We start from the raw sequence: 68,752 nt of genomic DNA on the forward strand, positions 1-68,752 counted from the left end.
CCACATTCTTCCCCTCCCCAGGCTCCCATTGGTTCCCACCTCCTGCCCTGTGCTGCACGGGGCACTGGCCCCGCTGCACACGCCGGGGGTGATGGCCATGGTGGGGCCGTGCTCGGCCACGCAGCGATGCTGGGGTGGGCTCGGCCGGGCGCCTTCGTGGCCAAGGGCACCTGGGCGCCAGCCTGCGCAGGACACGGGTCACCCCGGAGCCACCGTCCCACCGGCGGGCTCAGCCTGGGACCCCGGCGCTGAGACGGGGAACCTGTCCTGAAAGAGTTAAGGGTGAAACATTTAAAATTAAAAAAAAAAAAAAAATTACAAAAGAAAAAAGTGCCCTGAACCACATGCGACCTAACCTCCCCAGCGGCTCATCTGAGTTTAATAACGGAGGAGGGAAATCTCCCAAAAAGCTCTCAGAGAAATTAAAGTAAACAGCGTGCTGACCTCCAGCCCCGCGCTGCCCTGCCGCTGACTCGCCCGGCTGCGGTGGCCACCGGCGGCTCGGCATTCGGTGTAATTGTAAACACATTCGGGTAAATACGACGGGGGGCGGCGGGGGGGTCCCGGGGGAGCCGGTGGCCGGGCGGGAGCCGCTCTCCCAGCACTTGGCAGAAACCTGGGCTGAGCGTTGGGTCAGCTGGGCAAAGACGTGGCCACGGGGGATGCCGCGCTCCGACGGCTCCGGGCTGCGTGGCCACGCCGCGTCCCTGGCTGCGAGGAGCTTTGCGTGGCCGAGGCTTCGGGACCGATGATGCCGGTGGGAGCAGGAGCCACCGGGACCCTCACGCTGCCCCGTGACTGCGGGGCTGGGGCTGCAAAACCTAATGTCGGGAGCACTGGCGGGTCCTGCGGATGGAGGGAGGAGGAGGAGGAGGATGCTACGAAGGGCTTGTCCTCTTGGCCCCACAAAATTTAAAAACAAGGCTCTTATTTTCATAGATTCTGGTCATTTTTAGAGGCTGAGGAAAAGAAAAGCAACCCCAGGCTGTGCGAGTGCTGGCGCTCCTCTCCGGGGAGGGGCTGGCAAAGCCACCGGCCTCCGAAGGGGGAAGCGGGAGCGGAGCATCGCTGCCAGCCTGGCCCCATCCCTGGGCCTGCTCCACCTTCACCCCCGTCCCCATCTCCATCCCCATCCCTGTCCTGTGGTGCCCTCACACGCAGCATCCCATCGGCCGCGTTTCCCGCGGGGGTTTCTGGGGAAAACGCCTCTCAAAGGCAGGGAAGGGGGCAGAGGGGGCTGGACCCGGGCGAGCCCCGCTCCCCTGCCCCGCAGCACCAGCACCAGCACCCGGGCTGGTCCCCCGCTGCCTGCCATCTACCTGTAAAACAAATTACAGCGCAATCAGAATCAAAGGCAGGGACAGATGCGCTGTATTTGGTGAAAAATGCCAGGAATCCGCACCCAGATTGGGTTTCAGAGGAGCCAGGAATCCCATGGAGGCAGTGCCTTCCCACGGGACTGGAGGTCAGAGCCTGCTCCCCGCCAGGAGCTCCCAGCTCCAAGGATCAGCCCCCGCAATGCATCAGGATACTGGGGAGAGGAGGAGGAGGAGGAGGCGGAGGAAGGGGCCATGGGGCCAGGGAGCCCAGCGGGGGTGTGAGGACGAGCCGTGGCGATGGGGGCCCAGCTCTGCCCCAGGGACACCCAGCCCCGGGACCCGGCGGTGGGAGAGACCCCCTCGCCAAACCGCCCGTGGTGGGGGAGAAGCCGCCTTCCCCTGTGCTATCCGAACTCCCAAAAAAGGGGTTTATCTTGGTGCGGGGAGATGTGTTCTGCCAAGAGAACGAAGCTGGCGTCTTGCAGACGTTTCCTCTGGGGTTTATCCGCTGCTGAGCTACAGAAGGGGAATATTGACGCCAGCTCCACCCCTTCCATCAGAGCAGGACCCAAAAATCACCATTTCCTCTTGGCCTGTGAATCACTAATAAACTCCAGACAGCAAGGTCTGATTAGGAAATTGTTTGGGAAATGGAGAGGAAGGGGGAGGGACCGGTGCTCGCCGGCTCGGCCGGTGGCGCTGGGTGGCTTTGCCCCTCGGCGTCCCCTCCTGCGCCGCGGGACGGGTCCCTGCCCCGGGGTCCCTGTGTCTGCTCTGGCCGCGGGCGGCATCCCGAGCCCAGCCCCGGGGCTCTCCGAGACAGCTGCAACCAAAGCCCACCAGCGGATGGACTTGTCTGTCTGCGAGGATTTGGGGATGAAAAATCACCGTCTACGCTTAAGCTTATCTTTTTTCCGGCTGTGCCAGGGCAGGGGTGCTAAATGAGATCTTTCCATCCGTCGGTGTCCGCCGCGGGGCACTCGCCAGCCTCTGCGCGTGAGATCCTGGGCCCGTGCCCAAGCACCGCGCGTCCCTGGGCTGTCTCCTGCCCACGCCGGACCTGGCCATCGCCTTCTTGCAGCCCGTGAAACGGGGGTACCCCGGGCAGGGGGCTGCCAGCTTGCAAATAATCTGATACAGGCAGCGATGACTGCGGATGATGGTCTGAACACGCGGGAGGTTTGGCAAAGCGCAGATCACCCGTGCGCCCTCCGCTCAGCTGCTCAGCGCGCGTTTGGGAACAGCAACGCTCTTGCCCTCACCAAAACCTGAACATGCTTGACCAACCTGATCTCCTTTGATGACCTGGTGACCTGCCTGGTGGATGATGGAAAAGCTGTGGATGTCATTTACCTGGGCTTTAGCAAAGCTTTTGACACCGTCTCCCACAATATTCTCCTTGGGAAGCTGGCAGCTCATGGCTTGGCCGGGCGTAGTCTTCGCTGGGTAAAAAGCTGGCTGGGTGGCCGAGCCCGGAGAGTAGTGGTGAATGGAGTTAAGTGCAGTTGGCGGCCGGTCACGAGCGGTGTTCCCCAGGGCTCTGTTTTGGGGCCAGCCTTGTTCAATATCTTTATCGATGATCTGGGTGAGCGGATCGAGTGCGCCCTCAGTAAGCTTGCAGATGACACCAAGCTGCGCAGCAGTGTCGATCTGCTGGAGGGTGGGATGGCCCTGCAGAGGGACCTGGCCAGGCTGGACCCATGGGCCGAGGGCAACTGTGTGAGGTTCAACAAGGCCAAGTGCCGGGTCCTGCACTTGGGTCACAACAACCCCATGCAGTGCTGCAGGCTGGGGGAAGAGTGGCTGGAAAGCTGCCTGGCCGAAAAGGAGCTGGGGGTGCTGGTCGACAGCGGCTCAACATGAGCCAGCAGTGTGCCCAGGTGGCCAAGGCGGCCAACAGCATCCTGGCTTGTGTCAGGAACGGTGTGGCCAGCAGGAGCAGGGAGGGGATTGTGCCCCTGTGCTCGGCGCTGGGGAGGCCGCACCTGGAATGCTGTGTCCAGTTTTGGGCCCCTCAGCACAAGGAGGACATTGGGGTGCTGGAGCGTGTCCAGAGAAGGGCAGCGGAGCTGGGGCAGGGTCTGGAGCACAGGGCTGGTGGGGAGCGGCTGAGGGAGCTGGGGGTGTTCAGCCTGGAGAAGAGGAGGCTGAGGGGAGACCTGATCGCTCTGCAGCTCCTGGCAGGAGGGGGCAGGGAGGGGGTGCTGGGCTCTGCTCCCAAGGAACAGCGATAGGACGAGAGGAAATGGGCTCAAGCTGCGCCAGGGGAGGTTTAGGTTGGAAATTAGGAAAAATTTCTTTACGGAAAGGGTGGTCAGGCATTGGAACAGGCTGCCCAGAGAGGTGGGGGAGTCCCCATCCCTGGAGGGGTTCAAAAAACGGGCAGAGGTGGCACTTTGGGACATAGTTCAGTCTGGTCTGCCCTTGACTGGTTTAGTGTGGGCTTGGTAGTGTAGGTTAATGGTTGGGCTGGATGATCTTAAAGGGCTTTTCCAACCTAAACGATTCGATGATTCCATGATTCTATGATTTCAAGGAAAACAAGGCCCTGCAGTAAGGCTCCCTTGGGAAGGACCGGTGTCATCAATTAGGGAGGGCTGGGGGATCGGGATTTCTGCAGACAGCACAAGCGGGTCCGTGCCCAGCGCTTGGGGCAGCACCGTCCTCGCCCTGTGCCGGTCCCCGACCACCGCGTCCTGCGGCGCAGACCCCTCGGCAGCCGTGGGACCATCCCCTCCCTCCCCGCCGACGAAACGGCCACGGCAGCGCGGCTCCCTGCACCCCGCAACTGCTGTGCACTTGTCCCGAAACAGAAAGGCTCAACATTTGGACCTCATAACGCGGAAAACTTCAGGATTTTGAAATTTCAGTCTTGGACACAAATCTGACACATTCCATAAATGCTTTAATTTATCCCTTTGTCACGATATGCGATAAAAGGTTTTGTTTCAGCTGCCCTGCTTTGATTAATAACTGTAACAGATTCTAACCTGAAGGAATCATCTTATATTGCATTCGTGGAAATTAAATGTTTGATTGCACATAGTCAGAATTTTCTGATGTGGAAACTGCTCCACTGGAGAACTTTGAACAAGATCAAATCAAAAAACACTTTGGTTTTTGGGTTTTTTTTCCCTCAGCTTTCCCTTCACCTATAACAAGTCCAAACATCTGTTAAAATTCAATCAGAGCAAAACTGGCTGAAAAAATTACAATTTGGGGTGTACAGTTAAACGCCTGTCCACGTTGCAGCCAGGTGGGACGGCGGCACGCGGGCTCTGCACGCAGGGTGTTGATCCGCGGGGGCTGTCCCACCACCCCGTCCCCCCGGCACCAGCCGGGTGCCGCCGCGCTCGTCCCCACGGCGCTGTGAGCTGCACGGTCCCACCAGCACCTGCCGCGCCGTCACCGGGGGCCGTGGTGCCAGGGCGCCAGCGCGGCGTGGCGCGGGGACTGGCTCGGTGTGCGCTGGCGCTGGCCGGGTTCCCCCCCGCAGAAGAGGCCTTGGCGGCAGAAGGTGGCTTTTGGACCGAAAAGGACGTTTGCCTTGTGCTTGACATCCTCTGCTTTTGAATAAAAATAGAAACGCTGGAATTCCAGGGTTGGGCTCATTTTCCTTCCTCTTTCTTCCTTTTCCATGGCAGGGTGAGGGGTTTAAATTTCCCTAAGCCGTGAGAAAAGGCAGAGGGATGGAAAGCAAGAAGGCGAACCAAAATCCCGCAGGCATTTGGGAACAGGAGCACTTCTCCGCAGGGATGGCGTGAGCGGGCGGGCAGCAGCCGCCGGCGCTAATCCTGGCCGCGGCCGGGCTCTGCCGTGCCGCAGGTGCCCCCGTGCCGCACGGGGAGCGGGGCGCATTTTCGAGGTTGGAAAGCGGAGTTTTCAGCAATTAGAGCGGCGTGCCAAGATAAACCCCCGCTTCCTGGCGGATCCATTCCCATCAGCCTGTTTGGGTCCCGGCGAGACGGACCCCGGCAAGGGGCTCTCCTGGCGGGAACAGCCCGGCAAATTCTCTCTGCATGGGTGAAATTCCCTCCGCTACCGAGGTTATTATCTCTGAACAGGAACCAACAATATCCTCTCATTTAGGCACTAATTTGAACAATGTGCGCCGGCCGGGGGAGGAAGGGCGCTCACTGCTCCGGAGCCTTTGAAAAATCCAGGCGGGAGCCAAACCAGAGGGAAAACAAAACCCACAACGATGCGAGCGGGCTGATGCTGGTGCCGATGCCGATGCTGATACTGGTGCCGGTGCCGATGCTGATGCCGGTGCTGGTGCCGGTGCCGGTGCCGCAGGCGCTGGGTGCAGGGGGCAAAGGCACGTGCACTGCCAGGGAAGAGCCACGGTGGTGCCAGGCACCGGCATGTCCCGGGGCACCAGGTGCCCGCGTCCCAGCTCGTAGCGGGGCAAAATTATCGTTCAGGCCGTCCTGGAGCCGAGCGCCCTGTCCATGGAGGGGGTGTTTTGCCCACTGGGGAAAATCGTCTCCTCCGCTTAACCAGCCTGTGCAGCCTCGTCATTACAATTTCCATAGAGCTGGAGGGTGCAGTAAAACACTTTTAAACTTGTTCTATTGTAAAGCTCACGCTAGGCACCAGAGAAAGTCAGAGTGTGTAATGGATAACTATAAAAACATTTTAATTTCCGTTTTCAGGAGCAGACAAGACAAACGCAGCGGGGGGAAGCGAGCGCCCGCCGCCAGCGCACGCATCCCCCGCAGCTCCCCGCAGCACCGCTCCGGCACCCAGGGGCCGGCGGCAGCATCCGATGGGCTGCGCCCGCCTCGCCCCGCGCGGTTTGCGACGGGACCGGCGTCGTTCGCAATCGCTCCTCGACCGGGGTCCCCGCTGGCACGTGGCCGGCGGCAGCAGCATCCCCGTCCCGTCCCTGTCCCTGTGCCCGGCGGGATGCAGCATCCCGTTCCCACGGGCCGCCCCAGTGCTGGTCCCTCCTGGGCAAACCCCACGGGGGCTTGCAGGGGGAGATGGGGGGATTTCTGCTGTATTTACTCGTGGAGTGCAGCCGCTATGAATATTCACACCCGCGTGGGGAGAGCAGGCGCGTTCCCCGACGGGGATATCAGTTGGAACATCATCTAATTGATTACGTGGAAATTGCTCCTGGTGGAAAGGGAAGCCCCCGCCTCGCTCTCGGTGAATTAATTTAGTTTTTGCCATTCTTCGCTGTGCTCAATTAATCTGGCTAAAGTGATTCACTTTTACTCGCACTCCCCACGCCGGGGTATCGGGAGGCCCTGGCTGGGAGGACGGGCGGTCAGTTAATGACGGGGGTAACGGGGCTCGGTCCCTTCGCACGGGGGGGACGGCGGTGGGAGAGGGGCTCCTGCCCCGCGCCCCTGGCCCCGGCCCTGACGTGCAGGATCAGCCGCGGGGCCGGTGGGACCCCGGGGTGCCGTCGCTGCCGGGGGCCGGGGTGCTGGGTGCTGGGTGCCGCGGCTGGGATGCCCGGCGGGTCGGGTGCCTGGGCTCTCCCCGGCTCCGCACCGAGACAAAGAGCGTCGGCTCCCGTGGCCCCCCGGCAGCTGGCGCGGGGGGACGTAATCCCACAAAAGTCCTGCTCCAGGGGGATCAGCGGGAGAGGTGAGGGGCACGCCGGCGAGCCCCCGCCATCGCTGCCCCTTTCTATCCCCACTATTGACTGCCTAAACAGTTCTTTGGTGATTACAATGTAAATATAGCTTTTCATGGAGTAAAGGCCTTTTATGGGATCCACACACACTTAACCACTTAACCCCGGCGACAAAAAGAGCAGTGAATTAGCTGTTTAGAGGCTGCTCGTGCAGAAAAGCGGGCGCTGAATAGGATTTGGGGATCTCTGTGTATCAATTGCTATGCTTCAGGGGCCCTCAATGGGGCTTTCGGCGTTCGAGCATGTGCCAAAGGGCTCGCGTGGATATGGATGGAGTGTCCAAAAAAAAAAAAAAAAAAAGAAGAAGAAGAAAAAAAGCAGCTGCTTCTCTTAATAAAACAATGATTTATTCATAGCGACTTGGGGAAGGGGCGGGGGGACTCGGGGAAGTGCCAAAGTGATGCTCGCCCTGCTCTGTGCCCGGGAGAGGCTCGGGGCTGAGCCCGCTGGGGGAGCAGGCAGCACGGGGACCCCCGGAGCAGCCCGTGGGGACCCCCGGAGCAGCCCAGGTGCCAGAGCCGGGTCCTGCTGCAGCCCCAGCCAGGTCGCAAAGGGGTCCCTGGGGCTCCACTCCCTCGGCCCCAGGCACCTTTTTGGGGGTGCATGAGCCAGGAGCCAGGGGACACCCCCTCTGCTCTTCCCCTGCCACGCGGGCACCTCTGCAAAGCCGGGGGGCAGCCGGTGCCACCCCCTGCCCCGGGCGCAGCAGCGGGCAGGGACGCAGGAGTCAACATGGGGCTCAGTATGCGGCCCCTCCATGCCCAGGATGAGGAATTTTGGGATGGGCGCAAGGAAGGAAGGCTGCATTTGGTGTCCGGGGTTGAACGAGACCGGGCTGCTGCGGCCGTCCCCGCCGAAGGATGCTGTGGGCGGCCGAGCATCCCCGGGCCGGGCCAGTGGTCACACGGCGGGGGCACAGGGCTCGGCCACCTCCCCAAATTCGCCCGCCGCTGAACAAGAGAAGCCTTCGCGGAGCGGGGACCGCAGGGAAGCAAACTCAAAGCAGATCTGAAATGAATGGGCTGTAACGAGGAGAGGCGGCCGGACAAAGGCGCGGGAACGGGAGGGCGGGAGGGATGAAAAGGCGGCAGCACGTGGCTGGGTGCGTGGAGGGAGAGCGGCCGGCACCGGCACCAGCCGGGCTCCTTCCTGGCGGGATGCGGGTGCCTCCGCCGCAGCGGCTGGGTGCGCAGGGCCAGGGCTCGGAGCAGGGAAAAGCGCCCGTCTGCTCGCTCACGTGGAGCAAAAATCAGGGGGCGCGGGGACCCCGGCACGGCCGCTGAGCATCGCTGCTCTGCGGCAGGGAAGCAACACTGGAGGGACACCAGCGGTCCCATCCCCTCCTCGCCGGGCCACAAATGGGATCCCACAAAGTCACGAAGGGCTGACGAGGAGCAGATCAAGTCAGGCTGCGGCCCTATTTTTAGGCTCGTGCAGATGGGAGGATGAAAGAAACGGGGGAGGCAGGGTAGGAATGGGAACGAAAGACAAACAAACGCCAAGCAGATGTTGGGAGCGGTGCTCTTCCCCTTGCAGGATGCGCGTGCAGCTCCCGGTGACACCGGCTCTGCCGGCCTCGACCCCCGGAGCCGAGCAGGGAGCGATGTCCCCTCCTGCTCACCCCCCGTCGCCGGGGGTCACACCGGCCCCCGGGGCGGCGGTGCCGCACCAGCCCCGCGCCCTCGTTAGCGGCCCCAGGCAGCCTCGCGGGGCAAAACTGCAACCAGCGCCGGGGGAGGCAGGTTGGTGCCGGGCTCACGGGGTGCCCCGGGGGGTGCGGGGATACGGCCCCTCTCCGCTCGCCATCCTCGCCGGCGTCCGGCAGCGGGGACACGCGGCCGCGGGCTCCGGGAGCTCCGCTGACTCCACAACCGCCCAGAGGAGCCGAGTCCCTGCTACGGGGTGATCGGGCAATGCCAGCACGGCCGGTGAAGTTTAGGTGTGGATGTTTGAATTAAAAATAGCCCGCGGTCAACGTGGTGCAGCTCTAGGGACGACGCTGTTGCTTTACGGAGCAGATCCGGTGCGCAGCTCCGCCAGCCCGCAGGCACCAGCCTGCGCTGTGCCAACCCCAGCTCATCCCTGCTGTGCCCTTCCTTGATACCTGATGGTTTTTCAAGGTCTTGCCAGACCCAGGTCATTGCCAGCGCCGCGATGGGATCCGTTTTGGCGTCTCCAGTTTCCATTCAAGCTGGACACCGGCAGCGTCGCTCACAGGCTTTTAGCGGGAGCCCCGGACAAGACCCAGCCAGTGCATGGACAAATCCCAACCCCTCCAGCCTTCAGCAGGGTTTGGGGCCTCGGTGCTGGCTGAGGAACATCAAATCCAGCTCCTCCAGCCCTGCTTTTGCCCCCTGCAGATGTTCGGGGGTCTTTGCCAACTGCGTTGACCCCATCTAATCTTTTCTTCCTTCCTTTTCTTTTCCCTTTCCAGCAGAAGGGGATGGGACGGGGTGACCGCGGTGGGGCGGGCTGGGGGCTGTTTGCAGCCCCGCAGCCGGGCAGCAGCACCTCGGGAGCTGTTATCATACTTTGGGGCTCATGTCATCCCGTCTGCGAAGATCACACACGCTCAGCAAATCCGTAGGTGGAGCGAAGGCTACCAAAATAAGGCCGCCTGTGAGATCATCCCCCCCGGATGCCTTGCTCAGAGCTTTGTACCGAGAGCATCGCCGTCACGTCATGCAAAATGGAGAACACATGGCAGGTATAATTGCCTGTTGCTTTAATTATCGTCTTTACAGCAGTAGGCTGGACGGTTTTCCATTACCTTTGGTTGGAGTGGCTGCAGCCGCGGCTGGCGGAGCTGGGGTGTGCATCCTGTGGGAGACGCCGGTTGTGGTCACCACTGCCCTGCCACCAGTGCCGGGATGGGATAGGAAACATCCTGGATGCCAAAACCTCTATGCGGGTCCTTGACTGGGCTGCTGCTGTGGGGTGCCTCGGCAAGCCGCCCCACAGATCCCTCGAGCAGCGGCACCGTCCCACGCCACCGCTGTGCCAGCCTGGAGCTGCAACCGGGAAAAAGCCAGCCGAAGCGGCAGCTCCCGTACCTCACATCCCAAAGCAGGGATGGGAGCTGCACGGGGCAGGATCGGGCCCCTGCGCCCCATCCAGGCTCGCTGGGCTGAGGAGCACGAGGGAGGAAGGAAAAGCCCTTTTTTTTTTTCTGATCTAGTGTTTAGTTCTGAAAGGTTAGCAATTTTCAAAGCCCCGCTTCAGGCTTCGTGTTAAATAGGAACGTGGAAATAACCACCTCTGCAGATCCTGAGCAGCCGGGGAGGTGGTGTTAGCACCTCAGCGGTTAATTATGCTTCCAGTCTCCGTGAGCTGTGGCGGCTGGAAATTAGGCAGCGCGGAAAGATGCTGCCGCGCTGGCCCATGCTGCCCTGCAGCCGGGACCTCGGGGCTGAGCATGGCACGGCATGGCACGGCGGCTGCAACCAGCCATGCCAGGATGCAGCGGGATGCCCGGGCTCTGTGCAGCATCCCCCCACGGCAGAGGTGAGGCCTTGGATGCTGCAGGCGGCTTTCGGGGTGCCAGCTGAGTGCCAGGACACCCGTGAACGCGTGCACGCTTTGCCCTCCAAAGGGAACACGCCTCTCGGATACCGATCCTCCATCACTGCATGCATGAACATCATCAAATATTGAAAATCAATGGGCCACTGTAAGGGAAGCAGCACAGAGCATGTTGCATGAAAACAGCCTTGAGGAGGAGAGGAAAAAAATATTAGCTAAAAATAAAATTAATCTCTTGCAAAGCTCCAAGATTTGCTTCTCACCCCTCCCCCCTGCGCTGCAATCTTTTATGTCGTTTTCTTTAATTACAGCTGGTTTAGGCCTCCGCTGCCTGGAGAAGCGTAGCTGGAGTTAGCCATAAATTGGGCTTCTGGATGATACAAGAGGAAATAATAACCCCCAAGGACTGAACATCTGTCCACACGGAGCACGTGCAATGTTATAATTAATATTAATGACTAATAGTTAATACAGAATGCAACTTTTGCTTTATAGGTCACCTAAGAGAGGCAGCCCCGCTGCAAGTCTCAGACCGCTATTTTTCACGTCGCGAGCTTGGCCGGGCGCCCACGGCTCTGCTCCCGGGGGGCAGGGGCGCAGGGAAGTGGGGTGCGGGGGGGCTGCTTCGGGCTCAGCGCTTGGTAAGGAAGCAGCAATCGGGGTGTCCCAGCCGTGCACGGCCCCTCGCAGCGGCTCGGCGGGTCCCAGGGAGGGAAGGTCTTCGCCAGGTTTCGATTTCGCATTTGATTTCAGATCATTAATTAAGCGTGGGCACCCGAGCTGCGCTAGGGCTGGAGGAACTTCATCAGGGCCCCGGTGCTGGCTGAGACGCGTGCGGCAGCCCCAGGCCCTGCGCTGTCAGGGTAATGCAGGGGGAGCGATGGCCACAGGGATGGGGCGAGGAGGAGACCCTGCAGCGAGCCCAGCCGCTGGCGCGCTCCTACCTGCACAGGGCAGCACCTTTGCAGCATCAGCACTGCAGGCTGGGGTGGCCCTCCCGCTCTTACCTCTTCCTTAGAGAGGAGAGCTCTCGTCTGTTCGTAATAGAGGGCTCTTGTTTTCTTTTACTGTAGTCTTACATTGTATTTCTGTATTTCTTGAATTATCTGCTCCGTTTCAGTTAGACTGTAGTCATTCCTGCCTACTGCTGCTGCTCTCCGTCTTCTCCATTCGCTTTTCTAATAACGCAGAACCCAAAGGAAAAGAAATAGATACTGAAAAAGTCACCTGCTCCATTCCAAAACCAAGCGCATGCTAAAGACCTTTTCATGGGCCCCAAAACACGCCCCATTCATCGCTCCTGGAGAAAGGGTGCACCAGCTAAGGAGCCAGAGAGGGTAAATAATTGTGACACGGCTGCTCTAGAAGGCAGCGTCCCCATCTCGGCGCTTGCGCGGATGCCTCGGGGTCTTTTTGTCCTTTAACCCTCGCATTGGGTCTGGGACGGCTGCCGAGAGGTCCAGGACAGGTGAGGCACAGCAGCTCAGGTGCTAAGCACACGCAAAACACACAGCACGCTGCTTTTCATGTGTCCACTCTGACATAATTTTTCACATGTTGGAAATGCAGATGATTTTAGCCTGGGTCCATCTAGTTTCCCAAATAACCTGTCTATTTGATAAATAACATAAATTAAATTAGACAAGACAAACAGGTTTTTTTTTCTTCTCCCCCTTTCAGTCTCTTGGCAAAAAGGAAAAAAAAAAAAAGAAAACATAATTCAGTGACTGCCTTGAGCCCCCGAGGAGCCGTGCAGTGGTGAAAGCTATGATTATAAACGTGTCTGCAATGTTAACCTTTAACACGGACCCAAGGCCCTTCCTTCCTCTGCTTGTAAGTTCTTTTTTAATTTCTTCACTATCATTTAGGTTCCTAAGAGCTCATTCTCCGTGCAAACTCAGCAGGTAATACTGCGTACTTAGCAGCACTCCTCTCATCAAGGCTCCCACGGTGCAGTCTAGCATGAGGAGGTCAGATCTGAGAGGCTTTATTTCTTCCCCCTGTCCCTCATGCAGGTAAGGGAAACTGAGGCACAGAGACATGTCATTATGACAGCTGCCTAACTCGGATGAAAACCCTGCTGTCCTACCAAGGTGCAGCCGCTTCTGTGTCTCGTGCAAAGCCAAAACCAAACCTCGCCAATCCCCGCTCGCAGCTGTAACTGCCAGGAGCGAGCCCAAGACGCGACTAGAGCGGAAAAGCAGCGAGCGAAGCGGAAGGAGCTCTTCCTTCAGCCCAGCACAGCCCCGCAGAGGCCAGTTCTGCGCAGGCTGAGACGCGCCTGCCCCAGGGCTGCGCGCAGGACCCTCGCTCCCACCCCGTCACCCCTCTCTGCCTCCACCCTGTCGGTCCCTCCGTCCCAGCCACGCTGGCCAGCCCCAGACCACTCCTGGTGCTTCCAGCAGCAACAGGGGGGGGATTTTTCTCCCCGTTAGCACAGCGGCATCATCTCAGTGGCAGGAGGGGCGAGCCGAATCGATACGTGAAAATGAGAAGCCGAAGCCGAGTTAATGTGCCAGACGGGAGGTGGGGCGGGGGGCAGCCCCGCAAGAGCCGGCTGGAGGGACGAGACGGATGAGAGGTCAGCGGCACGGGGGGGAGCACAGGCGAGGGTCAGGCCCAAACCCACAGCGCTCGTCCCCGGTGCGAAGGTGGAGTCTGGCGCAATGAACAGCAGCATCTCAGCCCGTGGTTCAAGCCCTCCTGCTACTGAGGTTTCAGCTCCTAAAGGACTCGCCCCCCGCCTCCTACCCCTGCCTCCCCCAAAGCACAGCATGGAACGTAGTCCCATGCAAGGAATTTCTGGGGTGCAGCGTAGTGCTTACCGGCAGCAAACCCTCAGCTCCTGAAAGGCTGTTGTGGGGGAAATGCTTACTCTGAACAGCGGTAGCCAGAAATCTTCCCATTCTATGTATTTCGATTTATAAGCTCTTCAGGCCCAACAAGATTTTTCTACTTGGCTCTGGAACAAGCAAAACATATTTTGAAGAGAAAATTCTAAAGACAAAACAAAACAAATGCCATCATTGTAGCTAGCATATGCTGAGGAGAGGCCAGTAAGACCACTAGGACAAAGCCAACCCTCTAAAGCAGCCCTCTTCAAGCTACTGCCTTCTAATGCAAAAATATAGCAATTATAGGTCTATATAAATTGCCATAGAGCATGGAAAACTGTAAGAATTTCCCCTTGAGTCACCGTATAGTTTAAGCCTTTAATCATTCTTCCTTCCCCTGTTGCTGGAGGAAGAGCATTCTCTTGCTGCTCTCTAGTGGCAGGCATTATTAGCAAAATTAAGAGAAGGTGCTGAATTTTGCAGCTTCAAATGTTTTTTTGTCCAGCAAATCTGTGCTGAATGAGTACAACTTACAAATCAGTGCAAACACTGTGGGTGGATATTTGGTTATCTTCTTTCAGTTATGTTGTTCTTCAAGAAACATCTGATAAATGACCTTTCCTCCTTCCCTAGACCTCCCATTCCAAATCCAGGTATACTAATTATTACATTTGCTAGAATGAACTGAAATAGGCACTCCTCAAGCCAACGATCGAGGAAGTTCTGTCTAGAAACTAACAAAACCAACGTTACTGAAGCAGTACAAAGAAACATATTCTTAGGGCCAAGAATTTTATGCAAACTTAAGTGGAAGACTTGAGGACTTGAGAATTTACACTCCAATAAACAGAGGGGTGGTTGTTTTTGTTGTATTCCAGTATTATTGCAGCTGTTCCTAGTGAAGGGCTTAGTTGTGGCTACAAAAGAAAAACAGGAATGAGGAAAGAAAAAAAAGAGATAGACAAACATTTGGGAAAAAACCCCCCCACATACCCACAACTGAGTGAAATCCTGTAAATGAATTCCAACTGCCTCCAAAATTAAAAACATGTTTTATTGTAAAATTGCACTCCAATTAGTACCATAATTCTTTATAAACATAATATACAGTGAAATATTTTACATGTAGCATACCAGGCATATGCTTACGATCTTACAAGATTTACAGCTCAGGATACTTGTCCGACAGAGTTGACAACCTAAATATGTGGCGTCAAGTCCTAGAAAGATGTTTGATCTTACAGAGCAGGCCACTGTCTTACCATTATCTGGTCTCTACTTTAACACATTCACCACGTACCCAGAAATGTCAGAAATGCTGTACATTCTGTCTCAAGTTTCTTTCATGCTCTTTAGTTGTGAATGATGGTTCCTTATTATCCAATTTCCTCATTCTAGAGAAGGCCTTTCATTACTAGCTGTTCAGAAATGGATGATTGCTCTTGGATGAGTGCAGCGTGCATGAAAACAACAGAACGGATGATTTAAGAGAGTCTTCAGTTTGGGTAAAACAAACCAAACAACTTCCCCGCCCCAAAGCAACCAAAAAAACCCAACACACCTCCGTCTCCTCTCCCACATCTGCTATTCGCATTCTTCCTTCTCCACACACACACACAATTACATGCGAGTGTAAGAACAGTAATAAAAACTTGGAGAGAAACCCTTATCACACTGCGTCATAAAAGACTGGGACCTTTTTTAAAAGTATACATTTCAAATATAAATTAGAGCTTCTTAAAATGTCAAGCTAATAAATGCTTAACATTAGAGAAAATAGGACATGGGAGGAGACCACAGCTACCTTTGTACTGCAAGTGTAAACAACGTATGTCCTGCCATGGTTAACACTGCTTTCTTCTTACCCAAAACTGCAGAAATACCTCCTTCATCTGTGCTTCAAGCTAACTGCAGCATTTCTGCATCATACCTATCACACGAATGGTATTTTCAGATGAAACTGGTGTTATTGAAACATGTGAGATTGTATCAGGACGGTATACAGTAGTGTAAGTTTCCTTAATGCTTGGGAAAGACCAAGTTACCATTTCATTCCAAACCAAGCATGGATTTTTGTGCTCTCATTTGCCACAGAGCACTGAGAAAAAACAAAGGGGAATAAGCAAGACCATTGCCTGGAAATTACTGGAACTTGTGAATTAAGTGGCAGCATGAGAATATACAGCAATGTGTTTACCTTCCTGCCAATAGCTAGCAGATTTGCAAAACAAACCACAACTGGCAAAAAGACAAGATACAACCTCTGGCCCTAAACAGAAACATTCAGCTCTCCAAGTATTGAAATATGCTTCGGCTTTGACTTGTTTCCTCTGTGCTCTCTACCCTAGGCCGTTTGGCCAGAGATGTTAGCACTGCAGCAGGACCTCTTTTCTTCACCTACAAGGGAGTGGCATACTATTAGAATATACAAAAATCTCCAAAAAGTTTAAGTTTTGAATTATGAGAGAATTGTTTGGTGTGAGAGTGCATACTAGGAAATCATAGAGAATATTTAAAACAGCAACGCTCTTAACTACTTGGCAGTGCTTAGTATCTGTACATTTAAATAATCTACATAATTGGCAGCACATTCCACACAAATCTTTACCTGAAGTTTTGATTTCTCCTTGGCCTCTGCACTCTTGTCTGGGGAAAGTGTATGAAAGACAAAATTCCTTGAATTTCGAGGTGCGTTTGGATTAAGATCTGACATTGCTGCTAGTTTCTGAAGGACAGCTTTAGGTCTGTTCAAGAGAGACCCATTTTTTATCTGAAGAACAAAGAAATGCCGTGTTAAACCACTCACACAAACAAGATGGCTCTTTTTAGGTTACTCTTAATAGAAAAGACTACTCCCTACTAAAATGTTACTCGCTATCATGCAAGACAGAAATGGCCAGAATCTAGGGTCAGCTGACTTTGCTCTGTTCCACATACACAGTTTGGAAATACCATTTTTCAGCACCGTTACCAACCTGAATGTCGCTGCCAGGTCTGAATGCTTCAAACGGGTTCCTGGGTAGTAGCGTTGTGTCTTGTGCCACTACTGCTGGGCTTGCTAGCAGAGACAGAGAGGAAAGTGTCAGTTTCTGAACTTCATTTGAAAGAATATAATTTTATATCAAACTGAAGAACTTAGAATTGACAACAGACAGTAAATACTGTAGGGAAAAAAAGGTCTGCATCCAATTACACATACAACTGGTAGATGACTCTAGCAATTAGTTCTATCAGTTAGAAGGGAAAATTTGGTTTTGAAACAGCTTTGCATACTTGGAGTCATGTTTTTGCCACAACCAAGGAAAACTTAAGTTTATTTTCACTACATTACATAGTTTTTCCTTAAGTCACAGATACTTGGAGAAACTTCTAGGCTGAATGTCACTTACAGTCTTCTACTCTGTGACTTAAAGGCAAACAAATGAAGAATAAAAGACTAAACAAAGACAAAGAGGAATTTATTTCCACTCTACAACATTTTTTTCGAGAAGCAACATACTATTTTATTAAGTAAATACACACAATTATCATCAGCCTTGCGGTTGCATATTTTGAATGCTTTTATACCTTTAGCTTTTCAAGTTCTGGAAGTCATGAGCCCAGACTGGTGTAAGAACACCAGACACTGGAGTTTTCTGATCTGTGGCGTGATTCACTGGAGACCACGAGTGACAACTGGAAGTTAAGCTTTCTTTCTCTTATTTGATTGTCACGTCAATAAAAAGTAAGCTTACCTTTCTTCTGTAGGGACTTAGCAGTTACTTTTTTTGCTAGTTTCATGAATTGGCTGTCTTCACCGATTTCTTCTTCCTCCTCCTCCTCCTCCTGCTCTTTATTTTTTTCCTTCTGTAGCAGAGAGAAGACACTTCGTAAAATGGAAAAAATTCATATTAAGAATGGACATTTCATTCAGTATTTTAAGTAGACCAAGTCCTTTCATTAATGTAAATTAATACAGTCTTTTTAATTTACTTTCTACTGTAAAAGTTTATTGCAATAATTTCTTACTTTATCATCCTCATTCTATTCATGAACAGCAAACCTGTACTATCACATTCAGCTGACAAAGTTGACCTAATACTGAAACTTCTAAAACTTATGCTCCCAGCATAAGAGACTTATTCCAGCTTTGAAGCTGACTTGTTTCAGAACATAGCTGTTTTGCCTCTCCATTCTGAATTAGTTTCTCTCTGTACAATACTTGAAAAGAGCAGAATTTATGATGAAAAACAAAGATGTGTTTATGAACAGTATTTAACTTGAGGAACTAACAATTTTGCATCTAGCAATAGTATTGAGAAAGACTGAGCAAGATGCCTTCCTGAAGCTAACTAATACCTGCTCACGAAGCCACTGTTCTCGTTCAAATCGCTCTTTCCTCCATTTTGCTTCTGTCTCATCAAACTGTTCATTTTCATCATCATTATCTGAATCTCTCTGAAACAAGTCAATCTGTGAAGCATAATCTAGACAAAGGAAAAAAAAATTTACCTATAAATTTTAAGACAGGCATAAAATATGCAGACTCTAATGCCCTCCCCCAATTTATTTCTGAAAGACTTCATTTACTTCTGCTGAGTGCTATTTCATACACACACACACACTCTCTTTTTCCAATCTTTCACCCCATCTATTAACTATGGATCAGAAAGGCACCTATGTTTTTCCATCTGAATCTCCTCATTCTGCCAGGGCCATCGCTATGCAGGTCACCATCAATGAGGTATTGCTCCTGGTACAAGCGCAACTGACGCTTGTCATCATCAAGCATTGCCTTCCTATTAACACGAAGAAAGGGAGGAGGTTAGTCCAGATAATATCCAAGAGCCATGACTTCACACACAAAAATATATACTAATACTGTCACTGACATATGTAATTTCTGTATTTGGTTTTCTAATTCAACTTCATTAGGGAGTTCCTCATCAATAATCTCTTCTTCATATTCGTTCAGGTCTTCACCGTCATATTCATCCTCGCTTCCCACATCACTCCCTGACAGCTCTGCCTCATCTTCCATGAAATCCTGCAGTTTTCTATAAAAGAACGTTAAAAGATTTCAGTTTGGTAGACCAATAATCATCACACAAATCTTCTGAAAGCAAGACTTATCTTTTGACGTAGAATTAACACATATCCTAAATGAGAAATTATGATCCATTTTTAATTTTTGAAAAGACTAAGACGTGAGTTCTTGCACATTTACACATACAGCCTGCCAACATGCAATACCCCAAATTATCGCCATCCACCAGATTCCTTGCCAGTTGCCTACCAAATGTGATGGCAATGATAACTGCCAACTAGATGTTTTACTTATTAGAACAAATAAAGACCTTAAGACATGAGGAATGACAGCAATATTCCTGCGCTCCCTTTTTTTTTTTTCCCCTCAAAAAAAACATGTTGCATTGCTTTCATAGCGGCCTTTTGATTTCCATCTATAATGAAAAATGTAACAGAAATCCTCTATAACCCACCAGCAACATAGTTAAACTCATGCAATGCGACAGCACCAAAGCAAAAAAACCAGCGAGAGCCAACACCATATAAACATTAGCTACTAATGCTGGGGAGGGAATAATTATAGACTAAATTTCTCATGCTATTAATATTCTATTCTGTCTGGCAATTAAGATACAAAAAAGATGTACTTACAGTTTCTTCTTCAAGCCCTGTCTATGTCTCAGCAGTGGTTCTTCTTCATCACTCACTTCTGCTTCTTCAGCATCACTATCTCCACTTTTTTCATCCTATCAAAGAAAAAGTTTTCAGAAATTAAGGAATTTCTGAAAGTGGATTACTTTGTAATTACAGCTTCTTCTATTCTTCAATCAATAAACAGACTAAAACACCAGAGAGTTTTCAGAGGATTTGCTATGCTAAGATGCTTTATCCAGTATATCATCATATTAAGGAGACATTTTAAATGATCCAAACATTGCTCTTAAAAACGTTTCAGTAGCTTGTTATGGAAGTCGTGATACTTTGCGCTGATGGTTATATTAAAAAACTAAGTAGGTAAATGTAATTCTCTTAGTCTGAATGCTGTAGCAGTTGCCTTGCTCCATCAGTTCATACCTCTTCACTATCAAAGGCATTGTCATCTGTTACAAGCTGAAAATCACCAAGTTCTTCTTGCTCCTCCTCGTCTTCCTCTTCCCTAGGGGAAAAGTAAGTGAAAGAAATACACGTTTTCCTTTCACCTCCAATGAGGGCTTTGCAATAATTCAAGGCAAAATTTCAACTACCACATCAGCTGGGCTCAGGCAATTACCTGTGAGTGCTCAAAGAGCTCATTTAGCTTTAAATGCCCCAAATCCCCATTAGCGCTGCTGTTTTAAGACCTCAGGTCTTCACTTGCAGAAACCATGGGACAAGTACTAATTTCTGAGCTTGTTTCCCTCTAAAATCCCTCTTGCATCCCCCTAACATTCCTATTTGTTAAGCCTCATTATCTTTTTGTCAGGCAGCCATACACCTTTCTAGTTTAATCAATGGAAAAAATGCAAATATCCAACTTAACATTTGGTTATGGTTCCCGTAGTTTGGCCACAGCCCAGAACAGAACCCAGGAGTCCTACGTTGTAACAATCTTTTCTCAGTTTGATGAAAGCTCTTCAACACATCTTTCACTATCAGTGAAAGACAAAGAAGAATTTCCCTTCACAGTAGCTGTGGGAAACAGTATAGGCTGCGGATTTAGAGAGCAATTGCTGAGCAATTTGCAATATTCCTCCCCTTCACCTCCAAATCAGACCACACTTTTGGTTACAGCATTTTGAATTTGAAAAAGAAAACATATTAAGAGTGAAACAATTACCACTATAAGCTTTTGTAAGCTTTCGGAAGAATAATGCTAACCTGTCTGTGGGAAAGGAGCCTGAACAAAGTGCTAGAGCTTCTGCCATTGGATCTTCTATATCACTGTCTTTTTCCGCCTTGGAAGATACTGAAGATGCCCATGTTGGAGAACCTGCTACAAAAAAGTAATAAGATGGCAACTTACTAGACACATATGTTTCTACTCTTAAAATGTCAGAGAGCATCCTAGAAATGACAGTTAGCATGCTCCCACAAAAGCAATGAATTGTTAGCGCTCTCGGAAGGTCCACATTCTTCATTAGTGCCCAGAACTAAAGGGTACCGTAGCATAAAGCCTATAAATCAAGTAACCAGCAAAGCTGAAAACAGAATTCAGGACATACTCTGAGACACAAATTTTCCTGAGCAAAGATCGAGCAATTCTTCCATGTTCTGCTTTTTGCTGCTGCTGGTATTTGGCACGTGTTCAGTTTGACTACTAAACTGTCCAGAACACAAGTCCAGTAACTCATCCATATTGGCATCCATTGCATTCTCATCCATACTAGCCAGAGTCAGCTGATGCTTTGAGGACTGGTATTTATTCCTATGTTGTCCAACATTCAAGAACCTGAAAGAAAGTCTGTAGGTTAGAAAAATCTTGCTGGTCTGTACGTCCTATTTCTGTTAAAGGGCACAAAATGTCATCCTTTACACCTATTACTTACCCATCTGCATCAAGCAGCTGGCTCTGAGTGTCATCTTCCAGAGAAAATTGAAACTGTGACTCCCCAGCCCCTGGAAATAAACTCTTAGGCTCAGGAGAGGCATTATACAGGTCCTGGGAATCTTCTATGGGAAGAGAGGGCTCAGACGTCTTTCCTGAGCTCTAGTCAAAGGAATGTAAAAATAAACAAGTTTATTAAACAAAAATAAAACAAGTTATTTGTCTTGCAATCCTAGAAGTCAAAAGCAAGAATGGGGTAAAACCTTTAAGCTATTTTAAAGGATTAACACCATGCAGGAGTTAAGTATGTCCACACTGCTCTGATAAATCATAGGATTTCACTGGCATCAGATGTTGTGTAGCCCATGTAAGTATGCTTAAAAAAATATTTACTATGTACATATTTTAGATACCAAAACCAGATTACAGCATCTTTTCTTTGATGTTTTAGAATGTAAGTTTTTTATAATGCCATTTTTATCCATTCCAATGTAGAAACATTTTAAACCCCAGGGACAGTTTGCTTTTCTGAGATCTTAGTCATATAAAAGCATTTCGACAGATGCCTTCTTCTGTTTTTCTTCTGATAAATATGACAGTCAGGATAAAACACATTTATTCACTACCCATTGTGCTAATATACAATGGGAATAGCAGTGAGAACCTTACCTTGGAAGCAGAGCTGATAAAGCTTGTTTTGAAGAAACCTGGGGAAGGTGACCTGAAACCTCCTGCTGCAGATAAAAAGTTCCCCCCACGTGACATCTGTTTGTTACAGGGCTGATATGATGGAATCATGGAGCCAATCAACTCAAAGCTGCTGTTATGGCTATTCTCTTTTGCTGGTGTTGGTAGAGAAAACGAATCATCATCCTCTGAAAAGAAAATAAATATTTAAATACCGTGCTTAACGTGGAGTATTTTTGTGATCCAGTAAAACCTCAAAAGACTATTCTGCAACACCAACACCTTGCTAAAAAATCATTATTCTGTGCTCGTGTCGGATTTCTTTCGTCACAGAGGATGCGCGTTGCATTTTTTTACTGAATTTCATCTTTATTTCTGACTGTTTCTGTATTTTTTCCAGAAAAATTTTGAACTTTATTTTCCTCCAGTTTTTTCAAGCCCTCACATTTCTTTCATCAGTCTAAGCTTTTATAGTCATACTGTATAAATATACAGATGACGAAATAACAAAAATATGGAATACCAATCCCAAACAGAAACTTCCACATGTGCCATGTGAAAAAAAACACTGGCTACGATAATAGTTCTACTTTACCTAACTTGGTAGGTCCTTTGTCTGCAGCTTCTTCCATTTCAAGTTTCTCATCAGGAAGAGAATACCTGCAATTCATTAAATAAAATGTATTTGCTAATATATACAAGATCACTATTGTCTGTCAAACCTAATTGCAAAAAACAAGGTGCCACCCAAAAATACATCTAGTACACTTTGATTAAGAAAGAGATTATTCCACTAAACAGCAATTACAGTCATTAAGTTCTTTAAAGAAAAAATATATGAATGCACATATAACTACTGGAACAAGACAGAAAAAATAGTTGTAAAAAGTACTTTAAATCAAAACATCTATGTGTATTGATCAAACTTAAAATTGCTCAGGCACCATTTTTAAAGCTTGGTTTATTTACCCCATTTTGGAGGAGCTGTCCTTAAAAAGCATCAATGTAGACTCTGTCGAAGGTGGCTTGGGAACAGAATCACAATGCACAGATTTCTCCAGCTTTTCTCCATCAATTGATTCTTTGTCGGTTTCTTTATCACCATCTTCAATGTGTTTCTCTTCTATATCTTCATTATCTTCCTCTTCATTATCTTCCTCTGCTTCGCCAAGCAGAAATTCCACATTCTAAAAAACATCCCCAAACATAGCAGAGATATGGTGATTATTGCTTTGATCTGTCAACTTCCTTGCATACTTTTCAAGAAAAAAAATTTTAACATATGGAGGATGAAGCTGAGTGACATTCACAGTATTTAAAAATGCACCTATTCCACTCTGAGACAACTGACAGAGGTGCTTGAAACAGCCAAGCTATTCCGACCCTTTTTAAAAAGGAAAAGGCCATGGCAAACCCTACCCCAGATCAGGCAGGTGACCTCAGTTTGTCTCCTGCTAGCAACGAGCCAAGGATATATAAAAAGGGAAAGTGGCACCAGATTCTTTTATACACTTTTTTTTCAAAATATTGTTTAGACAAATAAAGAAAATAATAATAAATTCCGGTTTAGAGAATCCAACCCCCAAACATTTTTTAGCTTCTAGGAAAAATTCTTGGCAATTTTCCTAATATTAATAGTGTACAAAAGTCTCATTTCATTGGGGAGAGGCAGCAGAATTGAAAAGCTGACTACGTTATGTAAAAATGTTGCATACAGACCTCATGATCGCCTTCTTCCTCTTCCTCAGACTCATCTGTCATCTCTTCCTCCTCCTCCTCTTCTTCCTCCAACATGTCCTCATTATCCAGTTTAAACAATGCTTGCCGCTTTTGGCGTTCCTCAGTCCTGCGGAGTTTCATGGCCTCCTGGAGTTTAGCCTTCAGCGCTTGTAGCTTTTCACCTGGACAGCAATGAATAAATTAATATAAGATGTACTACAGTGAATCCTTAACTTCATTGCCTTCAAGCATCCAATCTAATGTAACTACACACATAAAAAGGGAATTTAAAAATTACTTGTTTTTAAATGTTTTTATGAATTGATCTGCCAGCTGTAAGAGCTAGACCAGTTAGTTTCAGTGAGCTCAATTTAGAGACCACACAATCTCATGAATTATCAAGATTTCTCATTATCCGTAAATGCCACCGGCGCAGCACTCTGAATGAGAGTAGGGTCTGTCTCTCCGCTGTGTCTTTTGGGAACAAGAGCATCCAATTGCCGTGGGCAGATGTGCTATAGCACATGAAACAGTTAAGAGCAGCTAAAAATAACGTGTGCCCACAGAACCAGCCAAATAATCCATTTCTTTTAATGGATACTATGGGAGAGTCACATTCCACACATTTTTGTTTGCAAATGCATACAATTCTATTAGAAACTGCAGTATAGAAATAACGAAACATGAGAGATCTAATAAATGGTAATAGTTCACAAGAAGTCCGAGAGTTACATTCAGAGGGCTGGTGGAAAACAACGGTGCAGATGTATGTTTATATAGATTTTGGTACAGATGGGGAGAAATCCAGAGCACCAGCCACAAAGATCTGACTGAGGCTGTTCTACACTGGCCAGTACTATTTAAAAGGTCTATCGAGATTTTTTTTTTTTTTTTTTTTTTCCTCAAACCAGGGCTATCCATTAGAGGGAACATACATATTAATTTTAGACATAAAGATCCCTTCATCTGTATTTCATGGGGCAATATTGGGAAAGGGGGAAATGAGAGAGAAAAAAAAAAAAAAAAAAAGACAAAGCATTTTCCAGTTCAACCATCATCACTTCTCCCAAACTGACCTGGCTTTGTGTGGACTCTTTCATCCAGGCTCTCCGCAGCTAATACTGCTGGTACCACGTCTGCTTTCAGTTCCTCCTTTCCTTCAGATGTAGTCTCCTTACGAATAATGTTCATGTTTATGGTCCGTTCAGCTTTGGATTTTGATGTTTGAAGAGTGTGCTTCAAGAAACGTGCTTTCAAGGCTTCTAATTCTTTAAATACATATTTATGGATACATAAGATAAACATATATATTAAAAATATATAAAAATCTATAAATACAATATTAATTAAATTTCAAAATGCAAGTTACATTAATTTGATAGCATTTAAAAGTATTGAGTGTAAAAGCTATATAAAGGGGTCTTGAGAATTTCTTTTTCAAAGGAAGTTAGTTAAAAACTCTGAATCTTTAATATTAAAATATTTGCAAAACCATTCTATTTGACTAATAAAACAATAAACCATTATAGAATATTTTTGCTGTAACTTGTACTTAATTGATATTAGCCAATATTAAATTACCTTACCATTGACTATGATTTATCCACAAGACCTCAACTGACTTCCAGTCTAGCCTTCCAGCCACCAGGCATCTCTCAATTTCTCTTAACACATACATGTAAAACCAGACTGATGGCTGACAAACACACTGTATCTTGGCAGAAGTCAGTTTCCTGCATGCACAGAAGTAGCATCTAATCCAGACACCCTCTTAATATCTTCTAATACATTAACAGATTCAATGGAATTATAAAATTGCCTAATCATTTGCATTCTTTCCCTGAAACAAGGTCAACTATTTAATATTGATGAATAGATGTTCAAATTCCAGTACCTAAAAGACATTCAAAACTTTCTTGCTACAAAAGCAAATTTTTGCTTGCTATCCAGCCTTGCCTTTTAACAAAATCAGTGGTAAATACACTGGAACACAGGCCAGTTTTGTTTCCAGATAATTACTGCATACCTCATTTTGAGCCAATTTGCAAGAAGTGCTCTCATGTGCTTTAAGTGCCAACATAATTTGCTACAGCAAACTGGAAATAAATCATTCATCATCAAATAGTTACCACTGAGCACTCCTTCAAGCTTTCAAATATTAAGGACTCGGAACTTCCCTTAGAAACATCAGCTGAAAGAACATGGATACCAACATTAAGCAAAGAATCCATACTAGTAAGAGAACGTGCCTGACTGTTCTATCACCCAAACATTTCTCAGAGATTTTCCAGTTAAAGTCAGATTAACTCTGCTTACTTGGACAGATCTGACAGGATTACAACAATAAAAGCAATACCTTTATTTGAATCGGATTCATCGAGATTTATAAAGGATTCATTGCCAGAGCAGATTCTTGGCTTGATGGACAGGTCTATTCCCAGTTCACGAAGTTTATCCAACTTGGACTTCCTCACTTTTTCAGGTTGTGCCACCAATCCAGGCCCCACTTGTTGATTGCTTTTTTCACATTCTAAGTCTGGTGCTGTTTCATCTCCTTGCTCACAGGCATCTCCTCGCTCACAGGCATCTCCTCCAACTGCTAGAGGAATTTCATTCTCGTTTTGCTCACCACAGTCAGTGCTTAGGAAGTTAGAGTGCTGCTGTTCTCCTGTATTACTATCAGTTGTTACAGTCCTAACTGTAACAGAATCATCACTGTCCTGCCTGGGCTTTTCAGCACAGTCTTCTGTCAAGTTCTTCCCTGCATCAGCAAGAGGCTTGTTCACAGTAGTATCAACATCTCTGCCAAGGCTAGTTTCTGGTTCATTAGCTGCTGATTGATCACCTTCGATTCGCCCATCTTTGCAATCCGTGTTCAAGTTCTTAGTGTCTGCAGATTCTTCATTTAGGGATAGCTGGTATTTAGCAGACCTAATGAAGGCAGAAAGAAATCTATCACCCGTGGCTATTGTGAAAGGAGAGGAGAGGTCAAGAACAAACTCAGAAAGAAAGAAGTAATTTTCTAGTTATTGTAACTGATGTGTAGGAAGAGGTGAAGGACAGAAGTCTGGAAAACTTCGTTTTGAGGAGATAAGGAACTGTAAAGAGTTTGTACTAGGTAGTTACACTATCACAGTACAAAATTCCTGAGAGATTTTGTGACTACAGTAGCTTAAGTATTTTACTACACATTAATCAAAAGAAGAAATAGTCCAAGTAAAATGTTGGGGTCCAGCCTAAACCACATTAAAGTAACTTTGTGTGCACATGTTACTTTATCTGGAGTTACTGCTAGGCCCCCATCACTTCAATAGTACGACTGTATCGAGTGCAGCATTGCCTCATGGTATCAGTGACATGCTCCTAATTTCCAGGTGTTCACAGAATTAAAGGAGCCTAAGAAAGTTTCTTAATAAAACTTTCCAGTCAAAGCAACAGCTAAAATTAAACCAGAAAAAAGCTGTGACCGTACACAGAGCAGGTGTGTACGTTGTGCAATGCCTATAGCATGCAAAAATCTGGTTATCCTCAAAAGCAAAGCCAGGATATCCTCAAAATTTATGAAAAAATATGAGGAAGGTTTAAGTCCTTACTTCAGCAATGCCATGGCATTTCCTTGACATACTGGTCGAGGTCTACGCTTGAAGAAGTCGTGAATGCTTTTGGTTTCAGGCACATGATACGGGAGAGACACAGACGATTCTACCAGAGAAAGCAGGTGAAAGAAAATTTAAAACATCATCCAAGGCATTTATTTGATATCTCTGAAATTCAAAGAAGCTTGACACAAGTATTTGGCAGCAAAGACATCTGACTAGGCACAAACACCACAGTTTAAAACTTGAATACAGCAAACACTGCTGTTTGGGAAAGAGTTCCAACAGCAACAGTCTGGAAGACCAAATTTGCAACATGTCCATGGATTCATTAGGAAATTAACCGTGATGTTAATATCAGAATGTGAGGACCAGTTTCAATTTTATTACATGCCTACCAAACTCTCTAAACATTGCACTAACTTTACACAAGTTTACAGGCTCAAGTGTTTGCACAATGATTTTTTTTTTTTTATTAGTTACAAAGATACCTTTTAACAGGTCCTTGAATAAAAATGGTCTTGCACCCTTCAACCCTAAATAACTCATGCTAGGTGAAAGAAGGCTCTAACCTTTCAGGTGAATTCTTTGAACTTCTCCCCTGAATTTCCTAATAGTTTACATCCCTCTACACACAAAGTTTTACCTCTAATAAGTCGTTGGGTCTCACTATGTAGTTGTTTAATGGCTTCTTTACTTAACCTTGCTGCTTTCCGCTCCTTAAGGAAAGAAAAGAAAGGCTTCTGAAGGCAGAAAACAAAATATGGCACTCTATCTATACTTTCTAAATAGTTTATTTTTCCCTTTCAAACAGAAAGGAGTCAGAATAAAGCAGCCAGTTAAAAAAAAAAAGATTAAAAATAGCAAATCGACAAAAACATTGGACAGTGTGCATACAAAACCCATTAGTCATTACAACAAACAATGGAGAGCTTTAAGATGAAGAATACTTCACCTTCCTTTTTGGTTCTTTTAATACAGGTTCCTCATTCTCATCATCAAATACGTGTTTGTAGCCTTCGCCCTCAGAAAACCGTTCTTTGTTCTACAGTGCATAAGAAGATATTAATTTATTTATTTATGTCTAGATACACAGGCCCTACCAAGGGCAAATAAGTCAAAAGTAAAAATAATTGTATAGAATCATCACTGGTCAGCACAACCAGCAAGTATTCTCATAAACCAACACATAATCCTGCATAATACTTGTGGTAGATTTCCAAAGCTCCTACTATATATAACTTTGCGGGACGACAACCCTCCATCTTTAAGAACAAAAAGCAGAGGACTATTCTCTCCGCTGTCATAGCACTAGAAACGCACCATTGTCAAAAATTTTAATACATGCTCATGTACAATACCTCCCATTAATAACCAATAATCTCGTATCACTATCAAATGTTACCTTATATTTTTTTATTTTGTTTTTCACTGCTGCTCGTATTGATTCTATTGACTCTTCATCCTCTGGGGGGTAATCGTCTTCCTCTTCTAAGCCATTATCAAAAAGTTCTTTGTCATCAAGAAGACATCCACTGTCATTAAAAGGATACCTCTCACCACCATCGACCTGCTTGCCACAAGAATAAAGTATTTGTGTGATTCCTTTCAGAAGGTCCCCTTCAGTTTTTTGACGTTCATTTAACATTACTGTCAAAAGGTCTTGATGAGAGAAGTTAGAAAAAGTACATGCCATCTTTAATCTAGCACCTCGTGTGTCCTGTAAGCCAGCACATTGACTTTATAGCACTGCAAAGCTGAAAAGGTAATTCATGGAGCAGTGCTCTCTAAGGCTTTAAGTAGGGAATTTCAATACTTACTGAAGACCAAAATGGCTTAGAGAGAATAAATTAACACTTGAAATACACATTTTATAAATAGCAACAATACTCAACCTCCCAAGCAGCCATTTATTTAGACCAGAATTCCAATTTGAAAGTAGTCCAAAGCTTGCTCCAGAAGCTAGCAGAGCAATGCAGAGAAAAGCTGAAATACCAATCAAAGCCGTTTGTGCACCTAGCACACCCCCAACAAACCCAGAGAACTCAAAGAATTTCTGCCTGGCTTAACACGCACTGACATTAAATCAAGTGTTAGGGTTTGTACTTTCTTTGCAGATGAAACTGGTAGACTTACATGGTGTTGAGTGGATCCCTGTGGATACCACACCTGCTGTAGGAATGTGGACACTAGCAATGCCGAAGCATTGAAACACAATAACCAACAGAGTAATAAATTTAACTTAGTTGAGAAAATGTCTGAGATTTTCTGCCAAAATACATACCTCCGCTCTAGGCTTCTTTTCTTTTTTCAGCTGTTTAATGGACTCAATTCTTCTCTCCTTCTCCTTTCTTCTTCTTGATTTTCCTACAGCTTTTTTTGCTGTCTCTTCTTCAAAATCATGTTTATGTTCTCTGTACTTCTTCCCAGATTTTAGGGGTCTCTCCTCTTCCAACTCACTCTCAGGCAAGCCAGACTTTTTGCTTGTTTCAAGGTTTTCAATCTGCAATTGGTCAGCAGTGTCACTGTCATCACTGTCTAGCAGACCCTGGCGAATCCGATGAGATTTCCTGTTCCTCTGGGCAGTAACATTCTCTTTTTCCTCTCCATTTTCCTTGTCTCCACCCGGAGTATTGTTCTGCACATAAGAGCCACCATCCTCTCCATCTTCGCTCTCGCTGTCCTGAAGCACCTTCTTGCTTTTTGCTTTTGCTTTTTTACGTACAAAAATCTCTTCTTCTGAATCTGAGAAAGTATATTAAAAGAAAAGAAATTATGCATGTGACAGAGAGGAAAATTCTGCAACTTAATTAACAATCAATCAGTGAAACATAAAGTTACATATCTGTTACATTTCACAGATATCAACATCTATAACAAATCGGCTTGAACTCAAGTTTTCAAAATCCAGTTCTCCCTGTAGTGCAGCACATAATTGACCCAAATTGATGTTATAGGTTTTTAACCTTCAAAAAAAAAAGGCAAAACTGAAAATGCTTCACCAATAGATTAGTGATTGCCTTGAAACAGTAATAAAACCCACAGTAACTAAACAAGTACATAGGTTAACCAAATCATAAAAAGAAAGGAAATAAGCAATTAAGACACTTACATCCCATTTACTATTTCCCTTTCTGTACCTCAAAAAACGCTTTTCAGAGATTTACATGTCTGCCCACATTCTGAGCAACAAAAAAAGGCAGTTTGGGTTCATACAGGTCAAGCAATGACAGCTTCCTAAAAAAGTATTTATAAAACAAAAAAATGCACCCTTGAAGGCAACAACCACATCGTGATTCATGGAAGTATTACAGACCTCTATCATCAAGAGACGCTATCCCCTTGCTGAAGCGACCTGGAGAGGCTGTCTCACAGCTGCCCTGTCCGCTGTCAGAGTCACTATCAGGGGTTTTCTGCAAGTCTGAATTCGAATCTTCTAACGGAAACTAGGAAGCAAAATAAGATTGTTCTTACTATGATAAATGTCGCTTATGTAGTAATGACTTTTGGTGCCCAACTTCATTCCAAAGCCTTGGTTGACCCCTTACATACAATTATATACATATAACATTATCATTGTATTTTAAGAATTAAGCGGTATTTACATGAAGGGAGATTACACTATGTCAACTCTTTTTAGTATTTAAAAGTGTTTAAGGTGAGCTTGCGCACAGAAAAAAAAAAAAAAAGAGAATCAACAGACTGGCTGATCTCCACTGATTATTATTCAAACCCATTAGAACGAAAAGAACAGCGAGAAATGTAAAGCTTTATCCTCCCACATCCGCACTTCACCTAAATTAATTAAACAAGGACCAGAAGACACCTGTGGGAATTCTTTAGAAAGGCCCCCACAACAGGGCGGCCGCGCCGGGGTGCAGGCAGGCTGCAACAGGCGGGGCCCGCCAGGCCCTAGGGCCCCCCCCGGGGCCCCCCCTCACGGCAGACCCCCCCGGCGCTGCACAGGCGGCCGGGGGGGGCACGGAGACCCTCCCGGGGGGGGCACGGAGACCCTCCCGGTCGGGCCGGGGCCCGGCCCCTGGCTGAGCACCCTCCCGGCATGCCCTGCGCCCGCCCGGGCCCGGCCCCGCCTTCCCGGCGTGCCCCGCGCCCGCGGCCGGTGCCCGCACCCCCGGCGTGCCCCCCGCCCCGGGGATAGGCCGCGCACGGCCTTCCCGGCACGCACCACGGGCGGCAAAGCGGAAGGGCGAGCCGCCGGCTGTGCTGGGAAGCGTAGTCTGCGGAGAGAGGAGCCGGGCCGCTGACGGCGCGGCGCCGCCCGGCCGAGGAGGCGGCACCGGCGGCGGCACCACCACCCCCCCACTCACTGCCCCTCTCGGCCCTCTGCCGCGCCACAGCCGGGGGGGCCCGGGGGGGCCCAAGCAGGCCACTAGCCGGCCGTGCAGAACGGAGCGGAGGAGCGGCAGGACTCACCTCGGCGGGGGCCGCCGCCATGGCCCCGGCGCTCCCGCCGCACAACCGCCTAGGAAACCGCTTCAAGTCTTCGCGCGCTGCCCCAGTCCCGCCCAACCCCAGAGACAGCCAATAGCTGCCCAGGGCTGCCCCGGAAGCCCCGCCCCTCGCATTTTATTGGGAGAGTTTTTCCGCGTATCCCCGCCCACTCTCTCTGGTCCAATCATTGCTCGTGTCTCGAGGCCGCCGCACGCCTTATAAACCCTCCCTGTGGCGGAGCCGGGCCGCGCTCGGTGGCTGCGCGGGGCTGGTGCGGCTGTCCTCGGCGCGGGGTGTCCTCGGCCCTGTGCCCCGCTGCGGCCCTGTGCCCCGGCCTGGGGGCGTGAGCAGGTGTGTACGGCCCTCCCGGTGCGGCACCAGGCTGCGGGGGTGCCCCGGGGGTGTGCGGGCCCAGCCCGGCCCCCTGAGGTACGCTGGCCCCTCAGGGCTCGGGCCAGGCCGTGTCCCGGGAGGGGCCTTTGCTGTGAGGGCAGCCCGGCGCTGGCTGCAGAGCCGGTGTGAGGTAACGCCAGTGTCTGGTGCTGCGTCACCTGTGGAGGCCGCAGACCTGCTCCCGTGCACCTTGTAGGCATTTGCTAAGTGGGAGTGCAAAAGCCTTCCCCCTGTGATCGGGACTGGTGAGTACAGACAAGTCTGAGTAGAGAGAAACCTCACACCTCAACTCATTTCTCTACGTCTGCTCCATATAACGTGCTGCCACCATATAACACCACTGAGCGTTTAGTCTGTAGCGTCCCAATTCCACCAAAGAGGGGAAAGGATGGCAGGCTGAGCTTGACCCTGATGCTCAGGAGGCTTCTCCAGATCTGTAGGAAGTCAGGGAAAAACACAGAACAATTTGATCTGGTTTAAGTGGCTGTGAGATGTGTGTCACCTCTTTCCCTCCCCAGAACTTGGAGTTTCTAGGGGTGTTTGCAACTCCTGACAGCTGGAGGGAGAGCAGCGAGCTGGGGTGAGCGTCAGTGACCTTGTTCTCAGCTAGAGTTACAGATGTTTGGCACTCTTTCATCATTACGTTTGCTTTGTAGAATAGACTGCTACAGTAATGTTTTTTTTCTTCCAAGTCAAACAGCAGTCATCTGCTGTCACTGAAGGTAAGCCCAGAAAAAAAAAAAAAGAAAGTATGTGTTCTGGAGTGTTTGGTACCAGTCACAGTTTTGTGGGGGATAAGGAGCAGATCTGCTGTGGTAGTTCCCATACAGCCAACAAGTCTGACAATGGAGGAAGCAAGAAAAGCAAATGTCCATGAAACCCACTGCAAACACCACAACGCAATTCTGGTTTCCTGTAACTGCTACAGGAGCTACAGTAATTTAATAATTACTATTTAGTAATGGGGGAGACATGCTGGCTCTACAAAACCACCATTAGTCCATATAACTAAGATACCATCTCTAACCTACTAGATAGAGTCAGAGAAAGAAGAGAAAAAACAGTCCTCAATTTTAGTAACAAATCAAATTATCTGCTTTTAAAAGAAGGCATTTGCTTTTGTGAATAAATAAAACCTTGGCGTTTTTAGACTGTTGTGCAAATGTAAACCAAACGTGCTCAGCTAGTATTTTAAGACCGTCTGTCCTTTTTCTCCAGAACACTCTGTTCTTTGCTGAGGAAGCGCTAACTGCAGACCTTTGCTTCCCGATGCTGTTCTCTAACTGGTTACTGGCAGTGCAGAAAGGGTGGTGGCGTTACACTAGAAATTCCTGGAATTTGGGGATCTTTCTAGGTAGTCTGCCAGTAAAAAAAAAAAGCTAGCAAACAGTTTTATGGTACTTACTCAAGGCTGTAATCTCATTGCTGTGTTAGGAATAGTTTTGGGAGTCAGCTGGCAACAAAAAGGTGTCAAAAAGATTCGCTACCTGCCATATTAGGTTATTTCTGATCCCGAGTTCTATCACTCATACCTGGCACACAAAGGCAGTCTCACGGAATAGGTCACTCTTGGTACATGTTTGCCATTAAGGAGATTCTAAACTAAATTCAAACTTCTTTTTTTTAGCACTGGATAAAGTACCATATTAAAACACTAATTTTTTACAAGGTAGTTTGTGAATCTGTTTGGTACGAAATAACATACTCCTTCCACAACTTCTAGCAGGTGAGATGTTTAGGAGCAAATCCTTGGAACTAAGCCTTTTGTAACCATTGTCATAACCAAATTAGGTCTCACCACTGGAAACACGTAGCTGTTCTCAATACAAGGGAGGGTTAGCATATAGAAATAAGGTTCTGACCACTTTGGCAGTCAGGATGCCTCAATGTGTACGTAATATTTATCAAGTTAATTGCTTTGCTGACTTTTTTTTTTTAATTTATAATGCATTAAGTATAGGCTTGAGATGTCATACTCAGCATCTTGCAGGACCAAGCCTTTGTATTGCAGATTTCTTGAGGCAGAGATTGTATCTTTGTTTTTTTTAAAGTACTGTTTGCGCAGCCCTACATATGGTTTTTTATCCGTTCATATGCTGAATAATAGCATGGAAATGTTGCCCAACATCATGGGGTTTTGTTACTGGTCTTGTAAAACTGGTGTTTTCCTTAAGTATTCATCAACTGGTGTTGGGCAATTATATGAGAATCTCAGATTTCATTTCATTTTGAAATAGGTTTTTGATGTTTCAACTTGGAAAACATCGACCCCGCAGGTTAAAAAAGGCAAATGAAATGGACTCGGCATTTATTATTTATAAAATGTTTTTGTTTTGACGTCTGACCTTCTTGAAGGAGTCAGCTGAGAATTGTTGGCTAAACAGAACCCCGAGCGGCGTGCAAGGGAGCAGCTCACTGAAACAGGGTAAGCTGTTTAAAAAGGCGAAAAGTCGGCAACCCCCTTAAATAAGGGCACTTGGCTGGAAATGTTGACTTTTTAAAAAAAGACAAATTTATTGTTTGTGAGCCCGCTCCCTTGCCAGTGCTGGTTGAAACCCAGCCCGGGGACCCTCCCCGAGAAGCGGGGGACACAGGGGAGCGACCGAGGCGGGGCAGGGGCCATGGCGAGGTGCGCCCCAGGAGCCGAACGCCCCGACCAGTGGGGCACAGCCGGTTCCCTGCCGCCGCTGCTTTCCAGGCAGCTCCCGGGCCATGTCCCGGGATTGCGATCCATCTCCGCGCCAGCTACCAGCTGCTGGGCGGTCGTCCATCGTTAGCCCTCGCAAGCCCGTCTGCTGCGGTGACCGGGCCTTCTTGTGCCCGCAGAATGTCTGAGGGGACGCGCAGGTCCTGGTTACGGCCCTGAGGTCTTCAGTGTCTGGTGGTTTGCCTGACTTTTATAAATGCTGGGTTTTTTCAAGTGTTTTAAATCGCATTAGGGCTGTTTAGCTGGTACAGGAAGTTATTCAGGCTGTTACTCTCGTATTCAAAAAACATGCAGACGTGGCACTTTGGGCCATGGTTTAGTGGGCATGGCAGTGTTGGGTTGATGGTTGGACTGATGATCTTAGAGGTCCTTTGCAAGCTTAGTGATTCCCAGTTTTGCTTTCATTAAAAAATCCAGCCACCAAGCCAGGAAACATGAAATTAATTATTACTCTCCCCTTAATTGGTTTAGTGGTGGACTTGGCAGTGTTAGGTTAATGGTTGGACTGGATGATCTTAAAGGTCTTTTCCAACCTAAATGAGTCTCTGATTCTAGGCTGGGCAAGTGCCCCATTTCGGTGCGCAGCCGAGGACGGGTGGAAGCCGGAGCGGCGCGGCTGCGGGCCGGCCCCGCTGCTGTCCCGGAGCGCGCCCGCGTTTTCGGTCACTGTTTGGTGAATTATTAAAGCCGCGAACCGATGTTCCGATTCCGGGAGGGAAAAGCCGGGAAGCTGCCGCGGAGACGGGACCTGGCCTGGTGCCTCCCGCCGCCCCCGAGGGGGCTTCCCCGAGGCGGCTCCCTGAGGGGGCTCCCCGAGGTGGTTCCCTGAGGCAGCTCCCCCGGGGCGGCTCCCCGAGGGGGCTCACCCGAGGTGGCCCCCCGAGGCGGCTCCCCCGAGGTGGCCCCCCGAGGTGGCCCCCCGAGGCGGCTCCCTGAGGGGGCTCCCCGAGGTGGTTCCCTGAGGCAGCTCCCCCGGGGCGGCTCCCCGAGGGGGCTCACCCGAGGTGGCCCCCCGAGGCGGCTCCCCCGAGGTGGCCCCCCGAGGTGGCCCCCCGAGGCGGCTCCCTGAGGGGGCTCCCCGAGGTGGTTCCCTGAGGCAGCTCCCCCGGGGCGGCTCCCCGAGGGGGCTCACCCGAGGTGGCCCCCCGAGGCGGCTCCCCCGAGGTGGCCCCCCGAGGTGGCCCCCCGAGGCGGCTCCCTGAGGGGGCTCCCCGAGGTGGTTCCCTGAGGCAGCTCCCCCGAGGCGGCCCCCCGAGGCCGCTCCCTGAGGCGCGGGGCGGGGCGGCGCGCGGGCAGCCGCCGTCACCTGTTGCCGCCGCGGGGCCGCGCCGGCGCTGAAGGGGTGCGGGCGGCGTGCGCGGCCCCGCCGGTAGGGGGCGGCGCGCGTGCGCGAGCCGGCGGCGCCGGGCAGTGTGGAGGGGCCTCTTCTTCCTCCTCCTCCTCCTCCTCCTCCTCCTCCTCCTCGTCGCCCGGGCGGCGGGGGGCGCGCGCGGGGGGAGGCGGCGCGTGCTGGCGGCGGCGGGGGCGCGCGCGGGCGCGGCGGCGGCGCAGCGGGGGGATTGTTTGCGCCGCCGCTCGGGGAAGCGGAGCGCGGGGACCGCTCCCCGCCGCGCCCCCCCGTCCTCCTCCTCTTCTTCCTCCTCCTCCTCCTCCCCGCGCCCCGCCGCCGCCCCCCCCGTTCCCGCGCCGGGCCCCCACCCCGGAGCCAATATTCCCGAGATCAAGCGCTACGCGGCGGCGGCGGGGCCGGCGGCGGGGCCCGGGGCGGTCGTCGGGGCCGGGGGGGACCGCAGCGAGGCCGCCGCCGCCGCCGCCATGGAAGCGCTGGGACCCGGTGAGAGCCGCGGGGGCGCGGGGCGGGCGGAGCGGAGGGGGCCCGGCCGGTCGCGGCCTGGCGGGTCGCGGTCCGCGCCGGCCCTGTCAGGCGTGGGCCCGGCGCCGCGCTGAGCCGGCCCCGGGGGCGGTGGCGGGGCCGTGTCCGCGGGGGGAAGGAGGCCGCGGGCCCGGCCGGGGCTGTCCCCGCCGGCCTCGGACGTTCGCGGCCGGGCCGGGCCGGCAGCCGCCGCGGCCCTGGGGCGGGCGGTCCGGTCCGTGCCGCAGGCCGGGCCCGGCGGGCCCCGGGGCCGCCGGTGAGCCCGCAGCAGGCCGCCGGCGGCGAGCTGAGCCGCGAGCGGGCTCGGGGGCGGCCGGGCAGCGCCGGGCGCTTTCCCTCGAAGAGGAACTGCGGCAGGGCGCTGAACTTTCCGAGGAGATTTGTAGGTGCCCTGGGAGCTCCTGCCGAGCAGGTCGCTAACCGCGGGGCAAGTTTGCCGCCGGTGCCCGGCCCCGCCGGTGCGGCCGGGACGTGGCCGCCGGCTTGGGACGGGAACAGCGGTAGCGAGGGGCCGGGGAGGCAGAGCGAGGTGCTCCCCGCGCCCGCGTCCCGTGAGCTGCACGATCGCAAGTTGTATTTTTGACATTAAGCCATTACTGGGAGTTTAAGGTGATACTTTCTGAAAATATGCAGATTATTTTTTATTTTTTCAACAAACTTTAAATATTGGTGGTGTTTTGCACGTGGCATTTTCCTACTTGTGTCCTGTTCCATGATTATTCTTGTACCGAATGTCTGCAAGATGTATTTCTTGACCTAAGCGGTCTGGGCATCTTATCCGTCAGGTTCCCGTTCAAACTATTGGTACGATCGAAGTAGTGTTAATTTTGGTGCGATAGGAAATGTTTATTGACACAAAGGTGCGATTCCAGAAGAATCCAGACTTTAAGATAGTGGGGGGCTGACTTGGAGAGTCTGCTGTATGTAGATATGATGTAGCGTGTCCTCGCTGACTTCCAACTGTAGAAGTAGATCCTCTTTTAGTTTTGTAAAACTGCTTCCTGTCTGAAGTAACTTGGTTGAGGGTGCTTAGTACATAATCGACGCAGAGTAGGAGAAATTAAAAGACTAACAGCACGTATAATCCAAGTCGGGCCAATCGGGTAGGAATCCTGATAAAATCGGTGTGACTTGCAGGGCAGCCTGGCTTCAAATGGAAAACGGTTTGTAGCCTATTCTCTGGAATCCTTTGAGAAATAACTTTAGAAAGGGGAAGGTACAAGTTTTATCTCCTTTGATCAAAACCGACTGAGGTCAGTGTTGCCATGCCTCTTTACCAAACTTGTCAATACCGCAGGAGGGAAATGGGTAAATATAGTTGTCATTTAATCTCTTGCAGGAGGTCAGTGTCTGCACTTACTTCAGACTAATTAGCACGGGATTAATGGATCATCTCTCTAGTATCCAAATAAGCACAGCAAATTTTGATTGTCCTTGATGATTCATGCTTGTCAAGACAGCTGCAGTCTTTTAAAGTACTAACTGTACCCCCAAACCCAGTTAGCTACGGCACCGCGAGCTCCTCCTGGAGGGATCGCAATCAGTCAGGCGGGTGCGGAGCCAGAGATGTGTCGCGTGGGATGCCTGTGGCCCCGGCAGCCGCCCCGCTGCTGCAGCTTTGGGAAGTTGACGTGTCAAGTGGGCTACAGCTGCTTGCACGGTCTGGGTGTTACTTCTGCTTAAAACTATTCTGGGGTTAGTGTCCGCGGATCGGTAATTTTAATTGGTAATGTAGTGGAGTAGCCGTTGGATGGCTCATAAAGCCAGTGTAGAAGGCTCCTTAGATTTGGTCCTGGGTTTAGTTTACGGTTGTGTTAAAGTTTGTTGCTGCACCCTGAAATGTGCCCAAATATGAGCTGCATCCTCCCACAGCTTATCTTGCTTCTCTTCCCTCCTGGTATAAACTGTGAGCCTTTGACTTAAATAGATACTGGCAGGTTGACACAGTCTTATGATACTATATTTGCCCTAAGTTTTATGATTGCTTTATTATTGCATTCTTGTAGCCCTTTTTCCCCCCTCTCCTTTGCTACTCTACAATGGAGGGAAGAAACCTTGATCAGGCTAAGCACTGGCAGATATAGACAAAATCCATGAAAATATACTAATTCACTTTGCTTTATGTGCAGTGTTAACTGAGGCTGTGATAGATTTAAAAAAAAAAATCTGTTTAATCTTGTTAACATGGTATCTCAGATCTTAACACTTTGAGGAAGTTAACTAAAGATTTAACTAGTGACTAGCTAGGGTGTGAGTACTTTTTCAAGCCTCTAATAATTTCCTCCTTAGAACTGTTCCTGAAGCTCTTACTTTTGTCCAAATCAATGATCTTTTCCACACCCATATACCTGTCTTTATGCTTTCTCTCTTACTCTTCTTTTTAGAAGAAAGCCTAAACATTTTCTCACTCCTTCCTTTGTGTTGGAATGTTAAGTTGGCTGAAATTGTGCTCTAGGGGAAAAATATTTCACTATTAACACAAGTGATGTGTTCATGATGTAAAGGAAATGGCAAAACTGTTTTACCTTAGATCCAGTACAGAAATATGTTTTTAGTTTAGTTTAGAATAAAAATATCCCTTACCCATTTCCAGATAATACCAATTTTCAGATAAAAATTGGGGATGTATGTCTTAAGTATGCCACAAGTGACAATCATTAACATCCGAACTGTAAGCCTATAGTGAAAATAATGAAAAAAGCGTGGCTTGTGTGGCTGTTGGCTAGGTCTAGAAATGGTGGTGGGAATATATTTATCTTTACATTATATAAGAATACATAATATGCGAATGGTTGCATTCCATCTTGGGACTCTGTCAAGCTCATAACCACAGTCATGAATAAATGTCACCAAAATTTTGAGAATGACTTGTGGCACTAACCTATATATGCTTTAGGGAACTTGTGGGTTTTTTTTACCTGGAAGTTCCGAGCAGCTGGAGGGCTGTGAGTCACTTGGAACACCTCCATTTGCAACCTCAGAAAGCTACTTCAGATTTCTTTCTGTCCTGTCAAAGTCAGCTAAAGTACACCTGAAAGGCTACTGTGACGGATGATCAATTACATCTCACGCATATTTATTTGACTTCCCTAGGGCCCCCGGCAAGCCTCTTCCAGCCACCCCGTCGCCCAGGCCTGGGAACTGTTGGGAAACCCATCCGCCTCCTAGCCAATCATTTTCAGGTTCAGATCCCCAAGATTGATGTTTATCACTATGACGTAGATATCAAACCAGAAAAACGCCCCCGAAGAGTGAACAGGTATGAGTTGTTCAATACAAAAAATTAGAGTGTATATGCCTCAATTTAAGAAAACTGTACATCCTAGAAGTTCTTCATCTGCTAAAGGCCAGTTTATGTTTGTACTATGGTTAACAGTTGCTTTTCAGTGAACTATAATATAATATTCTCCTTCTTTTTCTTAAGATGTTTTGCAGTTGGCCTGTAATCTGGAAGGCTCTAGGAAATGTGCTAAGCATTGAACTACAGCTGGTTTTATTTTCCAGTCTACAAGTGAATGTCCCTGATAATTGTTCCGCAGTCTATTATACAAATGTGTGTAGCAGCTGAGGGGAGGGAATTCAGCTTCCAGATTGACGCCAACGTTTTAGGGTCCACGTGCGGATGCTGTGTCAGTAGAATCAATCCTGCCTTGCGTATAGACACCTGTATGTTGAAACTTAGGTGTCTTAATCTGGAGGTGACCTTTAAAACTCCTGGTGTTGAGCTGGGTGTGCTCTAGTGCATTGTTTCTCCTACCTTGCTCATTTAAGAAAATGTGAAACAGGAATTTTAAACTGTGTAAGACCATTGCTGGATTTTGTTCTTCAACCTAACTCAACTAATCCCTCTGTAGAGAGGTGGTGGATACCATGGTGAGACACTTCAAGATGCAGATATTTGGTGATCGGCAGCCTGGATACGATGGGAAGCGGAACATGTATACTGCACACCCATTACCTATTGGCCGGGATAGAGTGAGTGTTACTATAAGCAGTTTTAAGTTTTTGTGGGAAAACCATTACAGTGTCATTTGAAAAGTGTTCTTTTATTGACATAAACCCAAAATGCTGTCACACGTATTAGTAGTCTTGGAAATGACAGGCAGTGCCAGTCAGGGATCTCTAGGAACTTGTTGGTGTTTTACTGAAGTTTGTCATCTTCGGGTTTCTAATTCCCAGCTCCCTAGTTGGAGAATTTGTCAGTGATGGTGTGAATTAGTATGTTGTGCTCTTTCAGCTGCAAGTAGATTTCCCCCCCGGCCCCGATAGAAACTTCCTTTTTCTCTGTTCTAACCCTTGTTCTGTTGCTAAATGATAAAGTAGTTGTAGATGACAAACAGGCTGTTTTGGTTTGGCTGCACTGTTGAGATACGTCCTCCTGTCCCATAAGAACGTGTGGCACAAGTACCATCGACAGCTAGATCAGCTGCACTGGCCCTTCATGTTCTGGGCCGTGCTCACCAGCACCCTGGCTCTAACAGATTGCAATCTCTATTAACCAGTCCTGATACAAAACTTAATGCGCATCTACTCTTCTCCCCAGGGATCTGGTTATTGCCAGTATAGTGCCATGAGGAATATGTAAAATGAGTTCACATTTATGCTTTGGGCTGATGGTGTGTGCAAGGGTAACGTCGAGTACTGTGCTAGAACTCTGAGATTTGTTTCCCAGTGAGTTGTCTTTTTGACCGAAAGGTTTTTCTGCCTTCCCATTTGGTTCACAAGGCATCTTGCTATTAATTGGCTGACTTGGAAAAAAATAAAAAAATGACTCACAGTTCTCCAGAGCTTTGATGTCACTGTACTAATTACTGCTTAAAATTTACACTTAAAGATACCTCAGTGCAGTTTCTCAGATGACTAAATTACAAGCTTTCAAAATCCGAAGGAAACCATCTGTAATATCTTAAGAGAATTACACAAACTAATCATCAAAAATATAGATTCGAAGGAGAAAAACGTAACGTTGATTAGTGTTGTGATAGTCTGCAATCCATAACAAAAGCTTGTGCTTAATTCTGTTCTGTGTCAGGTGGATATGGAGGTGACCCTGCCAGGGGAGGGGAAGGACCAGACGTTCAAAGTATCCATTCAGTGGGTGTCAGTCGTCAGCCTTCAGTTGCTGCTGGAAGCTCTGGCAGGGCACCTGAATGAAGTTCCTGAAGATTCTGTACAGGCGCTTGATGTAATCACACGGCACCTTCCCTCCATGAGGTGGGTACTTTCGGTGCCTTCCTCACTGGCTTAATCCTATATCTATCTGTCTTAACGTTTGTATTAGTGATTACTTGCTGCTGTTCTACTGCTATTACACTTGCCTACGGTAGAAGGGATGAGGGATGCGGTTGTGTAACTCAATGCCTGCCTTACAAATTTGCACTAGAATAGGGAAATCTGATCTGAACTCAGGACCTGTATCTGCTGGTCATGTTTCTGACAGGAATTTGCTATAGCCTTTCCAGCTGTGCCGTCAGTAAAGGCTTTGTATGCTTGCCAGAAGTTAGCTCTAAGAATTCTAACGTACTGTAGAAATTTACTGTGCTTTTAAACACTATAAGCATGAATGTAAAAAGGTGTATCGGAAAAGAATGATCAAAGTATTAATTTTCTTCTTTTTTTTCAGGTACACTCCTGTGGGTCGCTCCTTCTTCTCCCCCCCTGAAGGTTATTACCACCCTCTGGGTGGTGGCAGGGAGGTCTGGTTTGGTTTCCACCAGTCAGTCAGGCCTGCCATGTGGAACATGATGCTCAACATTGATGGTATGTAGGAAATTCTGTCTCACTAATGTGACGGAGTTCTCGCTGCTTCTAAATTAAATGTCCTCTTTTTTTATCTTAGTATCAGCAACTGCTTTCTATCGTGCCCAGCCTATCATTGAGTTCATGTGCGAGGTCTTGGACATTCAGAACATCAACGAACAAACCAAGCCTCTTACGGACTCCCAGCGTGTCAAATTTACCAAAGAAATCAGAGGTAAAGGCTTGTTCTAAAGCTGCTGCAACAAAATACTGGAAACCTGCTCGTATTACATTGTAATGAGAATTTGCAAGGCGCTTGGGAAGCTGGCCTGTTCCTTTTTGCCCTCGCCTTTCCCAAAGGTGACTCCTATGCCTGAATTTATTTAGATGACTTTTGTGTTGGATTTTTTCAGGTCTAAAAGTAGAGGTTACCCACTGTGGCCAGATGAAGAGAAAATACCGAGTTTGCAATGTTACTCGGCGACCAGCCAGTCATCAGACGTATGTATACAAGCACTTTCTCACAATTTTAAAAATCTTGAACCTATTAGATATACTAGCTACATTGTTTATGCAAGAATAGTTGACTCTGGGGGTGAAGCAGCTGTGTGTCTTTATAAGAATGTTTAGTCTTAGTGGAGTAGAAGAATCGTGTGCGTTTAGACCACTGCTTTATTTCCTTCAACACAGGAAAATTGAAGCTGTATCCTGACTTTTAAATATAGTTATGAAATGCTGTAATTTTAAAAATAGCTATGAAAAATTCAGTATATACTCTATAAAATCTTTTCATAAAGAGGAGATCCAGTAGCTAAGGAAAATAAATGTTTCCAGCATTTCTAGCCTGGAATAGATTTTTCCATACCCTTTTTTCCTTTTTACAAAAAAAAAAAAAAAAAAAAAAAAAATCTTGAAAAGTCTAACCAGAACAAATGTCCTTTATAGGTTTCCTCTGCAGCTGGAAAATGGGCAGGCTATGGAGTGTACAGTAGCTCAGTATTTTAAGCAGAAGTACAGTCTGCAGCTCAAATATCCTCACCTTCCCTGTCTCCAAGTAGGACAGGAACAGAAACACACATACTTACCGCTTGAGGTAAGAATCTAACTTTCTCTTGCATTGCGGCATACCCTCCGTTAAATGGTATCACGCCACCTCTCGCTGTCCCTGTGTAGGTGTGCAACATAGTGGCAGGCCAGAGATGTATAAAGAAGCTAACAGACAATCAGACGTCGACTATGATAAAAGCAACCGCAAGATCTGCACCGGACCGGCAGGAAGAAATCAGCAGACTAGTAAGTGGTGTTTTTCCAGCTAAACAGTTGGCGTTTGTGACTTCTTATGGCTCTTCCAGAAGCATTGTAGCATATGTAATGATAAGCAGAATGACTAAGAACTGCAGAGGTTAAAGAAACATGACTTCGTTAAAACAAATCCTTTTAAATAGAAAGCTTATTCATGGCAAAGAGGACAGAGCCACCTGAAGCATTAGGTGTAGTTACGTAAATGTTTTTCTTGTCACCAGGTGAAAAGTAACAGTATGGTTGGTGGACCTGATCCCTACCTGAAGGAGTTTGGTATTGTTGTCCATAATGAAATGACGGAGTTGACAGGCAGAGTCTTGCCAGCACCAATGCTGCAATATGGAGGCAGGGTGAGCTTTCCAGGTCTTGTAAAATACCTTGTCCTGAGCTTATTTGAATTCGTTAAGTGTTCCCTATATCTTCTCATAAGGCTTCCTTTGTATGAGCACTGTTCGGCTGTAGTCAAAAAAAAAAAAAACAAACAGCATTTCATTTTTAATTTGCCTTTGGTTTTTACCTAGAACAAGACTGTGGCCACACCAAACCAAGGTGTGTGGGACATGAGAGGCAAACAGTTCTATGCTGGCATTGAGATTAAAGTTTGGGCTGTTGCCTGTTTTGCTCCTCAAAAACAATGCAGGGAAGACTTACTAAAGTAAGTATTTTCCTATTAATCAGGATACTTATTTCAAGGTTTATTTTCCTCATATTTCTGAAAGGTGATACACAATATAAGTTGATTTTAATGTATCTGATAGTAAAAAGAGGAAATGACAGTTCTGCAGTGTCTTAAACGTTTACAATTTGGGAGGAGACTACGACAAAGTTTGTAACCTAATTGGCCAGCTAGGAAAAGGATTAATTCCCTTACCACTGAGGCTGTGTTTCCTGCTCTGGAGACTGCATTCCACTTGTATTCTGTTGTTTTTACAAATAACTGATGATGGTTAATTTTGAGCTAATTTTTTTTCTTAACCTTTACTGCCTCCCAGGCAACATAACGCCACGGTTTTTTTTTTTCCCTGTCCTTCAAATTACTCTACAGAATCCTAAAGATAGAGACACTGTGAACCACTGAAATGTTTGGCAAAAATCATGGCTGCAGTGATGCTCAGATAAGTTTGGTGGATGAGTAAAAATCTACCAGAGCATCAGTATTAGTTTGGCGGTCTGCCTCAGAATGTTCAACTCAAATATATGTTTGTTTCCCCAAGACTTCTAAAATTACAGACATGGAGGCTTATGAAATGTCCTCAGACAGGATGAGAGTCCTGTTAGTTTCTTATAGTGATAGGGTTGCTAAAACATAATTACTGTAGTGTCAAATTGGAAGTGCTGTGAAATAGCTGAAATAGCTTAGATCTTGTTGATAAAATTAACAGCAAAGTGAAACATAGTGAAAAAGCCAGGGCAAATCCATTTCTGTTTCATTTACAGGAGTTTTACTGACCAGCTGCGCAAGATCTCCAAGGATGCGGGGATGCCGATCCAAGGCCAGCCCTGCTTCTGCAAATACGCCCAGGGTGCAGACAGCGTGGAGCCCATGTTTAAACACTTAAAACTGACTTATGTTGGTCTGCAGCTGATCGTGGTGATTCTACCTGGAAAGACGCCCGTGTACGGTATGGAGAAGAGGCTGTAAAGCGTTAATTAGTTATACGGCAAGTGGGCATCTTATTGTGCACTTCAGCGGTAGGAAGGGGACAGAGCAGGCAGTATCTTCCATTTAAAAGGTGGTTTTGGAGATGGGTTTGTCAGGCGTGATTGGAGTACTTGTATATTACCAAAGAGCGAACTGAACCTTTGTTGGTGAACTTTTAAGGGTCTGAATGATGGTAACATTGGGGGCGAGGGGGGAAGCAGATGGAACTACTGACTGTTCAGGTAATTGGAACCACCACTTTATTTTTCTGTCACAGCTGAAGTAAAGCGGGTCGGTGACACTCTTCTAGGAATGGCCACTCAGTGTGTTCAGGTAAAGAATGTGGTAAAAACCTCACCGCAAACGCTGTCCAACCTGTGTCTGAAGATAAATGCAAAGCTTGGAGGAATCAACAATGTGCTTGTACCTCATCAAAGGTGAGATGAAATCTAAAGATCTCCTTGAAGTGTGGATTGTCAAGCAAAATGGTGTCATTTTGTTTTATTTGCTAAAATGATACCTTTCAAAATATTAAGTGCTTTAGAAATACCCACAGTCTGAAGTGGACAGAGAAGGATGCTTCTGCATTCAGAATCTGCTTAGTAAGCCCGTGCCGAGGATCATCTCTAGTGTTAGAGCCATCCAGCAGCATGTGTGAAAACAAGCTCACAAAGGCTTTTTTTCCCCACGTCTTTTTCCTGCCCTTGGGTTCAGTCAGTCTACCTTTTCCTCTTGCCACTTCCTTAAGCGTAAGGTATTTCCTTCCAAACTGAAAGGAAAGGAGTGAGGAAGAGTGACTGGTGATAAACGCTTGTAACTTTGTCTGCCTTTGGTCCTTGCCTTTTCACTTTCTGTTCTCTCTGGACTGTAAGACCCTGAGGCAGAGAACTTCATCTTTAAAGATTCTGATAGGTTTTTAGTTCTGTTGAATGGTTTGGATATACCATCCTCGGTTGTAAATTTTTTTTTTTTCCTTCTTCACCCACCCCTTCTTTGTGTTGTTACTGTTACTATTTATTATTTAATAAGCCTTAATCATATTAAACAGGCCCTCGGTGTTCCAGCAGCCAGTGATCTTTTTGGGAGCAGATGTCACTCACCCTCCTGCTGGGGATGGAAAGAAGCCTTCCATAGCTGCGGTGGTGGGCAGCATGGATGGCCATCCTAGCCGTTACTGCGCTACGGTGCGCGTGCAGACCTCCCGCCAGGAGACCTCCCAGGAGCTGCTCTACAGTCAGGAGGTGATACAGGACCTGACCAATATGGTGCGAGAACTATTGATCCAGTTTTACAAATCCACCCGTTTCAAGCCCACAAGGATCATTTACTACAGAGGGGGAGTATCAGAAGGACAGATGAAGCAGGTATTGTCTAATGATTCCTTGTTGCTTGTGAAAAAGGATTGGCCCTTGAAAATATATATGTGGATGGCATTTGTTAAGGGGACAGTTAATAGTTTTGTTGAGTGTTCCTGGGCAAGCACAATGTACAGTTATCCTGTCCGATCGTGTTCTTTACAAAGTGGCATTTGTACACGGAAAAAATGAAAATAATATTATATGTACTGAATTCAGCACCTAATAGTTAAATCTTCTACTTCTAGGTAGCTTGGCCAGAACTGATAGCAATCCGGAAGGCCTGTATTAGTTTGGAAGAAGATTATAGACCAGGAATAACCTACATTGTTGTGCAGAAAAGGCATCACACCAGACTATTCTGTGCTGACAAAACTGAAAGGGCAAGTAATGTTGACTACATAAGAAGGAGGTGATGGCAACAGGAAAGTAAGATTGTTTGGTTAAGTGGGGTGGTATCCATCTTGTCCACTAAAACTGAATTAATCCGCACAAGCAGTAGCAGTTCTGTGCAGTAACATGCTTTCTCCGCCAAAACAACCAGTTCCTCCCCTCTAGGTCAGGCGGTCAGAGTGGAACAGCTTGTTCCCAGCCCCTTTCAGAGTTGGTGTCCTCTATATCCCTGTATTTGGGTATCTGGAGCTATAGTCTGGGATTCCTGACTATAAACTGAACTAGTTGTTCGGTTTGTTGCCTGTTCTGTCTCTAGATACATCTGTAGGATTTGTCTGTGGCATGAATCCACAAGCCAGCTAAGGAACCTTCTTTAGGAAAAGTTCTTGATCTCAGGTTTGCTTGAAAAATACAGGTCTCTGGGGTGTGAGTGCAAACAAGGGTATGAAATAAATTTATTTCAGAAAACCTGCATTTTCAGATCCTGAATGACTTGTGTAGGCTTGAACCCACTCTGCAATTTTAATACTCCTGGCAAGTATTTTGTTTTTCTCTGATGACACACCAGTTGGATTTGGTGAAATTTCTAAAAATGAACTCACAGGGAACATTTTCATTCCTCCTGTGTAAATGACCTTAATATTTTTCCACCTTTTTGAGCAGTAAATGCTCAAACAGCTTTGAGTAGAACCTACCTTAGGAGGTATTTTTGGGTCACTTCCAAAAAAAACCATGGGCTAATAATAAACTTTCCTCAATAGGTGGGTAAGAGCGGCAACGTACCAGCAGGCACTACTGTGGACAGCACGATCACACATCCTTCTGAATTTGACTTTTACCTCTGTAGCCATGCAGGAATTCAGGTAACGTTTCAGCTCTGCTGTGCTCAGGCTGTGGGACTAAATCCTTGTAGTTGTCCTGATGAGTAATGTCGCTTCTACTTATAGCTTGGCAGACCTACAGTCGCATCAGTTCAGTGCCCGTTTGGCACTCCCGCTTCAATGCACTGATAGAAGGTACAGCCTTCAGGCACCACCCCTGTTTTTGTTGGTGCTCTCCAGCTGACCGCTCATCTGTTCTCCACAGGGAACCAGCCGGCCCTCCCACTATCAGGTCTTGTGGGACGACAACTGTTTTACTGCAGATGAACTACAGCTGTTGACGTATCAGCTGTGTCACACGTATGTCCGGTGTACGCGATCTGTCTCTATTCCAGCTCCTGCGTACTATGCCAGGCTGGTAGCGTTTAGGGCCAGGTACCATCTTGTGGACAAGGATCATGACAGGTAAGGAACTGTGCCTCGTCGTCTTGGCAGCCGGATAACAGACCCAAATTTTGTGCTGCTTGGCCAAATTGTTCACGGTTCTCTGTATGTGTCTGTGTTTTTACAGTGCTGAAGGCAGCCATGTGTCAGGACAGAGCAATGGCCGCGATCCTCAGGCTCTGGCAAAGGCAGTGCAGATCCACCATGATACTCAGCATACGATGTATTTTGCTTGAGAGCATCTGGGAAGATGAGGCAAAACCAACAACCCGTGCAGTCCTGAAATGTTTTGAATGCCTACTGCTATGGCTAGGGCCCAGTTTATTTCAGACTGCCCACTACCAGCAGCTCTGAACAGTCGCACTGAATCTGTACTTCACAGCAATGTCTGATGCACCAACACAATTGAGCCATTTGTTTCATTATTTTATGTAATAGAAATTCATAGACTGTCTTTTCTGATGCATTGGACTGAATTTTTACCTCAAAGCGCAAAAGGCCGATCATCCTGAAATTTTTAAAGGACTTGGCACGAAAGGTTTCTATTGAATATTTTGCTAGCTATCGTTTTTAAGTTATCTTCTCATCCCATTAGTTTATCATGACAACTGATTCCCTGTCTTCATGCACTGCTTAGTGAGTATGCATATTATGGCAAAATGTTTTACTCCAGTTAAATGTAATTGTTCTATTGTGTGGGGCCATAGATTTTTTAATGGAGATTTTAGACTTCACTACTGTAAATGCCTTTTAACAAACATAACTTTCACAGGTATTGCAGTTTTTTGTCAGTTTTACTAATTATCTTTTTAATCTCTGCAGACTTCGGCTGCAAAGCAATTGCACTATACTGCGAGTTCAGATAGGTGGTTCTTGTTCTGTGAATGTGTAATATAACCAGATAGTGATGCCTGTCAGTAGATTTTAATTATAATGGTTACAAATAATACTGCCATGGTATCGTAACAAGTACTGAACCATCATTTCCCCCTCTAAAAATGATAAAAACAGAAAAAAAAAATTAGCTTTTAGGTATTTTGCAAACTTTTACAAAAGTGCCCACTTTATGCTGCTGTGTGGTTTGATAAATCTAAGTGATTTTAAAACTTTTTTCTCATAGAAGGTTTAACTTTGGCAATAAATATTTGTTTTTTAAGCCCCCCAACAGTGTAATTTTCTAGCTGAGGATTGTGCATGAGTTTAACCAACATTCTCGTGTCGTTTTCTTAACACACAATTTGGCAGTTTCTGAAACTAATTAGAAAAGACGCACTTCCATGCTTTTTTTAAGAATTATTTTTAACTGTTTTATATTCACTGTTGGTGTCCCGTCTACGACATTTTTTATAAGCTTGGAAACTGGGTGTTACGTGTAGGAAAGGCTTGCCAATCTGTACAGTCTAAATGTATTGTGTGACAGGCAACCTAAGGACTTGAACCAGCATTTTAAACTTTTTTTTTTTCCCCCCTGGGAATCTAGGTTGCGCACACAACTGCATTCAACAGCATGTTTAACCAATGTGAGTCTCATATTCTGATTCTGTCCCAGCCTAGAATTTAGGGTTTTTTAACCTGCTTGGCTTTTTTCAGCTGCAACGCGTAATAAAGAGGAGGGGCTTGGTTTCATTGAATACTTGGAATCCACGACCATCTAGTTAAGACTAGATTCCTCTTAGTGTTAACATGAGTTAGCACAGATTAAAAGCTTATTCCTAAACTGAGTAGAGCCAACACCGCTACTTTGATAACAGAAGTTTGAGAAGTCCAACGATTGCACTGTGGTCTCTGATACTCGTGTGGGGTTTGCTGCTAGGTTGTCTGCTGTTCCAAAGCTTAGGAACCAGCCCCCTCAAAATTTCAGCAATATGAAATGCTGTTTCCTTCAGTCTTTAAGCTTGTAAATAAATTAAAGTTTACATTTCTGAATGCTGGCTTTTTCAGTTGTACCAGAGTACACTGAACTTAGTCTTCAAACAGTTTTATAACCTCCTTTCAAGTAGTATGTCTCATTAAATTAAGTTTAAACTTTTTTCATTTCTGTTGAAAATGGGACTGAAGCGAACTCTGCTCCTGGCACATTCTGTGGACAGGTTTAGATTGAAAAAAAAAAATTACTTTTATTTTTCTTAATTTTTTTTAAAGAATACCTCACTTGTGTAATAAAATCAGGACGTGGGTGGGAGACTGACCGCTGCTTCAGCTAGATGGCTGCTTTTCTCAGTACTCGTTCAGGGAGAATACAGAAAACCCCTTTTTAGCATGAACTCCAACTGACCCAACACACATGGAGAACTTTGGCACCTTGAAAACAAACTGAGCACCCTTTTTAGGTTATAGGATCAAAGATCACTCTTTTGAGTTTGTGCACTAGGCAAGAATGTGACTGGTTTAATCAAGGGTGCATAAGAAATACATAATTTTATCACCAGTGAGTTAGTTGTCCAGTGCCAAGCACTCCTAGTTCAGATTGAGTGAAGTGAGAGCCTCTCCTTTGTTTGCCTGTGACTGGACTGAATATTTAACCTCAGACTACGCGGATTGTTAGACCTCGGCTGGCCGCGGGACGCAGGGCGAGAACCTTAACTCAGTCTCGTGTTAAAACACCGCGAAGGCTGCAGTGCTGTCGCTGTGGGAGAAGAGCGCTGACGTTCGGGACCGTTGCGTGGCGGGTAACGGTAAGATCGACGTTTCGGCAGTGCTGTCCTGCACAGGTCTGAGTCCACGTCTGGAGGTTGGGCTTGATGATCTGGATTAACCCCTTGGGACTGACTGAATCGTTATGCATGTGTCAATCAATGGGAAGATGTGCATTCTGTAGATGTAGTTCTTAGGGTGTTTTGGTTTTGGTTTGGGTTGGTTTTTTGTTTTGGTTTTTTTTTTAATAAATAAAGCCTGTTGGCCACTGTTTAGCTATGTGGTGTGAAAGATTTTAAATGTAGCAAAGTTTAAAGAGTTGGGGAAGGGGGTGGTTGACATTAAAAAAAAAAAAAAAAAAGGCAGAAATCCCATTTTCAAACCAGTTCTGCTTGCTTTGTAAACAGCTGAATTCTGAACAAGCTCTGGCAATCGCTAGTTAGCCCGTCTCCAACGTTTGAACAGCCTGGCTTATTTATTCTTGTTGCGAGTAGCACAGTTCAGTGTAGTGCCCGTAGCCGCATCCGAAGGGCGTCGGAGGTGGTGATGCACAGGCAAACACGCTTTGTGAATACGTCTCGTCCCAGACGCGAGCGTCAGAGTTATTTAACCTCCATCAACAGCTTTGCTCTTCAGCTGGGGAAGGGCACCTTTGTTCAGATCCAGTGTTTAACAAAACCCACCCCCCAAACTACCTTTGTGGATGTGCTGTAGGATTTTTCTTGCTCAATAGCAAGGGAGTAACTCTGCTTTCATTTTAAGAAAGCAGGGTTTGGAGGGCATTGTATCAATACTGTTTCAACTACAAGGTTTTTTCCTTGTGCATTGGAGGAAAGATCTTGTAATATCACTTACAGATTTTCTTATACCTTGCTATTGACATTTTCATATTTCTATGTCTAGAGGCTGAAACTTCAATGTAAAATGTTTGCATTTGTTCATTTTGACTTATGATGTAATTTTTGTTTCTATATTGTTAGACTTGTAATGTTTAAAATTGTATTTTATTAAATTTGGACTGGATGTATGTCTATAGCAATACGAGGTACTCTTTCTAAACTGTTATGGGTGGGTTAGCAGCCCCATGTTGCGATAAGATGCTGGTCGTGTACAACTTGCAATGTATTTTTTTTTTTTAGCCTGCAGGGATATTTTGTGTTCATGTGTCCAAAAATAATAATAATAATAATAAAAAAAAAATTGGCATTCTTGTGCCAAATGTTCTGTTTTTCCTTGTTGATGTCTAATAAATGCAATGTACAGAGTGAGCAACCGATACTGTTGCCTGTAAACAAATGTCTTAAATTATTTAACTTTTAATTAAAACTTGTACACAATGTGTAACCTGTGGAACTCATTGCCACAATGTAGTTATTTCTGATGTGCTAGGAGTTAGAAAGGGATATAAATACCCACGGAGCACATCCTGAGCGATACTAAAAGGAGGGTTTCAATTCCCTGTGCTCGGCGTCTGTGCTGGCCGCAGGGGGAGATGTTCTGAGCGGGTGTGCTTTTTTCCGGTGTTCTTGGAAATTCTATAGCAATGTCTGGAGAAAAATATGGTGTCAATAGACTCTGTATGTGCCTGGAGAAGTGATTCTACATTAGAGAGTCACAAATTAATAAATGAAAAGAGCTGTTTGCTTATTCATCTTCTCTATTTCAGGTGAGGGTTGGCTGTTTCCTCAGACAACTGTACTTCACTAAAAGCACTATGGTAAGGACAGAAAAAGCTTTTGGACGAGGCCAAAACATGACAGCTATAAATGAACTCGGGACGCGATTGCTTTAAAATAACCTGCATCTTCAGCAAACCCCTGCTTCTGGGGTTTAATTTTTTTTTTTTTTTTGCAACAGCGATCCCGTGGGGTTGGGAACTGAGGTTGTTCAGCCTCAGGCAAGCCTGAGGAGCCCAAAAGCAAAGGATGACTTTATCCCGGTGTCCTCCGAAAATGATGTACAGACCACTTGGGCTGAACCCCAGGGGCCTGGGGCTGGAGCTGCCCGTAAGCGAATACGTGCCTCGAGGTCCTCGGGCCGCCCTGGCAGCCTTCAGCCTCAGATGTGCCTCAAAAAACCCAACTCCCCGTGGGCTTCTGCTCCAGCACCGTCCCTCGGGACAACGGGAGCTTCCCGTGCTCGCTCTGCGCGTGGACACGACTACGCCACGGAGCCAGAAGTGAAAACACTTGTAATAGTCTGAATTTCTGTGGCTTGCTGCCATTCCCTCACGCAGTCCAGACTAGGATTAAAAGCCCTGATCTCGTTTAGCATTGTCTTGAAACAATGCTGCTGGGCTTTTGTGACTTTATTACATAAAGTCGCGCCACGGGGTCAGTGCTCCCGCTCTCCAGCGCTCTTTGGGGAGGGGAAGTTTAACAAATCCGGTGAAAACGGGGCCGCTTCTGCCCGGTTTAGGTGGAGCGGGGCGGCGGGGGTCTCCTGCCCTGCTGCTGCGCGGCGAGGCCCGGCAATAGCACAAACGCTGCCCATGCAAGAACCGGTTCCCCCGCCGCTTCCTCCTCCGCCCGGCAGCACAAAATGAGTCAAAAACGTGAAAAAACAAAAAAAAAATATGGGGGTGGGGGGGTGAATGTCTCCGGCGGCGCAGCGGAGAGCAGGCCCGAGCGCGGGCGGCCGCGGCTGCGCCGCTCCCGGGTGGCGGCGAGGCGCCGGCTCGGGCTCCCCGCGGTGCGCGGCTCCGCCTGTCCCGCTGCGGCCCGGTCCCGCGTCCCCGCTGCCGCCCGGTGCGTGTGGCCCCCGCGTCCCCGCTGCCGCCCCCGGCCGCCCCCCGCCCGCAGCAGCCCCGCGGCGGCCGCGCCGCCTCCCGCGGGCCCAAGATGGCGGCGGCTCCCTCGGGCGCCGCCTTTGTTGGGCGCGGGGCCGGGCGGCGGCGGCGGCGCCTGCGCGCTGGGGCGCGGCGAGAGGCGGCTGCGGCGGGCGGCGGTGAAGCACCGGCCCCGGCCCTGCCCGGCCCTGCCCGGCCCCGGCCCCTGCCCGCGGCCCCCGGCCCCCGGCTCGGCGCGGCGCCCGCGTGGATGGGATGGAAGCGGGACCCTCGGGAGCAGGTGGCGGCGGCGGCGGCGGCGGGCCGGGGCGCGGCGCGGCGCGGCGGGGGGCGAGGAGCGGGGCGGGAGGTCTGTGCGCCGGGGGGGTCCGCAGCGAGCGGCGGGGCGGGGGGGGCTGCACGGTGGGGGCCGTAACGGGGGCTGCGGGGGCGGTAACGGGGAGCCGGGCGGCGGGGGCGAGGCGGGGGCCGTGAGGCGGGGGCTGGGGGGGGGGGAATGTGCAATGGGGGGCTGCGCCGGGGAGCGCGGGGGGGCCCCGCCGTAGGGGACCGGGGCGCGGGGGGGGGCCTGTGCGGCGGCGCGGGGAGCGCTCCCCTCGGGGCCTGCAGCCGCCCGGGGGGGGCTGCGGGGTGGGCGGGCGGCGGGCCCGTGCCCCCGGGGTGCCCGGGGGGGACAGGGGGCGGCGGGGGGGCCCGTGCGGGGCAGGGCGCCCGCAGGGTTGGGGTGCGGGCTCGGGGGGACGCGTCCGGCAGCAGGGCTGGGAGCGGGGGGTCCCCCCAAAGCACGGCGCGAGCCCTGCGTTAGGGCCTGCTTTGCACAGAGCAGCAGCAGCGGCCCCCCGGCCCCCCCCGGCTCCCCGGCCCCCCATTGCACGTTTCGGGGAGCGGGGCGCAGGCTGGGAGCTGGCGTGGAGCCGGCGATGCTGCGCGCCGTGACAGCACGAAGCGGCTCCTCGCCCCGCGCCGAGGCATGCACGCAGCCGGGGCTGTGCACGGCCGGCCGCCGGCGAGGGGCTGCGGGGGCTCCGGAGTCACCCCCGTGTCCCCCCACCCCGAGCTCCGCACGCCCGGCTGCAGACGGGAGCGGCTGACGGGGCTTTTGGCCCTGGTCCCGTCGCGCCAGGCTGCTCCCCGGGGGTTTGGAGAGCCGCTCCCCAAAACTCGCCCGGCCGTCGTGTCGGCAGGCACTCACTCCCAGCGTGAGCATCGTGAACTTGTGCTGCTCTAATTTGCACAGTTTTGGTACCTAAAACAAGACAGGAGGAGGGGAGGGGGCGATGGGGACCGCTGGCCTTTCGCAGGTCTCGTGCTGGCAAGTTTGCTGCCCGCTGTAACGCGGCGGCGTGGTGAGATTTTGATATAAAACTGCCACACGGTCACAATCAAACTTTGGTCCTTCCTTATGGTGTTTAATTTTAAGCGTGACGTGGAGATCTCTTCATGCCTGCCTTACCTGCTGGCGCTTTGTGTTTGGTGCTGATTTATTGGCCTCTCGGAAGCCGAGATTTGGCGGCTGCGCGGGGGCGTCGCGGGCTTTGCCAGCGCCTTGGGGCGATAGCGGCGCTGCCGCCTCGGGGCGACGCAGATAACGCCGCCGGCGCGCCTGCACCCTCCTGCTGCCACCCTCAGCTAATTCTGTTAAGGTGCTGGAAAAGAATCTCTCGGATGGGATGGGGCCGCGCTCGGGGGGGACGGGTTTGGGTTTCGGACCCTCTGACGGTGCGGGGGTCCCCAGGGCGGCGGGGGCTGCGCTGGGAGCGGGGGTCTGGTGCTGCGCTCTTGGCAGTTTCCCCTTTCCTCCCCAAATCTGGCTGGGGGACGTCTGCTCCCGCCTGGGTCACCCTGCACGCAGCGGAGACGTTTACCCCGCGTCGCAGGAGCTGCCACGGATCCTGCCCTGCCTTAGCATCCCTTTGCCTGCCGACGGACCCCAGGTGCGGGGCTGAGCCTCACGTACGAGCTCTGGCGGCGCCGGGCTGCGACCTGTCAGGGAAATAAAGCAGAAACCCGGCGTGTGCCTGGATGTGCCCAACGTGAAGATGCCTGGAAAGGTGGCGGGGGAACCTGGGACATCTTCTGACCCGCAGGCGCTGCTCGGGGAGGCACACGTGCGCTAGTTTTAAAAGCTGAAGTTGGTTTCCCCCCAACTTTTAGTTTTCTTTATCCCTCACAAACTTCCTAAATGCTGTTAATCTTAACCGTTGTCTTCCTGTGCTAAACCCTGCAAAAACCCCAAAGCTGTTCCATCTGTTGGATCTCTTTATCTTCAGGAAACATGAAATCGCACGTGCCTGTTTCTGGGATGGGATCATATCAAGAAACAAAGCCGGGAGAAGCACCTCGCCTGGAGACACGGCACGTGTGATTTATCTCTAAACACTTTCTGCAGCCTCTCTCTAAACCCGGGGAAGAACAAAACAGAGACAAGCTATTAAGATGGCAGACGTTAAAAGGAAGCCAAATCGGGCAGAAAAGCACTGCTCTTTCGGCAGGGTGATCTGTGGCGCAGCTGCGTGCGGGTTTTAACCTCCTCACCGGGAGCCAGCGGCTCTGCAGGGCTGCCCGTGGCGCGCCGGGTGCCACGGTGGGACGCGGAGGGGAGCCGGTGTCGCCTTTGTCCTGTCCCCTCCGGCGCTGGGGGCTGCCTTTGTCTGCTGCTTCCGGCTCCGCGCATCCCTGGCCACGGCCTGGAAAGTCTGCGGGAGCGGCGTGAGACCCTGCGGGGCAGGCAGGAGGGCTGTCAGCCTCTGCCCGGTCCCGGTGCCGTTAGCGGGGACCCCGGGCTCGTGCTGCGGGGACGCACAGTCCCGACGAGCCGCCCGGTGCGTTCGGCAGAGGTGGTGGCACTCGTGGTGCCGGGTGCTTCTCGCACCCCATCAGAAGGACCGAAAAGGGGGACGCGGAGCCGCTGGGCAGCCGGGGCTGGCTCAGCAAGACCCTCGCGGATCAGCTCACGCCACTGCGGGTCGAGCCGCGTCCGTGCCGCTGGCATCACCGCCGCCGCTCTCCCTGGAGCCAAAGCAGCTGGTTTGCAGTCCCTGTGAACGGGTGCGACGGAGGTGGCGATGCTCTCGCTGCTGTTTGTTACGCTCCGTCGTAGCGCCCGCAGGTTCGCTCTCTGGCCCAGCCCACGCGGCGGGACTGCGCGTGCCGGGGTGCGGGGGCACCGGCCTCGGCTGCGGCGGCGTCAGGGCAGATTTTTAACTTGACGCTTTTGACTTCGTCGCCCGTGATTTCCAAGCGGAAAGCTGAGGTTCAACACGGCACAACGATGCCCTTTGCAGCGCTTGGCGTCGAGGATACAAAGAGCTAAACTGCTTTCAGAAGTAAATACCGTAGTAACCCAGATTAGAGCCCGTTCTGGTGCGTTTTGTGGACGCAGCCACCACAGCACGGGGCAGGAGCAGCGCTTGGGCAGCTCAGACTTTCCCCTGGAAGATGGGCTCTGGGGCGCGGGATGGGTTTAACGCTGCACGTCGATGACTGCAGCCAGAGCCCTCTGCCCTGCGTGGGCATCGTCTACTTAAATTCAGTTTAGCGTCGAACCGAAAAGCACCTGCAGCTGCGTGAACCTGGTTGCGCTCGCGGCAACTTGGGAAGGAGCAGGCGGGGGGTGCGACGTCTGGGTTGGCAGAGATGAGGCGGTGCTTTTTTGAAGTCTGGGCTTTGTGGGACGCGTCGGTCGCTGCTTAGAGCTGGCGGTTTTGAAGATGTTGAGCCTGGAGACTGGGAAAGCCAATTGCTCACCCCGCCAGCAGTCGCCTTTCCTGCTGGTGCTGCCGCTTGCTTTGCCTCCCAACGCGGGGTTTCGCTTCCCTGGGGCGTTTCTGGGGCTGGTTTAGGGTGGGAGATGGCTCAGGGCGAGGACGGACCACGCCGTGTGTCTGGTGGGATTTGGCACGCCACGGCTCCACTCGCTTCTCTCTGATTCCCGGCTGTATTTTGGCGGGGCCGGGTGCGTGGGGAGGGGGCTGTCGTGGACCCGCTGCCACTGCAAAAACCCTCCCTTTTGTCTCGGCCCCGTTCCAGCGGCCCCTCGGCTGAATGCGGCGCTGGAGAGGATTTAAATGACATGGTAATTTCATGCCGTCCCACCGGCGGCTTTGCCTGGCTGCAGGCAGCTGTTGGGCAGTGGGTCGTGTTCCCCAGCTGTTACAATAAATAGTAGAAACAAAGCGTATTCCGGCGCTAATTACCCCAAACGGACCATCACCTCGGCGGCGCTGCCCTCGCCGCCGTCTCTGCCCGCCGGTGCTTCGTGCGCAGCCGGCGAAGGGGCGGCGGTGGCGGCGACACTCCCGCCGCCGGCGCGTCCCCAGGGCACGGCTTTTGTGTGCGAAAGTCTGTGATTCCTCCTGGGCACTGAATTTATAATGGCAGGCGGATTTCATCCCGCTCACTGGCCGCATTGTGCTGCAGGAGCAACACTCGCCCTCCAGCCCCCGGCCCCGGGCGCCCGCATTTACATGACAAAGTGGGAGCCTGTGCGGTTTCACCATGGAGAGTCGAGGTATGCAGAAGCCCCCCTGTCTTGGGGCGGTTTGGGGCGCTTTTTAACGAGGCTCCTTCTACTGCAGGGGAACGGGCGCACGTTTTGCCGCGAGCCCCGGGGCTGCCGCGTCGCGCTGCCCGGGGCTCCCTGGCACGGCGTCCTCCGAGCCAGGCGGAGCGCGGCTTTCGGGAGGATTTGCACTGAGGCGAATTGTGGGGGGACCCTGAGCGCCCCGGGGCAGGGATGTGGCGTGGGAAGGGGTGAGCCCAGCCCGCGCGTGCACCGCAGGGCTTTGGGGTCTCTCCCACCCGGGCTGAAGCCGCCAAGGCCAGCGGGAGCCTGTCTCGCTCGCCGGGGGTGCCGGACGTCACCGCTTTTATAAATAGCCACGTCCCGGCTAGGCACCGCTCCGCCAGGCCGTGCGCAGGCACTGGAAGATAATGGCTTTTTAAAAATCTTTGGATCTCAAAGTAATTTAGAAAGGAAAAGTCATTATCGCTCCCCGCTTTGCTGGGCGAGCTCCGGGCGGGCGGCGCGACCCCTGCGGCGAGCCTGGGGCTGGGCTGCCAGGGTGGCTGCTCCGGCTCATCGCGTTCGAGGACCCTTTGTCTGCGCTTGCCAAAATAAAACCCTCTGAGTCGGCCCAGGGGTGAATTTTCCCATCCTTGGCACTGGTCTCGTGTCCTGCCCTGCTCTTTGCAGAGCATCTCCCTGCCGTCGCGGTGCTGCTGCCTCCAGCCAGGCTGCCCAGTTACATTGTCTTGCGTTTGCAATATCTTGTGGCTTGCATCAAACTCCTGAGCCGACTTTTGTGTTGCTGGAGGCTGAATCCTTCATCTGTGATTCATAATCCTAATTGCGAGGATTCATGTTCATAAAGCATCTGGCGACCCTCCGGCGAGAGGATTTGTACGGCAAAGCATTATTTTCGGGCTGACCGGTGCAGCGCTGGGGTTGCAGGATGGGTGCAGGACCATTCGGTCGCCCCTCTGCAGCGCGGCTCCTGCCAGCCCCAAACCTGCTTCAGCTCCTCTCCGGCACCGACGTGCCGCTGGGCAGCTGCCGAGCTGCAGCCGCTGCCCTGCATCCGCAGGGACTCCGTGGGCACGTGGAGATGCTGTCCTGCTCGCACGCAGCTGCTGGGATCGTCCTGGGGGTGAGAAGATCCAGAAGAGGAGAAACTGCGGGTGCTGGCCTTGATATGGTTGCAGGGAAGGCAGCGGAGAGCTGCTGTCCTCCGGCAAGTCGTGCAAGTGGGCTGCGTGGTTTCTCGCTCGAAAGGCAGAGCAGAGACCGGAGGCTCCAGCAGCGCTGGCAAATACTTCTTTGATTGCGAACCATGACTTAAAAATGCATCAGCTTGCAGCCAGGGAGCTGGCGATTGCCAAGAAATGTTCGTCATGTGGAGACATGAATTACACTGCGAGTAGCTCATCTGAAAATCAGTTTCTTAAAACGAGTTGCCCCTGGAGCGCGGCGCAGCCGTTTGTCTCGGGGGTGCTGGCGGCCGCCCTGCCCCAGAGCAGCTGCGGGGGCCCGAGCCCCGCGTCGGCCTCGGAGGTCCCCGTCTTACTCGTCGGGCTGCTCCGAGTCCCATGCTGCCGTGTCTGAGGAGGTGCTGGGGCTGGGTTAGCCCCAGGCTTGGGGCTCCCGACAGATTTTGGAGCGCCCGGGCTGCTGCCGCCGGGCAGAAGTAAGAGCAGAGGTTGGCTTTGCAGAAGTGAGTGCCACGGTTTGGTCCCTGGACGCTCGCAAGGGTCGTCCCGTCCCCTCGGTGTCCTGCGGCACGGTGGCCTTCCATCGGCAGGAAAAGTCTTGCAGAGATCAGGTGCAAAACTGAACAGCAGATCTGAATTTTGCTGCTCTTCTCTTTTTCTGCTTCTGATATTTTTAGCCTGGAATTGAAATTTGGATTTAAAAAGAAAGTGGATGGGAGCAAGGGGTGCTGAGAGCACCATGTGTTCGGGAGCCGAAATTGGAGCCGGGACGCTGTTTGGGGGCTGACTTGGACAGTTGGCCACCCAGATGGAGCTCTCCGAATATCCACGCGCTGCGCTCCCCGCACCCAGCCCAGCTGGCCGAGACCTCGCGGGGTTTGAGAAACAGATAGGAGATGCAAACTGGGGTAGGTGGGGATGGGCAAAGTGGGGAAGGGGCAGGAAGGGCAGATCTCGCCTCGGAGAGCAGCGGTGTTGAATGCTGCTTTGGCCATATTTTAAGATACCTTTGAGTCCAAGGGTGCTGTCAGTGTGGAAGTGCAGTGCAGTCCTGTGGCTGTGCGTTGGTACCCATCCCTCCATCTCCAGAACTTCGTTAGTGAGGCTGTGTAATGGGCTTTGTGGAAAAACCGGTACTTCCCTCTTTACGGGTTTGGTGCCCACACTGCTTGAAGTGGCGATTTGGGATTGATTTTTTTTTTTTTCACTACCTCCCATAATTCATAGGGGTTTTTCATCAAACTGGTTTTAATTTTCTCTGGTTTTTATCAGCAACTTCCCTGGAGTTAGCCTTCCTCATCAATGTGACTTTTTTTTTTTTTTTTTGCTGAACAGCAGTTGAGAATTACGTTGGGGAGGGGTTAAGGATTAAAAGGAAAGTTCAGGTACTGGGACTTGGGTTATCCTGCGACCTGGAGTTTGAAACGCGATCGTTAATAACCAAACTTTGGTATAAAACCAAAGCGAGCTGTTATCCTGTAAAATCTAGCAGTTAAATAATCGCGTAGTGCAGATGCAATAACGTGTTTCCTGTTTCTTGTGGCATCCTCCCTCCAGCAGCGAGCCGGAATTTGCTGGAGGACGGAGGGGAAAACATGCGTGTCCGCAGGTCCCCGCTGGCGGAGTCCCCGGGGGGTTGCATCCCCTGGGAGAGGGGCAGACCTGCAGCTCCGAGCCGGTGGAGCCGGTGCTGCTCTCCCATCGGAGGCGGCAGATGCCGTCGCCTGCGCCAGCAGCTCCGGCCGCGCCATGCGAGCCGGCGCGGAGGGAGGCGGTGGGGCTGCTGCCAGCTCCTCCGCCCCTCGCTTCGCCTCCAGCAGAAATCCTGGGCGTCTCGGCGGGGCCGTATTTCTCTCCCCGGAGCAGACGCGGTCCCTCGCCTCCTCCCGCCGGGCAGAGCCTCCTCATTGTGCCGGTGCTGCCTTGTAAATCAGCGGGGCAGGGGCTGGCCTGGCCGCGGGACAAAGGCTGCCTGTGCCGCCGGGGCGTCCGGGCCGAGCCCCCCACGGCAGGACCATCCCAGCCCTGGCGCAGGGGCAGAGGGTGCCTGCAGACCCCTTCCCCGCTAAAACTGACCCCAGGCGTTCGACAAGCTGAAAAGCGACGTATTTGGAGGCGAAGGTGTGTGGGAGGGGGTAGCGCGTATCCGCCAGCCGCAGCCGGCAGATGGAACTGCCGAGACCGCTCTGTTCGTGGCAGAGCCCCTTGGCAGCGTTAGATGGGTGCTTTCTTCTTTGGGGTTCACAGTGGCATCCCATTTCTCCTCGCCCTGCGACCCAGCAAGTCCGGTGCCGCCTCCTGCTCGGCGCTGGGGAGCTGTCAGACCTGGGCTATTTTTGGAGCTGCCCTTACAACAAAGCGCTCTGTGTGCCGGAGCCCAGCCTGGGCTGGCTTTGATGTCGCCGTCGCTGCGGGGCAGGCGATGCTTGGCGCTCTCTGCGCTTGTTGGTTGGCAAACACCGTCCTGTGGGGCGAGATGCTGGGGATGCCCGGAGAGATGCCGTGGAGAGGGATTCTTCCCGCAGGAGCCGGGGAAGGGATGGGCCCTAAAAACACACCACAGCCCTGGGAGGGCTGGCCTCGGCCTCGGTATATCCTCACTAATTCAGCGTGCCAGCATCTCCCAGGCCCTTCAGGTGATGGTTGCTGCTGCTGCTGCAGACCCGCGGCAAGGTCTCGGTGCAGATACGAGGCTCTACTTGCTTTTCAAAGCCAGGGCCAGAGAGTTTCTGGCTGCTATTCTGGTTGTTTGCATGTTGTGCCATTTCTTGTGTGAAACAGAAGTTGAAGAACAGCTTAGAGGCAGCATACCAGGCACATTCAAAGCTCTTTTAATGTGAACATTAGGTACAGCCTGTCCTTCAGTGTCAGTAAAAGCAAACGTGGCCTTCTGTCCTTGCATCTGATCAGGGAATTGAGTTATGGGTATTGCGGTGTACGCCAGGACGTGGGTGCGCCCATGGTGGGAACGGGCGCTGGGAGTCCCTTGTCCTCCGAAGGTCTGTGCTGCTGCCACGTGTGGCCCCGGATCAGTTCCTTTCCCTAAGGCAAAGCAGAGGTTGTTTATCTGCCGGTGGATGGTTTGGCATCTGCGCAGCTGGTGGCGGCACAGCGGAGCGGAGGGCTTGGCGCTGCCCTTTGACAGCTCGGCTGGCGCCGGCGCTTGCCGGTCGGTGCCCAGGGAAGCTCCTTCCACCTCCCGCTGTGCTGGTCCCAATTCTGCCACCGCTGCCAGGAGCGTGAGCGGGAGACCTCCGGGTTCGGGGTGCGGTGATGGGGAGCGCTGTGACTCTGCGTTGTCTGTCTGTCTGTCTGGGCACAGGGTTTCTCCCAGCCCTCCTGACCCGTTTTCTCTCCCCACAGCTGCAGGCGCATACCTGCCACCATTGCAGCAGGTATTTCAAGCGCCGCGTCGGCCCGGGATAGGAACTGTTGGGAAGCCCATCAAGCTCTTGGCTAACTACTTTGAAGTGGACATTCCCAAGATTGATGTGTATCATTATGAAGTGGATATCAAACCTGACAAATGTCCACGCAGAGTCAACAGGTAAGGCAAGTATTAGAGGTTTTGGCACTCGTTCCCCGCTTCCAGTTTCCGTGTGGATGCTCCATAAGTGCCTGTCTCCATCTTCACTGGTGGAAGCTGTCAGGGTGACATTGTGGCAGGGGTCACAGTGCTGTCTGGCACCCATGGGTGGCTGGACCCCACCAGCCGTGTTTGTGCAGCAGCGCTGGTTCCTGCCCCTGACAGCCTCGGAGGTCCTGAACCTCAGCACAGTCCCCTGCTTCTTCAAAGCAGCTGTGCTATTTTGGCAACAATCCTGTATTTAAAAATAGCAAGCCCCAGACCTCGGGCTGTCACGTCCTTTTCTGTGTTTTTCTTTTTGGCATCCTACTCGCTGCCTGTCCCCTCCTGCCCCGGCAGCCTGGGTAGCTCTGTGCCCCAAAGGCTGGTGAGCAGATGCTGCAGATGCTCCTGGTGGCCATGGGCAACGAGTCTCTCCCTCCCGGCACGCACGGTGCGTTTGCAGCCAGCTCTGGCGGGTGCGTGTTCCTGCATACCGTGTAAACTCGTCCTGCCGAAGCTGATGTACCGAGCTGCGGGGCAAGGCATGTGGCTGTTTGTCCGGGGGTCCTCCTGCCTGGGCAGCTTGGCTGCTCTCTGGTGCCCTGCGGCTCAGAAGTGCCCCGGGTGGGGAGGCTGGGGACCAGGCAGGTTGCAGAAGGTGTTGGGCTGTAAAGAAACGGGCAAAACAAACCTCGCCCTTCTCTTCCCCTGCCCCTATTTCCTGCCCCGCTCGCCTGTGTAGGGAAGTCGTGGAGTACATGGTACAGCACTTCAAACCGCAGATCTTCGGTGACCGAAAGCCAGTCTACGATGGGAAGAAGAACATCTACACTGTCACGGCCTTGCCCATTGGAAACGAGCGGGTAAGAGCGGGCAGCGAGCCCCGTGCAGGCAGCGTGACCTGCCTCCTGCCTGGGAGGGACCAGCTAAAAACGACCTCTTCCCCTTGCGCCCGCGGGGATGCCATGATCGCTTCCCTCCCTTCTGCACCCAGGTTGACTTTGAGGTGACGATCCCAGGGGAAGGCAAGGACAGGATATTTAAGGTCTCCATCAAATGGATGGCCATCGTGAGCTGGCGCATGCTGCACGAAGCCCTGGTCAGTGGGCAGATCCCCGTCCCGCTGGAGTCCGTCCAGGCGCTGGATGTTGCCATGAGGCACCTGGCTTCCATGAGGTACCTGCGCCCAGGGGCAGCCCGGCGGGTGGGCGCGGGGGGCGGCAAGGGCCGTGCTGCGAGCACCGAGCATGCCAGGGAGGGGACCGGCTGCCCTTGGCAGGCTGCTGTGGCTGGGACTGGCCTTGACGGTCTTTGGGAGGAGGCGGCCGTGCCTGCCACGCTGCTCGGTGCTATTGCTATGGATGCTCCTGTGATAGAAATAAATGGGGTGATGCAGCTGGCGGGGCGAGTGACGGCTCAGAGGGGCTGGGGGTGCTTCATGGTGGCTGCCGGTGGGGCTGGTGTGTGCTGTTTGACACGGTTTGCCCTGGTTTGTAGGTACACTCCCGTTGGCCGCTCCTTCTTCTCCCCCCCTGAAGGTTATTACCACCCCCTGGGCGGTGGCAGGGAGGTCTGGTTCGGTTTCCACCAGTCGGTCAGGCCTGCCATGTGGAAGATGATGCTCAACATTGATGGTGACGTATTTTTTTTTTATGCCGGCAAAACCACTGTGCTCTCCAGCATGTGCAGCGCAGCACGGTCCCGCTCGCTTGCGGTGACATCCCAGCACCGCTTCGGGCTGGGGGCTTTGTGCACGGGGTCTGACCGCCCAGCGCTGGTTGCAGTGGGGTGGGGTCTGCAGCAGGGGGCTGAGTGTGTTTGGGGAGGCTGGATCCGGCCGGCTCTTGGGCCAGGTCCGTCTGCTGGGAGAGAGCAGAGACACATCGTGCTATCTGTCCCGCAGTGTCGGCCACCGCCTTCTACAAAGCCCAGCCCGTAATCGAGTTCATGTGCGAGGTGCTGGACATCCGGAACATCGATGAGCAGCCGAAGCCCCTGACAGACTCGCAGAGAGTGCGTTTCACCAAGGAGATCAAAGGTAGAGCCCCCGGGGAGCACTGGGGACCCGTCCCCAGCCGGGTGCTGCCACAGACACTGGCCGTGGCTTGTCTGCTGCCCAGCCCCTGCAGCGAGGTGGGCATACGGGGGGTTGCACGTTTTAAATGTCTCCTGGGGCACCGTTTTCTCCCTCGTGCACTTCATGGGGCATCTGCAAGCATACCTGCTCTGCGAATGGTTAATTATTTAAGGTGGGTGTTGGTGGTGTCCCAGGGAAGTTGGGCGAAGGGGAATCGCTCCCGCCTTTACCAGTGACTCTACTGTGTCTTCCTGTCTTGCATCAGGTCTGAAAGTCGAGGTTACCCACTGCGGGCAGATGAAGAGGAAATACCGCGTGTGTAACGTTACCAGGCGGCCGGCCAGCCACCAGACGTAAGGCGGGTGGAAAGATGCCCTTGGAAAAATCTGAGCTGTTCTCCTTTTTAGCAGCTGCTGGTGTCGTTAGGGAGAGCTGGACGGGAAACTCCAGCCTGCAATGGCAACAGGAGATGTGTTCGGTGCTCTGCAGCGGTTTTGGGCACAGCAGCTCGCGGGGCTCCGTGTCATGCGCGGTGAAGGCGAGCGGGATGCAGGGGAGGGTGCGAGTGCAGAGGATGCTTTGTCTGGCAGGCGGCACGCTGCAGTGGGCGGGAGCTAACACGCCAGGAATTGTCCTAGTTTTTACCCCCGAGTTTGGTTTTCTTCTTTCTTAAAATAGACAGTGCCAAAGCAGAAGTTTTATCAGGGCATAAAGCGATTCCCTGCCTTGAAATTATTTGTATGTGCCTGGGAGCAGGCTGGGCCTGGGCATCTCTCCGTGTTGGGGGGCTGCCCTGCTCCCCGCAGCCCCCATGGACAGAGCGGCAGCACCATGCCCTAAGCACCAAGCTGTTGGGTGCCACGGCCCACGGGTGCTTCCAGGTCTCATCGCTGGGGTTCGTCCTGGGAATTACCGCTGGGGAGGCTTGGAAGCAAAACGGGGCTCGAGGCAGAGGCTGGGGGAGGAGCGGGCAGACCCTCCAGACCTCCCTGTGCAGGCAGCGTGGGGACGGCGCTGGCGCAGGCGGGGCTGTGCTTGTGCTCTCTGCTGGGTGCTCGCTGAGTGGAGCTGGAGGGGAGGGGGGGCTTTTTCAGGCTGTCTGCCCCCAAGTTTCTGCAAAGTTTCTGGAAATTTTGCCAACAGTAAAAGAACCGACCAAACAAACAAACAAAAAAAAACCCAAAACAAAAAAAACACAAGACATTTTGGCTCGTGCTGCACAAACCCAAGTGCTGGCAGAAAATCTCTCCTCCCAGTTCTTGCCCGATACCAAACCAGCGGTGCCCGCACGGGCTGGCGCTGTCAGGCTCAGAGCCCCGTCTGAAGCGGGGGCACCTCCCTCGCCCCAGCCACGCCGCCTCGCCGCACAGCCCCGTCTCTGCGGGTACCTCGCTGGGGTTCATGCGCCTGTCACCGTGTCCACCCCGCTTCCCCTGTGCTCCAGCATCCCTGGGTCCCAGCCCTCGGGCTTGGCGAGCGCAGGAGGAATGTGACGCCTCGCCAGGGCATTCGGGCTGGCTCGCCTTCTAATTTTGGCTCCATAAAGAATATCGGGTCAATTCTTCATTTTCACGGAGCTCTTTATGGAGCCAGGAACAGCTGGTGCTGGGTGAGGCTGGGTATCACGCGCTCCGGCTATGGGCGGCACGGCACCCCTCAGCCCTGCCACTGGCAAGTCTGATTTTTTTTTTTTTCCCCCCTGTGGTTTTGAAGGGAGATGCACCCCTCCTGCCCCCCGTGCTCTGCCCACCCCAGAGCCGCTGCCCCGTACCAGGAGAGGCCGGTTAACCTTTGCCTGGAGCTCAGCTCGGCTCCCGGGGAGGGCACCAAGCACAGAATTCCTCCCGAGTGGCAGCGTGCTGTATTTGTGTACCTGACAGTGGCATGCGTGGCATGTCCTGCAATAAACATTTGCCCTGATTAGCTGGATTAGTGAGGGAGAGCTTTATTTAGGGACCTCAGTTCCACACTGGGATCAGAGTATTCCTGACTTGATTTCTGAAAATACCACTGTTGTGCTTTTTATTTTCTTTTATGGTAGCTCAGAGTGGGAGCCTGCCAGTTCCCTCTCTTCCCAGCCAGATTAAGTAGTGCTTGAGGTCTGGAAGTGTCTGTTTTGAGTAGGTGCATCCTTCATGTCCTGCCTCTGCCAGGTTTCCCCTGCAGCTGGAGAGCGGTCAGACAGTGGAGTGCACAGTGGCTCAGTACTTTAAGCAGAAGTACAACCTGCAGCTGAAATATCCCCACCTGCCCTGTCTCCAGGTTGGCCAGGAGCAGAAGCACACGTACCTGCCCTTGGAGGTGAGTGCCAGCTCTGCACCGTTGGGCTCCCCGGCTTTTGGGCACCGTGCAAAGCAAAGCCAAGTGGCCTTTGCTGGCAGATGCACGACAATATTCTGCAGCTAATGTGTGTGGGCACTAGTTGCCTCAATGTTGACCTGGCAAGAGCCACTTCTAGTAAGTGAGGGAGGAGACCATGCTGTAAAAATGCCATTTTCCTGCAGCTGCAGGCTCGGCACCTCTGGTTTGGGGCTGTCCGCAGGGCCCGAGTGCTGTACCCACGCGGCAGCTTAGCCGTGGTCCCCCATGTGTCACCTGTCCCTAATGTGTGGCTGCTGTCTCTCCCCTGCCGTGCAGGTGTGCAACATCGTGGCAGGCCAGCGGTGCATCAAGAAGCTCACAGACAATCAAACGTCAACCATGATAAAAGCAACAGCCAGGTCTGCCCCAGACAGGCAGGAGGAAATTAGTCGCCTGGTACGTGGCACGAGTCCCTGGGAGGGACGGTGTCGGGGCCGGGGCTCTGATGGCAGGCTACGGTGTCATGTCTGTGATGAACCTTGTTGTGATCCTGCTCCTCAGCTGCTCTGCACTGGAGAGCTGCGACCTGCTCAGAAGATGCTGGTGGGGTTAATGGCTTGGTTTTATCCCCCTCTTCTCACTGAACCCCCGGTGACAGATGCCCGCATGTGTGCAATACACACTTGCATAGAGGAGCCCAGCTCAAAGTGACCGTGGAAACTCGTGTGCAGCAAATTCAGGTCCTCGCGCTGATGGAACCTGACCCAAAGGGAGCTGGAACTAAAAATAGGAAAACAAATTAGAGAAATGACCCTGGCTGTGGGTGTACGTGGGGACTGCGCGTTGTGGGGCTGCGGTACGGGAACTCTGCCTGCAGGTCAGCCTGGGGCAAGCCAGGGGAACGGCAAACCCGGCTCTGCCAGCGGCCGGGCAGGAGCTGGTTAATGGTGCTGTTACCCAAACCGATGTCTCTGGGCTTTTGAAGCTGGGGGTTTTGATGTTCTTTCTGGGACTCTTGGTAATGGTCTCTTGCCAGTCTGAACCTTCCCACTGAAGCCTTAAATCTCAGGAGCAGGCTCCGCTCTTGGTTGCGTTGGTCAGTGCGTTCAAAAATCGGGTCCCCTGTGGGTCGGTTTGGAGGACAGGGTTTGGCCCTTTGTGTTGAACCACTTGCCGTCCCCTTACGGAGAGGATTTTGGCTCTGTAGAGAACATGACTTTAGGTGCCCGTATTTCCCAGCCAGCTGAAGCTGCGCGGGATGCAGCAGTTGGTCTCACTCCCTCCCGTGGCCCTTCCTTCCCTCTGCAGATGAAGAACGCCAGCTACAACCTGGATCCGTACATTCAGGAGTTTGGGATCAAGGTGAAAGATGACATGACGGAGGTGACGGGGAGGGTCCTGCCGGCGCCCATCCTGCAGTACGGAGGCAGGGTAAGCAGGGCTGCGCTGCCCGGGTGCTGGGCTGCGTTGTGCAGAGAGATGCTTTCACACCAGAAAATGCTGTTTCTGAACAAAACTTGTGCTGCCTTCAGGTTTGTAGGTTAGAGGTGGAATTTTTTATCAGAGCGCCTTGGGCTTGGGTTTTGGGTTGTGTTTTTTCTTTTTTTTTTTTTTTTTTTTTTTGCAATATAACTGTTCTGAAAGCGTAGCCAAGAGTCATCTGGTGACAAAAAAAGTGAGCTGAAGGGGAGAGGGA

The 68,752-nt window shown here is 50.6% G+C and overlaps 3 protein-coding genes across 7 annotated transcripts in view; 2 read left to right on the forward strand and 1 right to left on the reverse strand.

Moving 5' to 3' along the window:
• Positions 1-15,608: 15,608 nt before the first annotated feature.
• On the reverse strand, positions 15,609-31,313 carry CLSPN (claspin). The gene is made up of 25 exons (XM_075722185.1): positions 31,293-31,313; positions 30,175-30,304; positions 29,143-29,603; positions 28,264-28,431; positions 27,814-27,903; positions 27,505-27,577; positions 26,856-26,964; positions 25,619-26,193; positions 24,339-24,530; positions 23,263-23,444; positions 22,513-22,730; positions 22,139-22,203; positions 21,526-21,731; positions 20,858-21,018; positions 20,534-20,760; positions 20,190-20,304; positions 19,407-19,488; positions 18,984-19,078; positions 18,197-18,361; positions 17,982-18,103; positions 17,664-17,791; positions 17,060-17,171; positions 16,301-16,383; positions 15,934-16,095; positions 15,609-15,722 (listed from the first exon to the last, which is right to left on the reverse strand). The coding sequence occupies exons 1-25, from the start codon at positions 31,311-31,313 to the stop codon at positions 15,609-15,611; spliced, it is 4,056 nt and encodes a 1,351-aa protein (XP_075578300.1).
• A 4,912-nt stretch (positions 31,314-36,225) lies between these two features.
• AGO4 (argonaute RISC component 4) lies at positions 36,226-51,769 on the forward strand. Of its 3 annotated transcripts, XM_075722132.1 has the most exons (18): positions 36,226-36,244; positions 39,377-39,542; positions 40,138-40,258; positions 41,316-41,497; positions 41,907-42,043; positions 42,123-42,257; positions 42,436-42,523; positions 42,968-43,115; positions 43,196-43,315; positions 43,546-43,674; positions 43,846-43,979; positions 44,762-44,946; positions 45,244-45,403; positions 46,015-46,330; positions 46,570-46,704; positions 47,476-47,577; positions 47,801-48,000; positions 48,107-51,769. In XM_075722132.1, the coding sequence occupies exons 1-18, from the start codon at positions 36,226-36,228 to the stop codon at positions 48,213-48,215; spliced, it is 2,586 nt and encodes an 861-aa protein (XP_075578247.1). In that variant the 3' UTR covers positions 48,216-51,769. The 3 variants fall into 3 exon arrangements, with proteins under 3 accessions (XP_075578247.1, XP_075578248.1, XP_075578249.1); XM_075722133.1 differs by lacking the exon at positions 36,226-36,244 and having other exon boundaries at positions 39,323-39,542; positions 40,138-40,264; XM_075722134.1 differs by lacking the exons at positions 36,226-36,244; positions 47,476-47,577 and having other exon boundaries at positions 39,323-39,542.
• Positions 51,770-63,421: 11,652 nt separating this feature from the next.
• Positions 63,422-68,752, forward strand: part of LOC104033471 (protein argonaute-1) — a 13,250-nt gene continuing 7,919 nt past the window's right edge. For 2 of the 3 annotated variants that reach the window (XM_075722145.1, XM_075722147.1), the window contains exons 1-8: positions 63,422-63,541; positions 63,673-63,854; positions 64,176-64,312; positions 64,582-64,716; positions 65,021-65,108; positions 66,909-67,056; positions 67,393-67,512; positions 68,365-68,487. In XM_075722145.1, the coding sequence (XP_075578260.1) occupies positions 63,437-63,541; positions 63,673-63,854; positions 64,176-64,312; positions 64,582-64,716; positions 65,021-65,108; positions 66,909-67,056; positions 67,393-67,512; positions 68,365-68,487 (1,038 nt within the window). In that variant the 5' untranslated portion in view covers positions 63,422-63,436. Of the gene's footprint in view, positions 63,542-63,672; positions 63,855-64,175; positions 64,313-64,581; positions 64,717-65,020; positions 65,109-66,908; positions 67,057-67,392; positions 67,542-68,364; positions 68,488-68,752 lie in introns of all 3 variants that reach the window. The other variant, XM_075722146.1, reaches the window with a different exon arrangement.

This window comes from Pelecanus crispus, chromosome 16 (genome assembly GCF_030463565.1).
Source record: "Pelecanus crispus isolate bPelCri1 chromosome 16, bPelCri1.pri, whole genome shotgun sequence".
Classification (NCBI taxonomy): Eukaryota; Metazoa; Chordata; class Aves; order Pelecaniformes; family Pelecanidae; genus Pelecanus; species Pelecanus crispus.

Coding starts and splice junctions, on each gene's coding strand:
- AGO4 (XM_075722132.1), top strand. Junction 40,259..41,315: donor TACCTATTGGCCGGGATAGA/GTGAGTGTTACT, acceptor GTTCTGTGTCAG/GTGGATATGGAGGTGACCCT. Junction 47,578..47,800: donor GTAGCCATGCAGGAATTCAG/GTAACGTTTCAG, acceptor TGTTCTCCACAG/GGAACCAGCCGGCCCTCCCA.
- CLSPN (XM_075722185.1), bottom strand. CDS start 31,313: ATGGCGGCGGCCCCCGCCGAG. Junction 29,604..30,174: donor AGCGTCTCTTGATGATAGAG/GTCTGTAATACT, acceptor ATACTTTCTCAG/ATTCAGAAGAAGAGATTTTT. Junction 22,204..22,512: donor GACAGCTCCTCCAAAATGGG/GTAAATAAACCA, acceptor AATGAATTGCAG/GTATTCTCTTCCTGATGAGA.